This window comes from Etheostoma cragini, chromosome 6 (assembly GCF_013103735.1).
Source record: "Etheostoma cragini isolate CJK2018 chromosome 6, CSU_Ecrag_1.0, whole genome shotgun sequence".
Taxonomy (NCBI): Eukaryota; Metazoa; Chordata; class Actinopteri; order Perciformes; family Percidae; genus Etheostoma; species Etheostoma cragini.
The window spans coordinates 7,269,627-7,341,715 of NC_048412.1; the positions used below are offsets into that span (position 1 = coordinate 7,269,627).

At 41.5% G+C, this 72,089-nt stretch overlaps 2 protein-coding genes across 2 annotated transcripts in view; one reads left to right on the forward strand and one right to left on the reverse strand.

Moving 5' to 3' along the window:
- Window positions 1–11,319: 11,319 nt before the first annotated feature.
- Window positions 11,320–37,850, reverse strand: emc2 (ER membrane protein complex subunit 2). Its single transcript, XM_034874456.1, has 11 exons — window positions 37,745–37,850; window positions 36,813–36,926; window positions 32,464–32,528; window positions 31,400–31,485; window positions 29,522–29,579; window positions 24,854–24,939; window positions 24,516–24,575; window positions 20,287–20,368; window positions 19,915–20,025; window positions 18,080–18,184; window positions 11,320–11,972 (listed from the first exon to the last, which is right to left on the reverse strand). The coding sequence occupies exons 1-11, from the start codon at window positions 37,782–37,784 to the stop codon at window positions 11,886–11,888; spliced, it is 894 nt and encodes a 297-aa protein (XP_034730347.1). The 5' UTR covers window positions 37,785–37,850; the 3' UTR covers window positions 11,320–11,885.
- A 14,279-nt stretch (window positions 37,851–52,129) lies between these two features.
- LOC117946459 (eukaryotic translation initiation factor 3 subunit E-A-like) overlaps window positions 52,130–72,089 on the forward strand; it is a 29,465-nt gene continuing 9,505 nt past the window's right edge. The window contains exons 1-9 of the mRNA XM_034874622.1: window positions 52,130–52,270; window positions 53,473–53,590; window positions 53,834–53,951; window positions 56,746–56,788; window positions 58,276–58,380; window positions 62,730–62,855; window positions 63,164–63,288; window positions 67,353–67,479; window positions 68,645–68,746. Of these exons, the coding sequence (XP_034730513.1) occupies window positions 52,181–52,270; window positions 53,473–53,590; window positions 53,834–53,951; window positions 56,746–56,788; window positions 58,276–58,380; window positions 62,730–62,855; window positions 63,164–63,288; window positions 67,353–67,479; window positions 68,645–68,746 (954 nt within the window). The 5' untranslated portion in view covers window positions 52,130–52,180. The remainder of the gene's footprint in view (window positions 52,271–53,472; window positions 53,591–53,833; window positions 53,952–56,745; window positions 56,789–58,275; window positions 58,381–62,729; window positions 62,856–63,163; window positions 63,289–67,352; window positions 67,480–68,644; window positions 68,747–72,089) is intronic.

Sequence of the window (72,089 nt, forward strand, 5' to 3'; positions counted from 1 at the left end):
TCATCAGACTCCAGAGACTAGCACTAGCCCAGAGGGACCAGCATAGGTCCCTTTACCCCTTAGAACAGGGGGTCTTCAACATTTTCTAGGCTAAGGGCCTCCAAGCTGAGAGAGAGACGGAGCACGGACCCCCTACTACACATATTGAAACAATTTAGTTGAATATTAAACTGGCCCTAAAATAACATTCAGGGCGGCCTAAAGCTTTTACACATTCCCTTTTATGGGGCATACAATAAGCTTTTAACATTTTTTTTTTTTGGCTTATTCATATATATTTATATATCATGTTAAATGTTGCACAATACATCTTTAAGCTTAAATGTATCTGTGGAAGGCCACCTACTGTCAACCTTAACTGTAGGCCAGTAAGCCCTTCATCTATGTTGTGTGCAATTTTAGTTTTAAATCTTTACTAATACTGTAATATGTTGGATTCATGTTAATGTGCCCCCCCCCCCCCCCCCCTTCCATGCTAAAGTCCAAGTCTATGCTACCATCTGTTTTAATTGCAATTCAAAGGAGGGAAAGGCATTTCCTGGTTTGAATAGGCCCAATAAACATTCAGGTAGACTTGCAGACTCTACTCCTTTAAGGGCTTGCTAATACTCCAACACTGTATCAAAAGAAAAAAAGAACCATAAGAGTGTTGACGCACAAGGGCAAAACAGTAATGCTCTCAGTGAAGAAACTTAATAGTTTTGGTTTTTTTAATCCCACTCGCTGAGACCTCTAGAAGGAAAAATAGCCCAATTTGGTCTGCAGGGAAACCGGACCGGTCTCGATCTTGGCCTGAATCATAGCCTCCACAACAAAACAACTTTGCATCAATGATCATTTCCAAGGAGGGAGAAAAATCCTGCAGAAACTTTCCAGAGGTATAAACAGCGCAATTATTGACAAACAGTCACCACTAAGGTAACATTAGCCTTCTGACAAGTATGCATCGTTCAGCATGTGATATACATTACTTATGCAGATCTTTACAAGTGTTGCATTGCTGGATGATACAGTGGCCTTAATGTGAGCAGGCAGTGGCAATTGAGATTATTGAGCTGGACTAAAATGTCTCGCTCGCCAAAGAGAAGATAAACTTTATTGGACCTTGCAGAATTTGATAGCTTAAAGAAGAACCTGATCTCCTCTTTCTGTTTGCTGCGGTGTTGTTGACGGTCCTTTGAATGTGCTGATACATAGCTACAATATCCAGACTGGTGTCATTTAACTAATTCTACGTGATAATATTACGTGAAAAGAAGGCCTTGAATCTGCTTTACTATTATTCAGTTGTGGAAGAAATACTGAGATACATTACTTAAAGTGACTACATGTAAGTTTTTAGTGTTTCTGAAGCTCTATTATTTTTCATCTGATGATCATAAATGACCTGTAACAGTGAAAAGAACGCTAGTTTTTTGTAATTTTTATTAGTTCCGTTACTCGGGTCAGATATTTCCCGCACAAAATGATTCACGTCAGGTAGACAACGCTACATTCTGATGGGTCACAGATTTCGGCTTAACACCAGAAAAGCCTGTGTTAGTGTATGCAGCCAGGAAGGTAGCAGGAGATTTATTTATAAAGGCTGGAACCTAATGGTATTTTTATGTATTTTAAGAAGTCATCTGCTGTACACTAGCTATGGATGATGCTTGGACAGGGCCATCACAGGAAAGATGGAAATTAAACAAAGGCCAACTCAAAGCATGGGCGTCAGTTTGGTTAGAAATGTGCTGGGGACAGAGACACACTCGGAAGGGCATTTTCAGAAGTGTTGGGTACAATGACGCATTCATTTTTATTTTTCTCTTTCGCAAAGGTCATGTTTTGAAAGATGCTGTCCTGTAGCTTACTATTATAAATCAATACAAAATGTGATCTTTGACATGTTTTATGAAGAAGAAAGCCTCAAGTTTTCAAAAAACATTAAATATATGACCCAATATGTTCTGCTTTATGTATCCATGTGCCATGTTGACAATGTGACATGATGTGACATCAGACTCAGAGATGAAAGGAAAGAAGTGTGTAGCCAGCGCAGCAGCAGTCCTGTAGGGATAGAGATTTTTGTGGATTTGTTGGCATCTGTCACTCAAGGATTACATTGGGGCTCGAAGGTTTGGGCACCCCGGTACAAATTTTAAATGTAAATGTGCTGTATTTATATAGCGCTTTTTTAGTCTTAACAACTACTCAAAGCGCTTTTACATCATACAGGATACATTCACCATTCACACACATTCATACACTGTGGCCGAGGCTGACATGCAAGGTGCCACCTGCTCATCAGATAAACACTCACACACATTCACACTCCAATGCGCGGCAACGGGGGCAACTCGGGGTTCAGTGTCTTGCCCAAGGACACTTCGACATGGGACTGCAGGGCAAGGGATCAAACCACAAACCTTCCGATTGGCAGGTAACCGCTCTACCACTGAGCCACAGACGCCCCTATTTTAGTTTTCTGTTATTCTGAAAGTGTAAATGATCGAAATAAAATCTAACTTTCTGTGACATATTATATGAATGTATCAAACAGAAGATCAAACAGAAGGGTCACAATATCCATCTAAGGGGTGGTGAGATGAATAGGGGATGGAAAACCATTCTGTAACACAAAACACTACATTCAATTTTAAACTGACAGCATCGTGGCTGCTAACATTGCGCTGTGAAGAAGAGGGGGATTTTCTCACAAGATCCCGCCCCCATTTAACCCTACACCACAAATTAATACAATAGATACAATGATGTAAATGAAATGACTTTTAATGAGCCATAGCAACCCAAATTGTACAAACGTGTAAAATGTACTGTTTGTGTCACCTCTTTATCACCCTCGGACACACCTTTCACCTGGAACGAGTCGACGTTAGCTCTTCCCCTCTGTGCCTCCACAGCCTGCTTATTTTTGCAATTAGCATGTTTTGCTAATTTTCCCCACCGTGTTCTACGCTAAAGTCGGCCCAACATACTCTGCAATGCATTTGCATCTTCAGTTCAGTTGACTGATTTTGAAAGGATAGATAGATAGATAGATAGATAGATAGATAGATAGATAGATAGATAGATAGATAGATAGATAGATAGATGGATAGATAGATGGATACAGTAATTCATTCATCCCGAAGGACATTTTAGGCATTCAGTAGCAAGACGATCATAACACAACAAACACACGCATCACACATACCTAAGAATAAAAATAAAATAAAAAATTGAAAATCACTCTAAGAAATGCAATGACCATGATAAGGTGAGATAATTTGGTAGACTGTGATGCAAAAGTGCAAAAGTGAAAAAGTGAACAAGCAAAAAAGTGAACAGTGCAGGGATTGAACAGTGCAGGCGTCAGGCGGCGTGGTTTGGGTGGGGTACCCCATATGTTACATATACATATACAAAATATGCATGCTCTATGGTTTTCCTCATCATACGGTAATCAAAATTAGAGCTATCGTCTGTACGAACATGTGTATTATGCTCTGTATAAAAAATGTTGCTGTCTTTATTTTTCCATAATGAAATGAGTATGTATTCGGTAGTAGTACACGATATATCCTACCGTCTAGACATATTACAGAAACTGTGAAACACCCATTTTAGTCACGTCACCATGACAGCGGGACTAGTTACCACTTGGGAGCAACGCAGTAGAGAGGGTTAAAGGGAGGGGGATTCCATGTAAATCGGGAGTGTTGGCAGGTGTGCAGGACGCTTTAGATGGTCAAACAGCTTCCAAACCCCCCCCCCCCCCCCCCCGAAACTGGGGACGGGTCATTTTCTGTAATTTCTCCGAAGCTGACAATCCCACACACACACCTCAATCAAGCACGGACCGGTCAGGTGAGCACAGGTGAGAAACTAACCAGAATCCTTTTTTTCATTTCTTTCACTGAAAAATGTTCTCTGTAGATTCATTACTTTGAGTGACCTCTTCCACATCCTCCATTGTTTTGTGATACATTGTTACTATAAAGATATTGATTATTTCCTGAATATTGTATGTACGTATACTGTATCCCAGTATTACATTTATTTTTATATTCTGTGCTGTGTGACTGATTTTGCTGCTGTAACACTCTAATTACCCGTTTTATTGGGATCAATAAATATCTCTCTATCTATCTATCTATCTATCTATTATAGTCCTTCAAATGGGACCAAGTGACCTGTGGAAGCATTCTTGATCGTGACCAGCCATGTGAAGTGTGTTTGTTGTCTGCCTCCATGGCATTATTGTCTCTCTGTGCTGCTTCTGATGCATAACCAATGAATAATTAAGAATGGACAAAGTGAATCACTGCCAATATTGATTGTAATGCATTATGTTTTCTTCGTAATACAATCTGCAATGTCGAATGGGCCACAATTAGCAGCAACAAGACTGACTGTGGAGATCCTCCATGCAGCACCTACATAATGTGTTTTTATGTGAAAAATCCCAGTTTGGCCTAAGAGGAATATGTGGTAAAATGAGACTCTATGGTTTGGCTCTCTGGGAGACCAAAAGAAAAACCTGCAAACTTTAGCCAACACTAATACCGGAGGAAGGTCACCGGGGGCGACCGCAAATAAATTGATCAACTGTGTCATTTAATACAGGAAATGTAATGATTTATAAGTGAGAATTTACACCTACCATATGTAATATTAAAGTAACACCATGTTGGCTCTATGGATATCTGGACGTTTTAGTGTTTCTGAAATAGAGAAATGCATAATTAAGATGAACAAATGTCCATTAAAACGCTGCCACAGGTAATGGCTATGTAGCGTATGGTTTTCATACTCTGGCATGGATTCTAACTATTCATTTGGTTGAGGACCCAACTCATAAACTGAGTTTTTTTTATTTTGTTTTTCTGTTTTTCTGTTAGTCTGTTGTCTGTAAGTCACAGTTTAAGCTTTCTCTCTGTGAATTTCTGTTCCTTTGTTTATGTGTCTCCACGAGCAAAGAATCATCCACAAGCACAACTCCCCCCCAATTAGCATTTATAAAAAAGAAAATACCTGGAATTATTGGCGGAAACTGGCGCCAACATTTGGATGGGTAAGAACTGTTTGAATAAGAAATTCTGTTTGGTTTACACAAAACTACGTAGATGTCTGAGAAATGTTAGAGTAGCTGCCAGCGAACTGGAGAAGCACTTTGTCGCTGTGCCGTGGCCCATGTTGTACAAAGTCCAAGCGCTGTGGAATGAGGAGTCTACTGCTGTCTGGGAGATAGAGACTGAGTGGAACCCATCACTATTACCTTGGCTGTTTGTGGTCGTCCGCCTGCCATATCCCTCTCCCCACAAGCAGATGGTAGCAACGCTAGCCTGCCAAGTTTACACTGACGAGAATGAGTATCCATTGGTGCATATGTGTGTACGTGACCGCACATAAAATCATACGTGGCAATAACACGGTAGAGTTCATTCCCATCCATGGCGAAAGGCTACTTGAAAATACCCCCTTATCTTCGACATCTTTATCCACTGTATGCTTCGTGTCTATTACAGGTCATGTCGCAGGGAAAGAGAGGGATGGGTCTTGACAGGACATATGGGAGAAAGGATGTAATATTGCAACCTTAGTATGCTGCAAAATGGCATGGCAAGTGAACAGTGGGGAAATGAATACAGTCAACGCGAGCAAGCAGACCATATTGCATGTCAGTATGTCCTGCAGATGTAGGCTTAAATCTCTCAGTGATGCCATCATTTACACCAAACAACACCAGGCTGAGTAAGGCGGTTCACTAGGGATCCTTGTGTGTTTTAAACCAATCCATGTTCGCCAGTTATCACAGTTGGGGAAATGAACAGTGACCAACCACCTTTAGAGACAGTTGGGGAGACAAACGGCTACCATGAGAACAAAGAAGCCAGCCAACGGATAAATTAACCCATGCATGGCTGCAGATCTTATGAGCACATATGGATGTAATTAATAATATTTCTGAAGATTACTAAAAGGGAAACATACTGCTGGAGTTAAGCTGAAGACCTCGGCGTAGTGCTTCAGACTGTTACAGGTAGGAGTTTTGTTTTCAATCTGTTTAATGGAAGATCAAAGAAAAAGAAAAGGTCATTTCCCTGACTTTAAGATAAGAAAATTATGAGAGCTGTACAGTTAGCATAGAGCTCTGCTGACTGCCAAGCAGCCCGACATTATAACAACAACATAAAATAAATCACGGAGACGGATAACCTGGATTTAGTGGAAAGACCTCCTGAGCAGAGTGAAGAAAGACCTGTCGTCAAAAAACAAACCATCCAACCAGCGGGGGTCTTACTGTCATCCTAAAACGTTAGTTTATAGTCACATAATTGTGGATATATTTGGAGAGGAGTCCCCGGCTTTTACTGGTTTGCTCGGTAGGCCTTCGCAAAGTGACGGTAACGACCTGAAAGAGAGAGCTGTCTCTCCAGCTCGTCCATACAGGCAGCAAGAGTGTGAATTGGGAAGGTGTGAAAAAACATGCTTAGATTTCGACTTTACGCCTGCTACTGACTATGCGTAAGAATTATGCCCGGTCTTAGTGAGAAGAGGGCTAAAGCCAAAATGGTGCAACTGGCGCACCTATTAGGTCCGATTTAGAACTCTGAGTTGAGACCTACTTAGCTTAGGAAGTTCAAGTTAGGTTGAGGTAACAAATGGGTTGAGAATTGTATATGGCGTGTGGATTGTGTGAATAGGATGCGTTTCATTCAAGATCTGGCAACTGGTTCAACATTAGACAAACATATTGGTCCGATTATTTATAAAGAAGTTTGGGCCATGCAAATTAGAGTAGTAACAAACCGGGAGCGGTCCTGGAAATATGGCTAAAAAGCAAGAAAAACCCGGGGAAAACAGGAGTGATGGCAAGTATGGTCTAACCTGCAAAAATGAATTTCATAGCAATGTTTCGGTTCTAGATCTTCTGGCACCGTTTACAGCTATAACATTTATTTTAGACAGTAGCCTATGTAGGACTTTCTTTTCAAGCAGGGGTTTGTTTTAAAAACTATTTCAGCATTTAGGGAAATACACATATAGCTGAGAAGATGGATACCACTCTGCGCTAAACGTAAAGCTACAGCTAGCAGCCGGTTAGCTTAGCGTAGCGCAAAGACTGAAAGCAGGGAAACAGCAAGCCTGGTTCTGTCCAAAGATAATAAATCCACCTACCAAGATGTCAATTAACAAATAACAGGAGGCATCTTGGTTGTCCAATCTGTATCTAAACCAAGGTGTAAAAATAACATGTTGCAGTTTTACTGGAAATACCCAGGCTAGCTGATTCTCCTTGTTTTCAGTATTTAGGCTAAGCTAACCTAGCTAACAAGTTATGTTCAGTTCAGTCCTTTTATTATCCCAGATGCGAAACTTGATTTTCAGTCAGAAGCGCAAGATAAAATATAAAAAAGACTGTAGAAATAAATGAAGAGACAACAATACAACAAGTTTCCTAACAAAAGACAGAACCAGCTGCTAGCTACAGCTGAAAAGTAAGTAGCTACTACAGCTTTCACATAAATCTAGTAGAGTAATAAATATGTGCTTCTGAAATGTAGTGAGGTTAATGTTTAATTAGCATAAAATTTGAATACTCATGTGCAGTACACACACCTCAAAACTGTACTCAAGTACAGTGCTTGAGTGAATGTACTGGGTTATATTTAACCACTGACAGTATGGAGGATATGTGGGTAATTAAATTGGAGAAAAGGAAGTTTTCACATGGCATCAAAGCTACAATGTGGGGGAATATGTGTCCCATTGTTCCCAGTTGGAATGTGGTTTGGCACCATGCCTTGGAACATCCTTGACTCCAGCACTGTAGTAAAGGGTTTACCATTCCTGGATGGTGTCATGTCAGTGTACACAGATGAGTGTGTCAAACAATGCCTATGGAATAAAATAACAGGTTACAGCTTGTATGCATTCATAAACCCATGTAAAGCTGTCTGCATAACCCAACCCTCGTCCACATACTTCCAGGCTCTGTTGCATCCATCTCAGGGTATACAATATCCCTCTGTGGTTGCCATTAACGTTCACCCAGGAAGCTCAATCAGTGGCCAATTCTGGTTTTCCCTCCTTTTTGCATTTAGGCCCTAGGCCTTGTGTGGGGTAAGCCTGTGCATTCTGGCTGAGAAGACGCCCTGAGTGGGGATTTGTGGTTTGGGAAGCTTGACTGAAAAGAACAACTGTCTATTGGAGCCAGCAACTTGCCCCTCTCTGATTTGACACATGCCCTACGCTGTGACAGAGTTTGCAGACAGGATGCAGCCGAGGATATGCTGCCAGAGAGCCTGGACAACGCCACGTTGGGGCCAGAGAATATCCTCGCAGCAGTCTGGAGCCTCCTGGTCAAGAGGTTTAGGAGTACAAGCATCGCCTGAAGCGAATACTTTTAATTCCACAGGCAAAAGCTCTTTATATTAAAGAGAAGAAATTACCACATAGTCTCACACACACACGCTCACTCACATGCACACACCAACTCAAGCTGACACAAAGGCATGCCTGCACATTGTCCATACGGTCATAATCACACTTTCATAACCACACACTCTCCCCCAAACACACACTTTTTTTCAGGGATGTGCTCCTGCCTTGAAAGGAAATTATTTCCCAGCATCAATGTCCTTGGAGAGAAAATTAAGTTTGCACTCATGCTGGTGCAATTGTGTGTGTGTGTGTGTGTGTGGGGGGGGGTATAATACAGAATCAACAAGGAGATATTGTGCAATGAGCAAAACAAAATATCACTTTTTAAGATGACCTTACTGCTACATGTGCAATAATTTCATTTTGTTAGGCAATACCAATCTCCCTCTTTTCACATAAACACCCCCCCCCCCCCTCCTTATCAGGAGCCTATGGAGTGAAGAAGTTTAGATTAATCTCTCTGTGCCGTCAGAAGGATGAATGCTTTTCTGTGTCTGACAGCCACATTCTGCCTTATGATAAATCATTCCCAAATTTGTATATTGTACGATTTCATGTGACAAAAAATTAATAAAACTGATTGATTGATGAAATGTGGTCAACTCTCCGCACTGTCGGCCAAAAAACACATCCCAACTTTGATGAATGCATGCTTGTCAGACATTATTATCCACAAAAAGAATTTCACTGTTGAAAGGAAAAAAATTTTGACATGACAAGTCAAGCAAATCTATATAAATCAATACACCATACGTAACGATTGTGCATTTCTGATGATGTATGTGTGTTAATGTTCAAAGCTAACTAAAATGGATCAAAAGCTTGGAAGCGTATCAAGAGATGCAGATTCAAGTGAGTTGTGTGGCAACAGGAGTAGTTATCTCCTCTGCATGTCAGGTGTGATTTGGCCGATGCGTCCTCGCTGGTCCAACTCTACATCTTCATTTGCAGAAAAACAGGGAGTGGGTTAGTCTGTCCCTGCCCGCAGCCAACACACTATTTCATTACCCGGCTCGGTTGTGTGACTGACTGAACAGGGCAGGATTTAGCGCCGTATGCCTCATCCATCGCTAGTGCTCCCAGCCAGCATCTCCCCCTAAAACAGACAGAGATGGATGAGCTAGCTGGAGCCCTGCTCTCCCTTTCCACTCCCTCCCTCCCTTGCTCCGGTCCAGAGTTTCCCTGACCCCCCCCCCTTACAGAAATGGTCTCTTCTTCCTCTGACCTCTCCACAAGATAGCACCTTCCTCTGCTTGAAATAAGACTGCAGTAATGCCTCTGTGAAGCTGTACTTTAATTTCCCTCTCAGTGCAAGCCTTGGACAGTTGTAAATCACAGTAATCATCCTTGCTTTTGATGAATAGGCTGATCAGGCACGGCTCCATCCCGGTGTAAGCCCATCATCCCACAGCTCATCCTGTTCAGCTAACCTGGCCACTGTAGAGCCGCCAAGGACAAGCAAACCCTCTCCAGGGACTAATCTCTCAGGGGATCCAGGATTACAAGCAGCACTAATAGCGAATCCCCTTGCACACACTAAACTGAGCCAGAAGCTTAGCTTGGGGTTAGAGGGTTGTTTCCTCCTCTTCTTCGGTCTTTTGCTCGGGCTCTACTGTCCAGGTATGGGCCGATGAGATGTTCATAAGCTCTGAACTACTGGGACCAGACTCTACAAGACTCAGCCCGGGCTAACATGCTATTTTTCTTGACTCTACAAGGAAATGATTTAACAGAATTCCTGACTGATAAACAATATATAACCCACTTTTTTTTTCTTCTCTTGCACAGCAAATCAGAGCTGCAGACAGGCTAGAAATAACATAACATACAGGTTAAGTTGATGTTTAATGTATGACAGTAATAGGTGACTGCCAGGTGCATGCCATCACTCTGCTGCATCCAGTCATGAGTTCTTCATCCAGACTACAGATGGCACTATTGCCTCAGTATGGTTGGCACTGCATACCAACATCTCATTATGAGGACCCATCAACCTGATTATCAACCTTTATTCCCCTTTGACAAGTTCGTAAATGACCTTAGCAAGTACAGCAATATTTATATAGGTGCTACAACAAAAATGGAATCATTCTGGTTTAAATCAGCTTTCACCTTGGAACTCTTCAAAAAGAGCTTCATTACGCCTCAACCCTATTGCTGTAAAAAATAAACTCATGTCCGTTTATGCTCAAACGTCCCCTGGCTTTCATTGGTTCCGCCAGATTGGTGAGGCAAATCAAATGCAGCCACATTCATCCACTGACCAAGCCCAGAGAGTATTAAAAAGTCGAGAAAACGGCTTTCCACACTCCGGGCTTTGAGCTGGTGACCTCTCTCAATTTAAAAGCCGTCCAAAAAAGACCATAAACTCAACACTCAAAAGTTTTCCATCAGCCGAGGAGTGAAGTTATGAGACAAGTGCCATGACTTAATAAACAAAAGAAATGGAAGTAACAGCTGACCCTGCATGGTTGAGGGACAACTTTAGATTAACTTTAGAGTAATTTGGATCAATTCAGATTCAACAATTACACCACTGAACGGGCGGTACTGCTTTAACAGCAGAGGAAACCAGCACTGCCTCTCGCAGCACTAAAATGTCTTTGTTCCCCCCGGTCATTAAAGTTCCCAGATTGATGAATACAAATTTTTTTTCTTTCCAACTTGTGGCGTGTTAATTACTGGCAGCATTCTCTGAGGCTCTCTAAACTGACATGACAGAGGTGTTCTTCAGTGTACTGAAGGATTTCGCAGCTGGACACAGATGTCCGTTGTTACTACTTCTGCGTTCATAACGCCAATGTCTCTCATTCTTCTGACTATTTTGATATATGGAAATCCAAAAAAAGAGAACTCGACTAACTGCTAGAAACGGCCATTGAGAAAATGTATCGGCAATCAGTTCTACCTTTATTAAGACATTTTCATAGATTAGACAAAAGAACATTTTTTATTAGATAAAGACGTTTCATTTACAGATAGTACGGAAACAGTAAAGGACCTCAGTGCCGACAGGTTGGATCTCCATATTGTCTTTATAAATAACTTTTACTCTATAGCTTACTATCATTCCTGGTCACAGAGTGGAAGCCTTGATGTGGATGTGCTAATTAGTGATATCAGTTAGAGATTAAACTAAAAGTAAGCATGGTATGGGGATTGCTAAAATGACTCAGTCATTTGGGAAATCACAGCTGGGTTAACACCAAGTAGAATGTGTTTAAATGAGTTGGAGTACTTGGAATTTGCTGCGGTTCCAGATGGGTGGGGAAATCTTTGCACATGAGGGAAACAAATGTCTTCTATCGTCCATGTCGAGTTCAATCAATTACATAACTAAACTTGAAGGGATGAAAAAATTCAGTTAAAAGATCCGGTTCTGGTCACATTGCCAGGCTATTCGAGCTGCCATGTCGCTCCAAGTGATGAACAGGAGGAAGGAGAAGAGGGGGGTACTAGGACATGGTGATCTGCATGGACTCCAGCATCTCCTCCACCGTCTTCATGGAGCATTTGTTCTCCTTGGTCCCACGACCAGCCATCTGAAGAGAGAGAGAGAGAGAGAGAGAGAGAGAGAGAGAGAGAGAGAGAGAGAGAGAGAGAGAGAGAGTTTACGTCACATAGTGTTTGCAAAAATAATCAGAGAGAGGCGGCGCTGGCCATTAGATAGCACCGTTAAACACGTCCTGTAAAGAAATATAATACCTCTAATCGGCTGGGCTTTTTTCAACTTTTGCATAAGTGCCAATTTAGTGTGTGTGTGTGTGTGTGTGTGTGTGTGTGTGTGTGTGTGTGTGTGTGTGTGTGTGTGTGTGTGAGAGAGAGACAGGATGTCCACATGATTAGTCAAATTCCATGGCCTCTAGTCCAGGAGTACATAACACTCCATTCTAATTTCTGCATTGGGTCCACGGGGTTCCACAGGAAGTGCCCCAAATTATAATCCACAAGCACATCCAGGATTACTCATGCATGCAAATACGGGCGCACACTTCTACCCAATTAAACTTGGCGACAGACAAGGCATCCCCTCAAAAAATATCAAAGAGAAAGACTTCCCTAACCTTGGGCAGGGGAGCAGGGATATAATAAAGGGTTCGTCTAATTAACCTCCCTTCACCCACATTTATATTTAGATATAGACATCTTTATGAGATCTTTCTGAAAGTTAACATTTAACAATATATATTTTAAAATACAATCTGCAGTTTTAGTCAGATTTATTCCCGCCTTCCACTGTAGTTACTCTACGTTAAAAGACTTTCTGAGCTACAATGAGACGTGTAACAAAGATACACCATTATTTAATGTTAATGATGAAAGTCTACAGGCGCGCTACCGCCTGTGTGAGGCTGTCCTCAGGCACAGCGGTGCTTTGAGCTAAATGCTAACATCAGCATGTTCAGCAAGTATGTTTACCATGTTCAGCGCCTTGGTTTCTCGTATAACATGCCAACATTGGCTGCTTAGCACTTAACACACAGTAGAGCCAAGGCTGACGGGAGGATTTATTAGTTTTGCCGGTATTGAACTGATGATGGCGCTAGATGAAAAGTCAGGGGCTTCACCAAAGTCTTTACGATTCACCCTGATGGGGATATAAAAGGTCTACACCATATTGGAAACATTAGAAATGTAATACATTTGTGGCCAAAAAATAAAAAAAACAATCAATCATCAGAAAAATCCGAAGACAAAATTGAAGAAAAACCTGCTGCTGTGTGTAAGCAGTTCAGATTTTACAGCAACACAGCTGAACCAGACTGGTCTCATGAAATGGCGTATGTATGACACGCCAATTCGTATGCCATTTTTGGCGTGTTATCAAGACGCTTACTCGCTTCTTAGGGTTAGGGTTAGGGTTAGGGTTCACGATTTTGGCCAAAATGATAATTACGATTACTTTGATCAAAATTTTGATCACGATTATTTGTTGATTTTAAACCAAAACAAATGTTTACGTCACATAGGCTATTTATAACTGCGAGAGGGAGTGTGATGAACGCTACTCACAGAGACGGCTGATCATTATGAACGGGTCCAGCACGGGTTGAATGGCGGATACACACGTCATGTGTATGAAATGTCTGTATCTTCACTGCGCTGTATTTTTATGAACTATGATATTCTGGCCATGGGTCACATCTCTGGCCCAGGTCCAGGTCCAGGACCAGCAGCTCCGTCTCACACGCTGTTACTCTACCAACTGAAGTTAGTTGCATTCAATAACTTCTTCTGTGTTCTTTGCCATGGCCGCCGCGATAGCAGCGTTAGCGCGGAAACACTGGTACAAACACGGGTTTGCCCCTCATATTTAACAATATACAGCTGTGTTAATAAAAAATTAAAACTGTTGACAAATGTCAGAAGTGTGGACCGGCGGCGCTGTGTGGCTGGGTGTGGAGAGTAAGTCGAGAGAGAATAGAGGAGAGATCCAACACAGGCACGGCTTTACAGAAGATATGGGTCATGTAACGCAAAATTAAACCATATCCATATAAACAGCATTGCAGCGGATGCGAGGACATTAGCACCGGTGCATCCTAGAGGAGCTAACTAATAATAGACGTTACTAGCACTCGTCACTGCTGTTGTCTGAAAAACAACGGGACAAAGTGTTGCGTTTACTGGTAAACTGGTAAATCTTGAGACCGACGTATAACCGACTGCTATCTGTTGAGTTTTCCTTCCGTTACTCAGTCCTCTGTGACTGTCTACATCTTGAAACTAACGGGTGCAGGGAACTACTCTGACTGGCTCATGAGCAGACAGGGGTTTACGGAGCGGTAGATTGGCTTTGCAAAAAAACTCAGCGTTCTATGAAATCGCTTTAAAAAAAAAAAAATCACGCAAATTGGATCGTGGGAAGTCAAAATCGTGATTGTGATTAAAATTTGATTAATTGTGCAGCCCTAGTACAGATAGCACGCCACTTGGCTTAAGAAAGTTGACGTGCATGTTAACGCAAAGTCATGATGTCATGTTGGCTGAACAGGACAAACAGAAGGCAACAGCACTGCGGGGTCCTTTCACTTAAATTATTATGAAAACACCATTACCCCGAGTCAAACACAGGCAGGGGATATTGTTTCAGTGCTGCCTCTGGACCAGAGAGCCCATCCTGCACGTCCAAGGCGAGAGAAGAGCCCCTTGAGAGTGTGTGCACACTTGGTCAGACACACTCATTGTAAACATAATCATTTCAATTCTTGAGACACACACAGTTAGCTGAAGAAATTGAAGGCTTGCCCCCTCACCAAGGCCGTCTTGGCTCCCTTCCAAAACCGCACACAGTTCCTCCTTCACATTTTATCTGTTTGTGGAATAACGCGGCGAAACGGACAAAACTCGACCCCATGTTCAACATAAAGCAATACTGTGAGGCATTTATTCATTCAACCTTTTGGCCATGCTACAGGCTTCTACAAACAGGAACTAAATGTAGCCTAAACCTAGCCTATACTGGATTTCCATGGCTAACGTTTTTTTTCCTTCCTCTTTTGCCAAACTCCTTCTAAGACAGGGCAGTTGGCTAAGGTGTGCAATTAGCTACGTCATTTCCAAGTGTGACTCATTCTTCTAGGTTTAGGGTGTGTGTTTGTGTGTGTGGTGGGGTCGCTATAATAATCAGTGCATTTCATTGCCTTTGCTGCCTAATGCGCCATTACTCCGAGCCTGATAGTCAATTATCTCTGCAGCCTGAGGTGAGACCACCATATTAACTCCTGCCCTGTTCTACAACAGTAGGAGCGAGGCAGACAGCCCCACATCTATTTACAGCATCTGATAATAGAGTCATGACGCAGTGGGAGCCTGTGGTCCGTGACAGAGGAGCTAATCAGAGAATGTGTTTAGAGAGTTAGGGCAAGAGGGCAGGCCACGCAGCGCAGCTTTGAAGCCCCCTGCACCTACGACACACACATCACATGCCCAGGCCATTTTAAATGTCAGCCGACCCTACCGAGGTAATTACAATTCTTTTTAGATTTAAAATGGGCCCCAGTCAGTGGTGACCTCTCGCTGACGTCTGCTCCCACTTGCACTCACCTGCCCACCTTTTTCTCACACTGAGGTATGACAATCACCAGGTACCGGGGCGTAATAAAAGTGGACGACTGACACGAGCAACGCTTTAAAGGGGCCATCAATCAGCAAGCACAAGCCCACAGCAGCCTGCAGCTGTGGGATGGAGGCCCACACCACCGCTCCCTTTTAAAGATCTCAGAAGTGATTTAACTGGAGGGGGGGGGAGAAGCAACCTTACACCTTGTCATTTTACTTGTCTCACACAGTAATCCAAAAAAAAAAAAAAAAACATGTGCGCGGTGGCAGGCTTGCATACACATACTGTATATACACACTTGAAGCTGAGTTGAAATCCCAGTACAACCTCACTATTACCAGGCAACTAAAATAAACCCAAGAGGTTGTAGACCAGAACAGAAGCAGTGGGGCGGGACGAAGCTCACATCATGTTCCCTGGAGGACGAAGGTGTGAGTGACTCGCGTGTCTCATTAGTGATGATGGTGCAGTGGACAGGAGACAAGCCTTTGGTGTGGGAGATCTGGGTTCGATTCCCACTGCGATACATCAATCAACGTGTCCCTGAGCGAGACACTTCACCTCTAGTTGCTCCACAGGCGTGCAACCTCTGACTTATATAGCAATTTTAAGTCGCTTTGGATAAAAGCTTCAGCTAAATGACATGTCATGTAATTATCGTCATAAACTCAAAACTTTTTAACGCTTAAGTTTGTTTACGGGCTTCTAAGTATAGCTGAAGTATTTCAGTCTGTCTGCATAACAACTCAACCTCAGGGCCACTACAGTATCACAGTAGGGGCCGTATCAGCTTCTTTATTAAAATATAACTGCTCCATTTAAAAAGGTGTTAGACATGAATATGTTCAACAGCATGCAGGAATTTCTTTTGGGTTTAAATCTCAAATATTTAAGCAAGGAAAACAAGTGTTACAATACTGGTTATGCTACTGTCTATTCCCTGTAAACGGGTTCAGATGAAGTCCAAAACTTATGTTATAATATTTGTCCAAGCGTATTTGATATATACAGACAGTGGATATACGATAATGGATTCTTAAATATAAAGTTTAGTGCAATAGGTCAACAGAAAAGAAGGTTCATTTGCAGACAGTATCAGGATTTCTGGCTATTATGTCTGATGCCGTGGACCCTTCTTATGTTACACTCGTGTTTTTTTTCCAGATATTTGGATGCTGCCGACTTCCCTAAAAAGAATAATACTGTCAAACACTTTGTCCCTCTGCCTCGTTTGGGCCTCTGTTTCATTATTAAAAGTTAGAAGATAATATACATATTCATTTTTTTCAGACTTTCTAAGACAGTGAGGTGAGGTCAGTGAGCATAATAATCAAAGTGACAAGTAGAGCGTGGACTTGACATATTTTCTTTGACCAAACCAACTCAACATTTTTGCCATTTATCAAGGAGATCTACTGTCTACCCGCGTACATATGAAGTGTTAAACCAAAAACCTAACAACACCTAAAAGCCTAGCGCCATGACTTCTGCAGACGCTCCAAAAGAGAGCAGCCATTTACCGTGACGTTACTCACACTTTTTCCAATGTGTGGAATGTGTCTATAAGGCAAGGACAGCCGAGTGCGGTGAGAAAAGGTCTTTAGAGGCTCAGCGGGAAGCCTATCTCTCTCTCAACAGGAATTACATGTTCAACTGTTGAAATAAGCAACACGTATGGGCCACATGGCAAAAGTCTTTCAAATATGCTTTTTTTCTTGGGTTGCTATGACAGCGACATAAACCATTTTAGCGATACCATCTGAGCAGCTCCTCACTTTTTCCCCTCCTTGCTTTGCACGTTCTTACTCGCTGTATCGTAAGAGGTTAGAGGTACAACATTTACATCAAGGGCCCTCAAGTTTTTCTTGTCACCAACCCTCAAATAAGTCCATTGGCCCCTCGTAATCAGATTTCATTTCAAAATCAGTGCAACTAAAAAAAATAATAATAACATTCAAATCTATAATTAGGCTCTTGGATTGGGGATTGGCTGGGGACCTACGAGATTCAGTTAAGGGTCCTTGGGGGTCAATGAACTTCACTTTGAGAACCACTGAGCTAGACAACTCTGCTACAGTTTAGTGGGATTGTGGTCCTCGGGAGGATCCGCGTGTGGCTCGGCGAGAAGCTCATCTGCGAGACCGGGGAGTGGAATAAAGCCTTAGCAGACGCTGTGGCCTTGAATCAACACATTAACAGTAAATGTACCCAGACACACTGAAAGACACTGGGGTTGTTATTACAACACTGCAAGCCAAAGGCATGCAGCAGGACAGCTGTGTGTTCAGGGGTCATCTGGTGGTTGTGAATGCTTTCACATACTATGCAAATGAGGGGAATTCTGGATGTCTGGATATTGTGTGCAAATACCCAATGGAAGCTAAAACCGAGTCATAAGAAAATACGATTGGTGGTTTTCTGTGTCTGGTGGAGTGAAGGGGGATGTGGCAAAAAAAGAGAGAGAGACTCTAGAGAAACGCACAAGATTTGGAGGCTAGATGAGAATAATGAAAAAGATAGTGGCAAACATTAAGTATAAAGTGAAGGTAGATTATGAAGCCTAATGACAATCGTTCTGTGACTCACCTTATAGGCTCTATTTATTTGAGTTGCAGCCCAGGCAGCGTACTTCATATTGTCCTTCTTCACCTTGGCACTAACTTTTGGACTGGCAGCAATGTGACTTGCAGACTAGAGGAAAAAAAGAAAACGGGAAGATGAAGCAAAGGAGAGAACAGGGGGAAGGGGTGTTCTTGTATCAAAACTTGGTGAAGCAGCAATAAAAGACGTAATTGAGATGAATGTGCAACCACTCTTACCATCTATCACTCCACTAGTCATTGTGGCAGAATGAAGAGGAAAAAAAAAAAAACAGACCTTGGCCCGATGACACGAGAGAAATCATTTCCGGGGAGGAAAAAGTGAGTGTTTTATTGCTTTATACGTAAATTGTCACTTAACGGGGCTCTAATTTCTCCAACACCATCGATTCACTGCGATGAAAGGTTCTTGTATGTTTTATAAAAAAAGTGTTTTTAAAAACTGAGCCCAGTGAGAGAAGCGCTGTGTGAATCACGGTCTCTGCCTGCCTCGACAGCTCCCCTCTGAACCACAAATCCCATGTCTTTCCCATGTTCCTGCCATCATCTCCACACAGCAAACCCCAGAGGGCTTACCCTGCATGCACTTCAAAGCCCTCCCTACTAGTGTGCTGAAGCTTTAACTACACACCAACTGTTGCCACTGTTTTTTTTTCAATAAAATGGTTTGGTTTCAGATTTTTTTTTAAAGCATCTTTTTTTTTTTGTCAAGAGCAACCTTAATTTAGATTATGTCAGCCTAGTTAGGCTACCCCCGAATAACACTGTTATGGAGGGAAATCCCCACGCAAGTGCTGTGAGTAACTAACCCACAACCCAACTGTGGTCAGTGCTACCCGGTCTCCTGTCGAACTGACTCAGATGGTGTGAGATGGTGAAAGTTTCCTGTCCTTTCACTGAACTTCTTGCACCTGTCAAGATCTGGACCACCGAGACTTGCTGACAATCTGCAAAGCACACTCTGAAAACAGATCTGTGGCTGATAAAAGAATAAACTCCCACCTGAAGTATCCATTAAAGACTTGAGTGTCAGCGGATGACTTGTCAGGAAACCGTGCAGGGCCTGCTCTGTCTCCAGCCGACGTTGAGAGTTCCCAGAAGCCAACCGCTTGGTTTTGACCCTGCCCTGCGCATTCTGTACTCTGCCTACACCTCAAAATGGTTTCAGAGGGTAAAGGGCTGCTGCGAGGTGTTTGAACTACCTGAAGAATCCCAGGGCAGGGCTGAGGAAAACACTGGGGTTCTCTGTAGTAGACCTGCTTCCCTTCTCCACTTTTTATAGCCTGTACCGGTATGTTTGTGTTTTTATGTCAAGTCTCAATTACATATGATGCATTGGCACTAGCAGACAACATCCTGTTTAAACAAATATGTAGATGAAAGAGCTAGAGACTACAATCAAACTGGCACCTGGTTGGATAACTTGCCAGTAACAAAATGCTTGCAGCAGTTGTACTGCTCTCACTACATTCTCTTTTTTAATTTTTTACTCTGGCACTACTTTATTTATTTAAGTCATAAACATAAAAAAACGTCTCACCAAAGGGGTATTATTACTAAAATAAAGAGCTCCAGAGGGGCAGACTTTTCCGATGCTGGACTTCACCGTCTGAGTCAGCATTGAGCTGACCTGTCTGAGAGCCCCTTCTTTGCTCCCCCCAAAAACACACACAGTAGAGTTGTGCTTGACACACTCAGTGGCCAGACTTAACCTTGACAAACCACAGGGTTACAAAAAAAGCTCTACTGTTTTTGTTTTTCCCCCCTTTCTCTCCCTCTCTCTTTTTCTCCCACTTTCTCTTCATGCAAAGCAGTACTCACCATGTACAGACCAAACAATGCCCTCATGTTTCGGTTGTTCAGCCTCAGCGCCTGGGCAAAATACTTTCTGGACAGCTCCAGGTTTTCCAGCCCCCCCTGAGTGTACTTCACCTGTGTGAGGAGGCATTAAACACGGCATTGAGGCATTAAGCTCTGCTAAAGGGCAGCTCAAGCAATGACAGCATGACATCTGAATAAGCAACACATGACAACCCTGTGTAAACATCTCCCTTCATGAGCCTATATTCCCAGTGACGTTAAGTGCGTGTCGGTGTCTCTCGGTTTTACAGAGAGGCACCATTCACAGAGAGCTAACATTTATTCCACAGTTTGCCCCCATGCTTGATGACGGACATCCAGGCCGGTACCTACCTCAGCGTACTGCTCACAGTACAAGTGATTGTGAGGATTGGTCATCATCAGCTCCTCCAGACAAAACGCGGCTTTTCCATAGCTGTGGAAATGACAAGGAAAACAGTAAGCCGATTGATACAGCTGGGGATGTGTCATCCTTTTGCTTGCTCAACTGTGAAGCACAACATCTATGCCCAATAAATTTACAGGTATAAATTTGAGTTGAAAACTATGTGGGGTACGGGTCAGTTTATACGTGATGGAGTTAAAGTCTGTGTTGTGGAGATCTGTTAAGCTCCACCACATGACATGGCGTTTATTTACAAGCTTACAGTTTAGGGTGCTGAGTCCAGACAGCTGGCAAAGGTAAAAGCCTATCTAGTGTGGTGACTCTCCCTTTTGGGGGGGAACACTGAGGATCAATCTTGTCACTCTGTGTGTTTTTTCAGCCTTTAACATGTAGTTAACTACCTTCCTGAGGTCAGGACTACAGTATGAGCTGGCACACTGTGCCTATACTCAGATGAGATCACTTCTCAGCGGCAGACTGCTGAGCTGTTGACCTCACACTAATCTGCTGCCACTCCACTTCTAATACACAGTTTCCCATTCACAGGCCCAGGCCAAGTTGAGCTAAGACACAGTATATCACTGAACACAAAGCCATAAAACATCTGTACACCTAACAAAACAGAAGCCAACGCACAATGATCAAGGCAGAAGCAGACTGAGCAACAGAAAATGGGAATACACTGTCCGTATATCAGCACATCCAAGCAATCGTGATAATGTTGTCACCCATTTTTAATTTAGTCTTAGTCTTGTGCCAAATGTCCTTGTTAGTTTTAGTCATATAAACTAAATAAATTATTTCTGAGCTTATTTCTGATAACCATTTCAGTCAAATAGTGTTTCTCACATCTCAAATATTGGTTAAATGTCCTAATTACCTGATAAAATACACTTGTTGAATGATTTTTATTGAATGCATGTTTGTTAAACGCATCTGGTTTTATATCGGGCCGCTTCCACGAAGCAAATACAATCTACGGCATGTTGTTTTGTTGCATACATTTCCCCAGCTGCTATGCCAGCTGCTTAATAGCAGTTTTGCCAGAACTCTATTCCTTACCTGGGCACATCGCTACGCGCTGTAACGGCTTCAGCAGCAGGCTAAACCGGGTTTCCTCCCTCCCCGTCCGGGCCACATTGCTACCTGGATATTTGACTGCTAGACGGAAAAAAGGGGACACGCCGAATCTCTAGATGAGCCGCAGCCGAGCCACTGCACTCTTTCTATCTCATGATGAAAAACTAGAGACAACTGTAGACGGTAGTGAAGACAGATTTTTATTCTACAATAATGCATGTTAATTTAGTCTTAGTCAGCGTTTTTGGACATTGGTACCGTCTCGTCTTCGTTATGGAAAAAACGGGCGTTGACGAACATATTTAGTCTTGTCTGACGAAATTAACACGATCAAGCAATGTCATTTTTTGTCGTCTTGCTTTGTAAGCTTTAACTTGTTCTTAAACAACCCTTATTAGTTAACAGAAACACTAAAATATCACTGCTTGCATCTGCACTTCTACACTGGGATGGATGGGGAGTGACTTTTCCATTCTCGTGAGAAACGAGAAGATGCTGAGAAGTTGCCTGCCACAACATGAATAACCTATCATTCTATTTAAAGTCCGCCATGGTAACTAGCTGAAAGATTAACAGCATAGGAGGGTATGGAAGGTGGGGACAGAGGAAGAAAGAAAGAAATAAACAGGGGGAAGGGGTTTAGCAGAGGGGAGATCAGAGGGCTTGGAAGGTTGGGGGGCTGTTTACAATTACCACTTCCTCTCCATAAAGACTTTCAGATGTGCTCATGCAGTGGCCGTGGCCTGCAACAGAGCCCGCTCCATCAGCCATCAACCAGAAACTTGTAGCAGAGCCAGACCCTTACCTCTTCTACTCTTCTTCTAAGCCATCTAACCCCACCATCACCGAGCTACTCTCTACGGCAGTTCCTAAGCTCACTCTTTACCACAGTGTTAGAGAAAGGTTGTAGCCCCCATCATGTGCGAGACTGTAAGAATCGTATCGGTTTCTGTTGGAGGTTAGTAAAACCATCAGCAGTGGCCTTCCCCCATTACAATACAACATTCTGACTGCATATAAGACAAAAATGGATCCAGACTGTGCAAAGTATGTTTGAAAAATGTATTACTATGTTTCCTGTAATTCTGGATGACCAGTCCAATGTTGTCAAGTCTCACAGGCTGGCTCAGAATGAGAGCCAGCAGCCTATTTACACAGTGGCTATGTGCAATACTCAAATTAAATCAACAAAATAATCTCCTGTCTAAACATTGCTGGCATAAGGATTGTTTTAACAGTGTCAACTCAGCGGCTATTAATTACGTTTTCAATGTGTTAACACTGATGCCTGCTGCAACCCTAACAATCGCAATGCAGAGACACACGGCTTTGTTTATTTTAAGCTCCCGGGGTGTTGCGCAGTGAGGGGAGAAGAGTTTATTTCTTTTTCTCGCTCCTCCATCACTCTCTGTTTTCCCTGGGGGGGGGCACTACCTTCTCCTGGGAAAAACAAGTGCTCTTGCTCTCTGGCAAAGAGTGGCGATAATGCCGGACTATCCGGAAGAGGAGGAGGAGGGGAAACAGGGAGTATGTAAACCCAAAAAAAGAAAACAAAGAAAAGAAATTGACACGCCTGTAGATAAGGGTCTGTAGGAGTGAATGGTGTGATATTAGAAGTGTTGGGATAAGCTGCGAGATAATCCGCTCACCCCTGGATTTCCTCTGGCTACTACAGAAATAAAGCCTCCCAGACAAAAGCATGAAATATCCAATAAGTAGCCTTCTCACTGCGCTAAACATTCCTGCTGCCACTGCCCTCGTACCAGAGCAACCAAGCAGCCATAACGCACACACAGACACACACACACACACACACACACACACACAACAGACACTGCTTCACTAACTTCTGAGCCCCAGACAATTAAGGAGGGATAAAAGGTGACACAAACAAAATCTTTTTTTTTTTTGTTTCTTACAATGCTCTTGTCTGTCTGGCGATTCTCCTTGGCAACTGAGATATCAGCGGGAGGCCAGGGAGTCTTTCTGCTCTCATATGTAGGAGAGGAGGCTTAAGACTGAAATCCTATTAAACTACTCTTATGTGACAAACATGGACAGGGCTCCATTCAGACCCCTGGCTGAGTTAGGCATCTCACCGCCTTCCATTGTGGCCATCCAACGGCCCTCTGGCGATCAAGCCATCAGTCTGCTGTGAAGCCCTGTTAAACTGACGGATAGGTCTCAAACATATGACTGCCTTACTGCAAACAACCACGTTTTATATGATAAACATGAATCACTAAAAGGAAGAGTTCCCATTCAAATAACATCTTAACACAGCAGATACACGTCAAACAGTCTCTTCAGAATGTGTACATTTTGCTATAAAAGGATGTTTGGACCGATTCTCAATTCTTATGGTTTTGTTACTATGATGAACAAATTCAAATTTGTATCTGTTGTTTTGGTAAAATCCAACATGGTGATGCCATGCCAACTCCTTTTACCTGATATGAGGAAACACTTATATTTGTGTTTTTGGGTTCGCTTTTTTTGGAGTTATAAACATAGTATTTCTTAGGTAAAGTGTGTGAGTTTGAACAGATAATTTGCAGACAACTGGCTGAATATATTGCTCATTTCCTGTTTGGCGTCCCCTTTTCTGGTACTTTCACCCCATTGAGAAATCTACCATTCTCCACGTGTGGTTGCTCATCAAAGCTGCTCTTTTGAAATCAATGCTCAATAATACTTATAATAACGGTGTAAAATCAAGCCTAAGTTTACCCACTACACCTGGAATAAATTTCTTGCATAATGGAGGAAATTTGACCTGCCTGTCTGTCTAGCAGTACTCCTGAATGGACACACTGATACAAAAAGGTGGCTCAACCTTTTTGACAATGTACCTTTATAAAATGAACAACATTTTAATGCAACATTGTGAAATCACACTTGCCGATTTTGTTTATGGTGTTAAATAACTTTTAGGGCTAAATTTAAAATTGTCACGGTTGTGTCATATGCCTTTGGAAAGTGCAAAGTAAATCATCCTTTGGGCTCAGCCTAACTGACTTTAAAATATGTTACGGCGCATCAAAAATGAGCAAATACTTAAATCATACGGTTATTACAATTATCATAATGTATTTACTCGTGTTCGTTGATGTAGAGCTCTGACAATTCATGCCACGCCTCTTGGTCCCCAACAAACCTGGAAACAAAAAATGACAACACAATATCTTCCTTAAACATAGTGTGTCAAGTCATACCAGTCCTTACAGGGAAAAAGGGAATTCATTTCTTACATAGTAAAGTAACAATGTAAGTATAATACTACCAATACAATAATGACAGTGATCCAACTGTCAAGGTAGGAGAAACCCTTTGCTGGCATTTCATGCACAAGCCGTGCCAGGCAAACTCAGTGTTTAATTAAAATAGAAGCCGGGGGGGTGCCTGACCCTCTCCCCCTCTTGTAGAAACACTCACTGCTCCAGATACTCATTGAGCTCCCGGATGGCTTCAGCGCCCTTCCCCTGGGCCTTCAGTATGGAGATCTTGCGCTTCCTTGCTGCCTGTAGAACACAGAGTAAACAGGATTAGGAGCTCAGCTCCTCGAGTGTTTTGGTGAGGGGGGGGGGGGGTGAGAAGATGAGCGAGTAAAAGAGTTGTGAGTTTAAGTGTGTACATTAGCTAAACATTTTCAGTGTACCACAATCCCGTTCCATGTTTTGCTGTGTGACTGAATCATCTCTAGAAGATGATTCAGCACTTTGGTGCAATGCACATCAGCCATCAAAATAAAAAAAGACAGTCCCTTTTCACACTAAAGTTAAGTTTGTCAAGTGTGTTTATTATACTATTGCTGGGGAATTTAAACAAATATAAGCCTACTAAGGGCATAATTGGAAATGGTTAGTGGCCATGTCCAACAGGAGATGGACACACACATTATGAGTCAATGTTTTGAGAGTTGGAACGAGCTCAGTAGCTGAGATAAAGTGGTGAGTCATCCTCTAACCAAGTGGGGAAAATGGCACACTCCCCCAAACCCCAACGCCTGTCTTCCTGCCGACACGGCACGCATCTAGCGCTGCACCAGCCCAACTTCCATCAGCTGAAAATTGTTTTCCGCTTCATTTTGATGTTGAAGTGACCTTAAGGTGGATTAGATTCTCATCAATCTGAATTAGAAAGTATTACTCTTGCTGCTGCAACTTTTCCAAATGTCTTACTCCCCCCAACCCCCTCCTCTGTCTTTTGGTAGTAAGTGAAACTTTAACAGGAGGTTGTCGCTCCATTAGAAGCGCACTGCCCTGCCACAGCCTATTTTATTTATGGACACTTGATTGAGTAGGGCTTCCTCTCCTGCACTCCTAGCCAAAGCCATTGAGGGCTGTGTATGAGTCATGTCTAGGGGGCTGTAAATTTGGGCCTCTTTTGAAACTGCCATCACAAGAAATCCACTTATCCATCAAGCTGGGACAGGGACCCACAGAGACATTGTAGCTTCAACTGACAAGCAATATTTCAGCCTCTCAGAGGAAAAAAGCACACAGGCAACAGAGCATTTAGATTAAGCTACCTACACCCCAATGTATTATTCCTGTATCTTTTCCCAAACACGCAGTTTTAACTATCAGGGTGGTCTAAAGGGAAACTGTGAGAGAATTATTCAAATATGTTATGAAGTTATCAAGCAACAAGGAACAGTGAAAGGTCAACCCATTATTTCTCCTTATGAAACAATGATCACACCATTTCACATCCAGTGCATTTCACCAGATGCTATCTAAGATTCAGGAATTTTTACTCACTTCAGACTAAATTAAAAGCATGTGGGATCTTTCCTTATCCAGTACCGAAATAGGGAAGCAGAAATAAATTAAACACAACAGCAATGTTGAATGTGGATTTTTGCACTTGTACGCTCCCGCCATCACCACACCCACCTCTCTTCTCTCCCAGCTCTTTTTCCTTTTCTTTCCCAGATAAAGAACCACTTGGGGCTCAAAGGAACATATGGAAGTTGGTAGCCCAGAGTCACACAGCACTTTATTAAACGAGAAGCAATTCCAAACCCCTCCTCTCTCGCCTTCTTTCTCTAACTAATGATCCAGAAAAACCTGGCAGTGGGTGTGATCCCTCTGTTGCTGCGATTCTTTTTTAATTAGCGCTCTGAGGAGACTTTAGGATTGAGGACTGGATTATTTAAATCACCCTTGGCTCTTTGCTATGACCCACCGCAACCTTCCTTGATAATAAGAAACATGACAGCAAGGGTGGCACACCTACATGGAGCACTGTACATCTGTGGAACTGGACGGAGGAAGAAAGCAAATTGAAAGTCAAGTCCATGCAAATGTTAATGTCGCTCTAATGATGCTGTTAAATTTTTCTTTACCAAGTGATGGAGGCGTGTATTTATATACACAATTACAATCAGAAACATGACGCCGATATTTTTATTGCAAGTCAAAGTAGTCCATTATTTTTGTGAGTGGCTTCACATTCACGTGGTCAAGAAATTCTGAATCAGGGCATTTAATTCCAGATGACTTGACCCAAACAAATATAATCTTGTCCTACAATGAATGTGTAATTGCATGTGATTATAAGTTAACCTCAGGAGTCGTCTACGTGACCTCAATGGCTAATTTAAGAAATGCCAGCGTTTTATATATGTTTATATTATATAACATTTAGGGTGAAATGAGAGCATTGGAATGCTATATTGATGAAATCATTGAGTCAACTCATTGTTAGAAAAATGAGAAATTGGTGCATTCTTGTACGCAAATGTAGTTACTACTATATAATTTAAAATAATCAAAACAAAAGGTTGAATAGATGCATTTACGCATGCAGACAAGAATTTTGCCAGATCATTGCTTTAGGTATTGGAACATAGCAAGCAATGGAAGGGCTAAGACTTTGAAACATTTTGTGGACACCGCCATGGCAAAAAAAAAAAAAAAAAACTTGAGCAATTTTTGTTGATTCAACAATTTTGGTTAATGGGTACCACATCTATTCCACAGCCTGTAATTACAACAGCTCAGTTTCCAATCTCTGCTTCGCATGCTGGGATGCCTCGCAAGTCTTCCTTGTGGTCGCCAATTTTCCGCCATTTCTCAGGCCCATCCCCTGCCCGATTCTAAAGAGCGTGTTGGAGAACACGTAGGGAGGGGACAGCCCTCGCTCCAAGACAGGTGACCTAATCGATGCCATCATATCATCTCTCCACCCAAGTCATTCAGGACAAGGATTGTGGGAAAAGGGGTTAAGGTTAAAATCTCAGGGACAGAAAACCACTTTGTGTGTTTTGTTCTATTATCGGCCCTGGGTTTGACGGACAGCCTACGCTGGCTAGGGTGGCAGCATCCAGCATGCAGAGACCAGGAAACTGACCATTCCCTTTCCGAGGAGGTCCCTGGAATCCCTGGAAGATCTGTGCCGTGTTGGGGAGGTGCCCTGAGATTCACTGAAATTACAACTCCCATTGTCAAAACAGTGGTTAGATGTGAAGCAATCTGTTGTAGATTACGCCAATTACTAAAACATAAATTTGATAGAGCAATGCAAAAATGACCGTGTTACAAGTAAATTACGTGATTTGTGGCTTTTACTTTAATCTTCTGTTGGACAGCATGACTGGAAAAAAAAAACTTTTTAAAGTATTCCCTGCAACCATCCCAGTGTTATTACCTTGTTAGACATGGCATGGATCAATATGACTTCAGCATAAATTAGGAACCATCATACAGATGTTTTTGCTCATTATTTGAGTTGCCTGAGATGAGTAATCCATAAACCCCGAGAAATCATTATTAAATGGCAATCCTTCAGTTGCTTGTTCTGTGACATTTGTTTTAGGCAGCATCATCCTTTTTGATAGCGCCTTTACTTACAGGATTTTATTAAACAGAATACAAAACAAAGAACTAATTCTAATTTCACTTAAGCCCTCTGAGACAAAATCTAGTTGAGCACAAAAGTGTTTCAACACTGACATTGTGCCCAACCCTTGCCTTAAAAAGATTCATAAAATTGAAATATAACTAAGCGGAGCAGGCCATGAAAAACAGTCCAGTCCCTTGTTTTAAAAGCTGAGTTGCCAATCTCACTTGCAAACTCCCAAAAGCAACTAAAGCAGAAAGTAAAGAGAGATGGTCTTGACAAAGTGAAGGTGGGAGGCAGCAGCTGTGGCTAGATAAAGATGAGGAGGCTATTCCTCCATGCCACAGCGAGAGCAAGCAGGGTGGGGTGCATCAGAGCGAGGTAGGGATTATTAGTTTTTCAGTAAGCCTGCTATTTGTTTAAAGCAGATAACTGGCGATGTGAAGAGTCTCCGCATGGCATCCAAAGCACAAATGTCTATGCTGTGTCTGTAGCACTCCAGCTGAGAGAAAATGTTCATTACACCTAAAGCGATCCATATGCCAGCATGGTACAGGAAACTTGACGAACATCTTTGGGTGAAAGGTGAGGGGTATAGCCAAAATAAATAAGGTCATGGTTGTTGTTTTTTTAAACCCTTTAAAAGATGTATTTTCTTGCATGGCCATATGGAAACAATTTAAAGCAGGTACATTATATTTGGGGTTGTTGTGGGATTGGCAGAACACTGGATAGACATACTTCTGCCCATCATTTCACAGGGATGAATAGTATATTAAGAAAAGAAGAAAGAAGTACACATTTGGGCTTGTCTGCATTAACAGCAAAGGACACAGGAGACTCTGCAACTGAAGCGAGTAGACGGCAAGAGAGAAGGTGGGACAGGAACTCGGCCTTGTTCACTCATGGTGGAGGTCTGATAGGTCCAGTAAATCACCAACTTCAAAGGCCAGACCTTTATTTACAATTTACTTCCATCAAACATGTCTTCCACTGACTGGGACCATGAATCACCCACCACCCAGTCCAGCCCCCTCCGTCAAACATTTTTCATTTGTGGGGGTGAAAGGCTCATGAGCACTGTGGTTGAGGTCAGAAAGGCCAAGGGGAGTGTGACTTAGCAAACTCACACTGCTAACACCAAAGGGCCTCGGCTGATTTAAAGCCCTCCAAAAAGCTGCGACCACAAAGTGAACCAAGGTAGAAGGGTAAACTGAGGGATTTACCCCCCTTTCTTTACCTACTTATTAGACTTACTGTATTGGTGGGGTCATCTTGGAGGATGGCATCATAGTGCTTGTTAGCCTCGTCGTACCTTCAGAGGGAGGGGGGGGGGAGAGAGGAATACAAATGAGTTTTTTTAACCAATCCCAGTCACCAGTTGGGTAAAACTAGGTGATGGGGAAATCAAGCACAGTTCAAGGTAATCAGGTTTCTGTATACAGCATGGCAAGTTCCAATGATTACAGTGAGGCTGTGCAGAAATCAGTGGTGATTTAAAGGGAGAAATAAACACTCATTTAAGTGTAGGTTGCTGGTCACACTGCCGCCATTGTTGGAGGCTTATATCACTTCACAATGAGTCATGAAATCAATACAAACAAAGCTCTGTTATGAAGATTGTATTTTTCATTTGATTGAATCCAGTTTGATTCACCTTTAAACAAAATTAAATTGCCGCTTTTACATCTGTCAAGATCTGCAGCTAAGTTGTTGATTCAGTTTTCCGTCTCTAGGTCCACACATAATACCGAAACACACATGTGAACCTGATAAGCAACAATATCCAAGACAGCCCGCCTAAAAACGGTTGGACTGAGCCCACATGATTCTGTTTAAATGGGAAATTTATGAGCTGTAAATATCAAATCATACGGTAAAGAATTCTGGGAATAGGAGGTATGTGCACTTCACTTGTCATGTCAAATCAGGCGCTGAAGGATGATTTCAGAACTTTTTTTTCTATTTAGGGGTAATCTACAACGCTGTTGTTTAAGCAGCCAAAGGCAGGGTTCAATGATCAGAAACTGTCCCGCCCACAGCCTGCAATAGACAGAAGCAACTCTGGTTCCCATTAGCACTGAGAAGCCCCACTTCCAGCGCCGCTACTTCCCTCACATTCACTTTATTACTCAGCCACACTTTGGGAGATTTCAGATGGCATTAGGCGACCACTCACGAGTGTGTGTGTGTGTGTGTGTGTGTGTGTGTGTGTGTGTGTGTGTGTGTGTGTGTGTGTGTGTGTGTGTGTGTGTGTGTGTGTGTAGGGGTATGGCTATGCTGTTTGAAGCTGTGTCATTCAAGTGTAGCTCTGCCTGCTGCCAATTAGATCGCAGTGTGCCGTTTATTTAATCTGACAGTGCCGAAGCAATCACTCTCAATTATCACATAAACTCTGACACAACCGATAAACCAGCACTGGTGATCTGGGTGGGGAACATGAGCGAGGTAGCAAATAAATTAAATTTCCCTTATTTTAGCTCAGTACAGACTAAACTACTCTGTTTATCTTTCTTATACTTACTTTTGTTGTAAACCTGCAGATTTCCAAATTAAAAAAACACACACCATTGGAAGCAGGCAGGGCAAAAAAAGCTGAGATTGTGGTGACATGTCATTATTTTTGGGGCGAAGATATACTCGCAACAAGTTCAAAACAGGACAGGAAAGACAGCATTAAAATAGAGAGGGCAAAGAGAGCGAAAAACACAGAGAGCAATGAGGAATAGCAAAACAAGGAGGACTAGAAACCAGAGAAGATTGAGGGACCCCCAGAATAACAGTGGTATTGGCCACTTCCTTCCCGGGAATCCCTAACTCAGGCTAAAAGGGCCATAGGACTACCCAGTGCTGAACCTATCCTCTCTCCGTTCCCTCTTCTCCAAAGGAATGCTTGGTAATCCAACATAAACACCCCCCCCCCCCCCCCCCCCCCCCCCCCCCCCCCCCCCACACACACACACACACACACACACACAAACACACAGTGTTACTTATACACACCCAGACCATTGTACCACTTAGGATCTGCTTACAGTTTCTCGCCCACAGGCCTCCCAAAGTACCATAGATAACAGTGAGGCTGTTCTTTTTTTGCCTCCTCTGCCAATGGAGCTTTTGGTACCCCATGCTTACCTTTCCAATGCTTCCAGCCTCATGCCCGATAATCTCTTCACTCTGTGGCTATCTGGAAACTGCTTCCTCAGTTCCTGGAGACAGGTCTGCAAGGATGTGGGCAGAGGGGGTAGAGAGACCAATTAAAGTTGGCTGTAACTAAAGTTTATGTTACACTCTTGCTCTCACACATATACCTCTAGATATACAAACCACCTGCCTTGAAAATGTTAGATTTTGCCCATGTTTCAGCTAAGAATACACTAAATTAAAAACAGGCCAATTTCGCAGTGTTACACGTGATGATCAGCTGTTAACTATTTAGGCAGCCATGGTTGATACTATAAAAAGGGAGTGAGGATGCTCCCCACCACTTCCTCCTCTATACCGAGCTTGGCTTTGTTTGATCATATAGTAGTAAAAGAGCTAATGGAGTAAGAGAGTGAGGGTTATCATTGCATTCAGCATTATCCTGACTGAGATTAAAAAGTCTGCGGCATGACCTGAATTGTTTGCACTTTCCGTCAGCTGAAGGCTAGTCCTTAAGCTTTTTCTGGCAGCGGGGCAGTAAGGAGAGCCAACAGACAACTCATTCCAATGACTGAGTTCTGTCCTTTCTGTACGTAATGAGTCATTGTTTTTGCCAGGGGAGTTGTTACATCCATACTGATTGGAGATTAACCATTCAATAACCATGATGCAGTCTTTTCTTTGTATCCCATGTAGGTTTGAACATTTTTAGAGCTATGAACATTTCAAAACTTGGGAGTCAGAAACAGAACATTAAGCTTTAGGGATGGCAAATAAATCCTGGGGGGGAAAAGCAGTTGAACTCCATAAATGATGGCCAAGCTCAGCTAACACTTGAAGCATGCTTCTCCACTCATTTGCTGCACCCTCTAATTCCAACTTTCAGCAAATTGTTTTTCCAAAGTACAGACAGAGTAATACCATTTGGCCAAATAAAAATCAGATTTTCGCATTTGGCAGAGGGGTTGCAGCAAAGTAGGAATGGCTGCCTGGGAGAGAGTGAACGATGCCTTTTGAAGCTCTAGGGCGTGTGAGGAAGAGTGGTAAAAACTTACCAGAGCCAAGTCATCCCGACTGCAGTCCAGCGCTGCAATCATCACCTGCTCATAAATAATCCATACTGGGCAGAAGAGACAGAGACAAAGAAGACTGTGTTAACGCCCTTCCCATTCCGCTGTCTGTTGTAACATGAAAAAGTGATATATTGAATTGTACACTTGACGTCGTGACTTACAAGTCCGTCCCCAACAGCTGCACATCGTGTTTTTACACACGCAAACAAGCTTTGCGTAAATGATGTGAATAAACAGCTTATGAGTTCATTCAAAGAACTTACTCCTTAATATGTAATGCTACATTTATCATTTTCTGTACAGAATACACTAACATGTACAATCACCATACATTCATTTCAAACAGTCTCAATCATAAAATGCAGGACTATTTCAAGTAAACGCCCTGTTCAAGGTTTTACAGTCATGCCATTCATTTCCCCACAGTGTGTTGGTAATAAATAACTAATTTAATTTCAGTAATAAAGTCACATTTAAGGAAATGATGCATAACGTTATCAAAGAAAATAAGTCGGGCGCCCAGATAGCTCAGTTGGTAGAGCAGGCGCCCACATATAGAGGGTTACTCCTTGACGCAGCCGGCCTGGGTTGGACTCCGACCTGCAGCCCTTTGTTGCATGTCCTTCCCTCCTCTCTCTACTCTTTCATGTCTTCAGCTGTCCTGTCAATAAAGGCCTAAAAATGTCCAAAAATATATCATGAAAAAAACATATTTATAAAAAAAAAAAGAGAGAGACATGGAACGGTGACCTTTCAAGGTATCAGAGGGAAAAAAGTACAGACTGGCAAGTTGGGCAGTAAAATGAGAACAAAGCTTCTTTTTAGTAAAAGTAAATAACAGATAAACAGCGTTGTTCACATGCCAGAACAAGTTTCAACAGATAAATGTGGTTGGGACCACGACACCTTGTCTGTTTTCACTAAAAATATAAAAGGTTTTAGGTATTAGTGCTGCAGCATATGAGGAAACTATCTAATTGCGATTCTTTTGACTGATATTGCTATAGTGATATGATTCAAAATATTGGAGGGAATGATCGCTTTTATATCATTATTTTCAATGTCATTGAAAATGATTTACATTGAAAGATATAAAAATAACTATAGTGTGATTTCTTGCGAGGATCTGAATCAGTCTGTATGATAGGATCTGTGGGCCGGGACATCTCCGCAGCACCACAACACTTCATTCAGAACGGCTCGACGCATATTTAGCCATTAACAATCATTGTGCCCCTATGTGATTTGGATATTGCACTAGTCTAAATCGCAATGAATTATGATATTATCAAATTATGAATCAATTTATAGATCAGATTTTTGGAAAGCAAATCCCTTTTTAACCCTTGAAAATCTTCCAGAATCAGAATCAGCTTTATTCGCCAGGTATGAGGACACATACGAGGAATTCTTCTTTGGAGAAGGCACTAGTAGTCAGTTCTTAAACTATATAGACTTTTGCACATCTGTGCAGCTTGTCTTTTTGGTACAAATGGAATAAATGAAGAGAATGTCTTACTAATATAAGATAATACTATGACACAGATCTGTACAGTATATTGTAGAGTGATTGTAATTGGATATATCAACTATAACTAGACCTTACAGTTGAATGTTGTCAAACATGGGATTTAATAGCTACATAAAACCAATCTCAACGCATGTCTGGACATTTCACCATTGTGAAGTTTATTATACTGTCAGGACATGGCGTGTGGACCACCATCATCATGACCATTAACAGGCACAGCCATTCCTTTTTCATGTTTCACTTGTTGGTTAACTATTACAAAAAATGAAGCGTTTCTTGAAATGTTTTTCATTCAGTCAACTGTTATATCCTAGCATACTGACTAATAGCCTGGCCATAGAAGCCAATTAATTGAATTAATACAACATGTTAGACAGACAGCGCTGACACGCAAACTGGACATGCTCAGCAAAATAAACAGCCCGTTAATAGAAAAGAATAATAAAATCCAACTCCACCCAAAAACTGTCCGGTTCTGCCAAAACAAACAAATGCCTCTAGTTTTTCTTGACTTTAATGATTCCAACTCTTGTTCCGATAATTGCCATCTCGTTTCACAGCCAATTTAGGAGCTGGTTTCAATAAAACCATGGCATGTTAAGTGTTTATCCGCCTCTCCTGAAGACCGTATGAATCATATTGACTCGGGAAAAGGAAGACTTTTATGGGGTACTGTTGTGAGGGAGACCATGACCTTTGATATGTTTAGGCAAGTAAAACTCACTCCTGCTTTAAAAATAAAATCTCAAGAAAGCAACAGCATACTGTACCCAGTGCACTGCTAGCCTACACACTTTGCTTTCTATTGCACCTTTCAGACTATTACAAATGACTGTCTTATAAGGACTGCTTCCTGCAAAGTTCAACGCAAGTGCCTCTGCTAGATTAAGAGCGACGCAGTTTTCAATTTCAGACGGAGGGTGTCCTGAACAAGTCCGCTATTTTTAAACAGTTTAGTCTGCTGTGTTTTTTTTTACTACCTCCAGCTTCTTTTGAAACTAATTTGTCTTCTGGCTGTGGCAACTGCCACATGTCGAGAATCAAAAACAACACCACTTCAATGTTCTGTGTGTGTGTGTGTGTGTGTGTGTCACGTTAAGTCACGGCAGTGAATGAACGAAAAATAAAACAAGTCCTGGATGTTATTGTGTTTTTATCCTTGATTGTATTTGATGTCTCTTCTTGTGTAAGGATTCTTGATACAATTAAATAAATAAAATGACGAACAAAAAACTGGTTTAAAGACAATAGCGCAGCCTTTCATTGTTATTTTGATGCCTGCTTTACCTCATGGAGTTTTGGGGGCATAGTGCTCGTGCAATATAGGATCTGCACGCACGCTTTCACTTCACGCACGAGCAGATCAGTATCTTCTCCTGAAAATCGCTCCTTCTTGCTTGGCAGATCCACCGTCATAAAGCAGTGTGCCAAGGTACAAACGCGCCTGGCTTTTAAAGGGAATGGGAGATGACCCTCAACTGATTGGTTTATTGCATGTTACGCTCATAACACACCTATGATTAATTAAGACACTAAGTACAACACTTTTGAATCTGGCGCCCAAACCCTTTTTTTGACCGTCAAACTAGCAAAAGTGCATCTATACGCGCCTTAAACGCACCTTAGAATTTTAAAAGATGTCTGGAATATAGTCCATTTTTTAAGTTATTTTTGCCTTGAACTGATAAGCCCCTTAGTTTGTTTTTGTGCAGTTGCCCACTCATCATCGTCGTCAAAGTCACCAATACAAGTTAAAAGAAAAAATGTTAACCGGTTTCCATGTTGAGTATTTTAACTTCCCCCCGACAAATCTCCTAAATATGTGTTTAATGGAAGCGGTCATGTATTTATGGACTTGGCTGTTTAGCAATGGCTGTGTCTATCTGTGTTTTCCACATCACAGGAAAGTTAAGATCCTGTTTAGAACGGCTTCCAAAAGAAAAAAATACATATGACAAAAGAGGAGAGAAAAACAATCCAGCTAGCAAAAAAGAACCCTCTTAGATCAATCATATCTCACACAGTTGAACCCACAGTCAACAACATCAGCCTGACTGTTTTAACAGGAGGACATTCAGTGGATTTTGACACCACAATGCAGAATATGCTCTTTTTTTCTTTTCTTTTTTTAAAAAGGGCAAGGAAAGGATAGCAAGCTGTCTGTTGTGTTATTATCAAAACACTAGTGTGTTTCCCCTGGTGAAGAGAGTGTGTCCTAAAGGCCACTTCAGTAATTAACAGTGAATTGGTTAATGTTATAAAATGAACTCAGCAGGCTGCCTAAATTCATCCCTAATGCTCCTTCTGAAAATAAAATGTGTGTGTTTGCTTGCAAAAAATCTGGAATCTAAAATGATGTTATATCATATACAGATGTATTTAGTAAAGATGGTCCGATACCGTTTTTTAAATTTTTTTATTTCTGACACCGGTTCTGATACCTGATCCAATACCAGTGTCTCATATATTTTATTATGTTTTAACAGGTGTATGCTACTATTCCTGTATGGATGTGACATCATTTCTATCTTTGTTGCTGGTCTGGCTCAGATTAAACTCTCAAAAACTAAACGCCAAAGAACTTTCTTTTAAAACTAGTTCGACAGTCAGTTGTAACAGAAAAAGAACATAAATAAACTACTTTAATTTAGATTTTCTTCAGGGCTTTATTATGTGGTATGGCATCGGTGCATAAACTCCAGTATTTCCTGAGACCGATACCAGCGTTTTAGGCTGTATCAGAGGTGATACAGATACTGGTATTGGAACATCTCAATTATTTAGTCGTGGATACACTTACTGTCATCTCCCAGTTTTGATGCATGTTCACTGATCAGCTCCTCACCAACATCCACGATTTGTTCACTATTTCTGCAGTTATCTTCTCTCCATTTACGCAGCTTGTCTCTCATCTCTGTGGGCAAATTGTTAAACCACAGGACAGTTCTTATCTGAAACATGGGGTTTTTAACCTGGACCTCTGGGACTGTGCAATACACTATTTGGGACGAGAGCATAAAAGGCAAGACATATCAGGCTTCGACGTTTTTTTTATTAGTTATACGTCATCTGAAATTAAGTCACTGTGACTGAAGTTACTTGGACTAGTCAGACATCTCAGCAGCGACAAGCACTGCATTTAGATAAAATTATCGTATTGACAAAAAAGGAGTACAACATCTAACGTTAACCACTTCGGATTCATGTTCGTGCTACTAACGTAAGTGCGCTGGCAAGTGGACATGATGGCACTAACATTACAACTGCATTGTTATTACATTGCTATAACGTTACGTGTTTTGCAATGTAACAGTAGCTAAAACGTTAGCCGAAACCATTACTGTCTAGCAATGACTAGTTAGCATGCTACAGACGTTAGCTTAAGTGGTCATCTGAAAGCAGACAGGCACCGCTCAACGTAGCTGCTTTCCATCGAACTCTACCTTAGCATCGCCAACACTTAAATTAGCTACAAATGACAATGATTTGGCTTGCACGGATCTAACGTAACTACGGTCTAACGTTACAGGATTAGCTAAGCATGCTAACTAGCATTAGCTAACTATTTTCATGCTGAGTTGCAGCTATGCTCGAATTTTAGTCTGGGACAGTGACAACTCTTTCCCCTGCTCTAGCACAAGACACATTTCAAGAAAACACCGACTGCCGTCAAAACTAAAAAACATGTCTCAATGACACTTGGGGGGGAATCTATTTTATCTTTTGTCTTACCTTCCCAACCAACATCGTACATTTCTGATACCGACGCCATCTTTTCTCTTTTGACAACAGAAGCCGTTGCTACGTCATGGGCTTGCCAACTGTGGGCGTGCTTGACGTAAAAAATACAATAAAACCGATATGTTTTAATAGTATTTATTAATAACAGTTATAATAGAGTATTAATTATGATAACACTGTAATATAGTGATTAATGAGCAACAGAGTGTCTTGTGTTTTTTGTATTGTGATAAGATAAGATCCACCTTCATTGATCCCCAGTAGAGACACTTTGTTGTTAAAAAGAGGTAAATAAACTTAAATAAGAAAAAAAAGAAATAAACTACACATTATATTATAAATTTAAAATGCTCACACATTTATATCAACGTAATTATGTGATGTTTTATCCATGGCTTGCATTCAGGTTTTAAGATTTAGACTTTTAAGCCCAAATTCTACACACTCTGGCTCAGGCACAGAACAAATGGGAGTCCAATTTACTGTAAACCGTGTATACCCATTCCACTGTTAAGCCGTCAGCAACATACTGCATGATGGATAGCAGGACATGGCAGACATTTGCAATCCAGATGATGTTGTTCTTATGCTCCATTTTCATTTTTACATGATTCCCCTGTACTAATGGCGGTTTTCCACTGCGTGGTATCTACTCGACTCGCCTCGACTCTACTCGCCTTTTTTGGTTTTCCATTACAAAAAAAAGTCCCTGGGACCTGCTACCAGGGACTTTTTTAGTACTACCTCAGTCGAGGTTCCAAGCGAGCTGAGGCGAGCCCAAAAGGTGACGTGGAAACCCGCAGACTGCTGGTTGGTCGGATCACTGCGTTGTTAGCAGACAAGAGTGCGGAGTGTTTGTCCGAAACAAATTTTTAAAAAATAAATCTAGCCAGACACCGACAGATTATCTACTCTCTGCACTATTCTCACTTTTCAACTGTTCACTATTAAGGGCTGTTAGGGGCTTTATATCATTTCCAATATTGCACACTGTTACTTTAAAAAAACAAGACAAGTTATCAAAGAAAAGTTTTTATTTAGCTTTTCAAGTAGCGCATCAAACCCTCCCGGACATCCCGGTCTTCTTCCTCGGCACCCTGTGACAGTGTCCACCCGGCTCTGCCGTCCCAGATGCATCCCAGTCGTTGTCATAAGCCATGACTCTCATTTTGCAAAGCGTGAATGCTCGGAAACACAAACAGCACACATGTTGGTGTGTAATCATGGTTGCTAAAGTTCATGTACTTTATATAACGCTAGCGTATAGCGTTAGTAAATACTGACCGGGGCCCCTAACACATGCAAATGTTAGCTAACGTTACCAGGAAACTTAACTTACCCTTTTGTGTCGGCGAACAACAGTCATGTCGACGTCTGAACTCCGTCGGTATTCCCAAACTTCTGTTTTTTTAACGGTGATTTTTGTTGCTTCCTTCAGCTTCTTTTAAAACAAAACTTTTCTTCTGGCTGTGGCGAGTAGCCGACGTGCTGTTGTGAGTCGCGTTGAAAATGACATCATCACGCGTAGCTATGGTGACCAGCCACGCTAAGACGTTACTCATTTTGCAATGGAAAACGAACGTAGAATGGGTCGAGTCGAGTAGAAGCGAGTCAAGGCGTGTCAAGTCGAGCTATTACCAGCAGTGGAAAAACGCCATAAGTTTATGATAGGGCAGTCAGCTCGGCCTAGAATCTATCATTTTCACCCGAAAAAAAAATAGAATCTGCTTTCCAAACACATCTACCATTTTATCCGGATTTCCCTCAGGAGCCTCTGTGAATCTCATCCCCTCGCTGTGAATCCTTGCTTACACACTTCTCCCTTACCACACTTGTTGATAGGGTCTCATCACAAACTTGCTCACAGAAACATTTCACAGATCATATCCAGTACTGCTCACTGCACACACTGTGGCCTACTGTTTATGCTAACTTTGTTGATGTTCTATAATGTGAAAGGGCAACAAGGAGAGGTTGGAGGAAAACCTCTGGACATTGACATTGGGAAAACAGCTTAGCATCATCAGTAATGGGCAAGTGCACAAGAGGACGATGAAATGTCATCATCTCTGTCAGGGATACAAATAATAACACAGTGTGTACAGTTTAAGTTACGCTCAGCATTGGCGATCTGTGCACGTGTAATTTTCAAGTCTGCACATGGCAGTCGGTTGATATGTGGTTGGGTTGTTGCTGGAACATGAAATACCAAAGAAACCACATTAAAACAATCGTACCCTTTCCTTTGGGGTAGAGGGCCTTTCCCCTGTCTGCCAAGGTGCCACTGAAGACCAGGGCCCTAACGGTGACCTTCCATAAACACCATGCAGCGGGTGTAACTCTTGGAATTTCAGGACGTGATGGTAAAAGCGCTCTGTGAACAAGCTGTCTATAACTTTGAGATGCAGCTGGATGTGGTGGTGATGAAAAAAGCCTCTTGACATAAGGCGCCTGTTAAACTTGGAGCAGCTCTCTTGTACAGAAATGTCACAATATGGGAGATCAATTGCAGCCATCTGACAACCCAAATAGTACTACTTGACTGGTGCTTACGTAGGTTTCCATGCTCTGGAAGCCCCCACATATGGCACACTGGACAAGCATATAGATATATTTTCCATTTCAGTCTCCATGTTTGAAAAAAGGAAAAGAAATATTCCAGTAGAAACACTTCCCAGGCATTTTATTTTGATTTCTGACACAAGCAATCAGAGTTGGCAATCTCTAAAATGAACAGTTAGCAACTAAAACTTGAGGTAAGTTTGAGGTGCTCTCTGTGGTTGTGAAATAGTTCTTGTTCCATCTAGATTTCTTTTTCGTTGGTGTTGTACAGTAAGTTGCGGAAAATGAAGACAGATGCAATTAGCAACAATGTTTGGACTTGGCCTTCTGGAGCCGGCGGCACCGTGTTTGCTTTGAAATCTGATTTGGTACCCCTGTCTGACTAAGTTGCTTTCACCTCACCGCAAACAACTCTGTACAGATGACTTTAGCACGCTTTGCCTCTGATGGACTCCTTCTATTGCACCTTTGACCTCACCCATATCCTGAGTAAGAGGCCTGAGCGGGAAATTATGGCACATCCCAATTAGGCTTCCTCACTCTCCTGCTCTTCTCTGTCTTGCCTTTGGTGCCAAGTACAATATCCAGCCCCGTGTCAGAGCAGCACCGCGCTGCTAATTGACGTTCCTCACACAGCACAAAGCTTGGGAGTTAGGATGGATTGCTCCCCTGACATTACGTGTAGTTGCATTATTGCTTATGGTGGATTGGAGTATTACCACATGTAGTATATTATATGTTGCTAGATTGGTTTTAATAGCCAATTGTCCTTTCTTCTTTAATTTGAACAATGATTTAACATCCCCATGCATGAGATTACCTTCAAAAGACTTCGGCACAGGCGGTAGATGATGGCCACATTCATTACCATGGTGACTGAGAACCAGAAGAACCCATCCTTCCAAGCTTTGGAGACCAAAACTTTCCACATGAACACATTCCTGTGCTCCTACTGGAATTTATTATAGTAAAAAAAACATTTGATCGTAATCTTACATAACCCTCATGCAGTCTCATTAAAGAGAAAATGTGATCTCTAAGAGCGTATTTGGCAGTGACGTGACCATTCTGACACCTCTGAGCCAAATGTTCAAATTTTTCTCTCTCTCAAATCCAAGAATCACATCATGTCCGTCCTATATTGCGGCAACTTGTGAATTTTGTTCATTTCTGACCTATTTTTTGTATAGTTCCAACTTGAAATATGAAGCACTTCCTAGGGGGTCTAAGTTGAGGTTTCACATTCACAGAAGTCATGGCTATTGTTCATTGGTCTTACTCTCTTTCCATTATGTCAAGCGTGGTTTTATCAGAGGCCTCCACTTAGCTGCATAAATGTGCACAATAGGAATTATTACAGATATATAAATCTGCAGGAAGAGGAATATTTAAATCCCATCCCCTGTGAAGTGGAAGCCTGCAACTTAACTGCATAATCTAGAGTTGTCTGATTTCACTTTCCTTTTCTGGTAAGAATAATCATGACGGCAAATTTGGAGATAGTGCCCTGTCCTCTAGAATGTCATGTTTTCAAAGAAAATTGCAGAGGAAGGGTGAAGTTATAACCAGAGGAGAAAGCATGGGAGCGGAGCTTGTTGAGGGGTCAAATATTGATCGACTCCCTGTACGTTTTCTCTGATTATCATTAAAATCGTTTGCATAATAATACCATGTTATGATCACTCCAAACAAGGTAACCACGGAGCCATCGATGTTTCTGGGGCCAGAGATGGCAGAGGAGATTCCCAGACCCAATGAGATAAACTGACAACATCGACTTATTGTGCATGGTTTATATTAACATCCACTTTGTATAAATAAGCAGCTGTTGAGAGCTTCCAGTTAGACATTTTCTGTACTATTCTGTGGTGTGAAAACTGTCTCCTTGTGATCACAAGTAAAAATAACTTTGATATAACTTCAGTGGTCTCTGTCTATTCTTGATAGTGAAATTATTTGAACACTCCCCTTTGTGACTTCTGTGATATCGCGGATGTGTCTGAGTACAGGTCACTCCTCGTTTGTGCAGCAGAGAAGACATGTGTTGCGCAGATGTTCTGCCACCCTTGGTGCCTTTGGGTGCTCGCTGCAAGTTTGTGTTGTTTTCAGGCCCATAGGCCTGGTCGATAACCTTCATCCCATTGCCATCGAGTGTGACAATGCTGAAGTCAGCACCGGGCTCCGAATCAGGAGTGTGGGCCGTTGATTTATAACCTGACACGCACTCGGGGCGAGGTGATGCATATCTAAAAAGTTTACAAACGAATCATTGAAATTCATGTGAGATGCTGGAATTTCAAATCCGAGCAGGGATGCTTGGCTTTGCAACATCCAGCGGCGAGTCATTTGTCTTCAGGTCTCATTGATTTACATTTTGACAGATATTAGACTGAGGCCAGTGGTGGGTGTCTTTGGCAGTGTCATCTCCTCTCCCGCACTTGGATTCATTTGTTGACCAAGAAAGCTTTCAGGGAACTGGAGAGCTGAGGTTTTTCATGGAATATTTGGCCCATCACTCCAGCGCCCTTAACATTTATCCCATTTAGGCGGAGTAGTCTTTTTCTGCAAGACAAACATGTAGGGTGATGGATAACTGTTTTGCATGCTGAAATGTGTTCCTGACAGCATCTTTGTATTGAACCTGGGTATCAAGTGGTCAAAGCCATCACTGCCTACAATTCTACACCCTTCTAAAGCATACACATGCTTTGATTTACAGAGACAGAAATGGTGGATGTTCATATTTACTCCACTTGAATGTGCTTTGTTTACATTTTTTATGAGCATTCAGCCCAAAAAACTGAATGCTTATTTAATTCAATAGCCTCACTGGTTTCTATGGGAATTGCTGGGAACAAATCATTACTTACATTCACCCTGTTGGTAGGGTTGACTGAGAAGCACCTTGGCAGGAGGAGATTACAAAGTAGCAGAAACATCGCCAAGTCATATTTATGTTAGAGAGCAGACCACCGTGAACTGCATCCACACAGAGGTTGAATCCGACAAACAACAATCAATTTGCAGTGACTGCACAATTGTACAGTCTTGGCCTTAATGAAATAGTATGATGTTTTGGGAAGAACACTCTTTTGCTTTCTTGTTGTTAAATGAAAAGATGAATGCAACTCTCATATCTAGGGGCCATGCTATATTCCTCTGTATCGTTCCCAGTTTAATACATGTGAAGTGACATGAAGATTTTAAGAGACCACTAGACAGAAGCCTGAGTACTGATGAACTCCGTTGTGTGGGGCCGTGCATGTCTGCATGGTCAGAGTCAGTGGTGGAAGTATTCCGATTTTTTATTTAATTTAAAGTAACAATAATACATTGTGAGAATACTCTGTTGCAAAAGTATCCGCATCAAAATATCCTTAAAAGGCCTGTCCTCAAAATATAGAAAAACCCAGCAGAATGAGATCGCCTCCACGTGGCTCACAGACCATTTCCCAATATGGGAAATAGCTGCATGTTTTTCACATCCACATGCACTAACAAGGTTAACCTAACTAAGTATAACATATTAAATAAGTGGTGATAGTGCAGTGGATATGACACATGCCTTTGGTGTGGGAGATCAGGGTTTGATTCCCACTGTGATACATTAACCATTGTGTCTCTGAGTAAGACACTTGACCCCAGGCGACATATATGTATCAACTGTTAGTCACATTGGATAAAAGCGTCTGCTAAGTTTTCAATTTTATTTATAGTATCAATTCATAACAACAGTTATCTCAAGACACTTTACAGATAGAGGAGGTCTAGACCACACTCTATAATTTACAAGGACCCAACAGTTCTAGTAGTCTCCTCCAGAGCAAGCCACTGTGCGACAGTGGCGAGGAAAAACTTCCTTTTAGGAAGAAACCTTGGACAGACCCAGGCTCTTGGTAGGCGGTGTCTGACGACCGGTTGGGGTTAGAATGAAGAGTGGAAATAACAAAAATAGAAAAAATAGTAGTTTGTAGCAGTTCTTTTTAGTAGTACAAGGCCCAGCAGGACGTAGCTGGGCACCGCAGAGTGTAGCAGATGAACATGGCATCGCAGAACATTTAGCAGGACCATGGGAACAGCTGCTACCATGATTTTGGAGGCTCTCTGACCCGAGGGAACATGCTTGGGAAAAAAGAACAGAACGACTCGGGGGAATGACTCCCCAGAGCTAGGTTAGTAAGCATTTCTGGAACATGGATGCACATAAATGGAAAGATAGAAAGATAGAGGAGAGAGGAGCTCAGTGTGTCAAAGGAAGTCCCCAGCTGTCTAACTAACTAAGAGAGACAAGGTAAAGAGAGGAGCCTGGGCAGGCTAGAACTCTCCCCAACCGGATCGGGCTGTATGCCAAGTCTCCCTTTAGTTTTATTATATTTTTGATTATATGATCGATAGATCTGACAGCTATGACGAGAAGCAGGTGGGCCGGCTTAGGCGGACGCTGCGACTCCTCACTCCTTAACAATATTCAATTCTATGCCCTAACTATAAGCTTAATCAAAAAGGAAAGTCTTAAGCCTACTCTTAAATGTGGAGACGATGTCTGCCTCCTGAACCCAAACTGGAACTTGGTTCCACAGGAGAGGAGCCTGATAACTGAACGCTCTGGCTCCCGTTCTACTTTTAGAGACTCTAGGAACCACCAGTAACCCTGCATTCTGGGAGCAAAGTGCTCTTTTAGGGTTGTAAGGTACTATGAGCTCTTTAAGATAAGATGGAGCCTGACCATGAAGAGCTTTGTAGGTGAGAAGAAGAATTTTAAATTCTATTCTGGATTTTACAGGAAGCCAATGCAGAGAAGCTAAAACAGGAGAGATGTGATCTCTTTTCCTGGTTCCTGTCAGAACACGTGCTGCCGCATTCTGGATCAGCTGAAGAGTCTTTATGGACTTTATCAAGCAGCCTGATAACAAAGAATTGCAGGGATCCAGCCAAGAAGTAACAAATGCATGGACTAGTTTTTCTGCATCATTTTTAGACAGGATATTCCTGATTTTTGCAATATTACGTAGGTAAAAAAAGGCGATCCTTGAAATGTCCTTTATGTGGGAATTAAAGGACATGTCCTGATCAAAGATAAGAGAGATGTAAGTGACATGTAATGCATTTGATTGACCATTATTTAGGTATTGTTACAGGCTTTGATTGATTTTTAGTTTTACATTTGATAATTTGTCATGCTTAAATGAATTCTGTAACTCTGAGGTAAAGCACTTAGTTAATAAAAGTAACACCAAAAATCGCAGAACTGAATATTATTCGAATTGAGCTATAATAAATAATAATCATCATCAATCTATAGTACCCCTAGTTACTCCAGAGGCGTACAACCTACAACCTCTGATATGCAGAATAAATAGCAATTGGTAGTCACTTTGGATGAAAGGTGTCAGCTAAATGACATGTAATAATTTCATAGAAATAACATAATTAGTGTTGCATTAATGTGTTAATCAAGTTAATATTGGAGCTGGTAAAGGTTCATGTCTGTTTCATATATTCTGTATGTATGTATACTGTATCCTAGTGTTTCATTTATATTTATATTCTGTGCTGTGTGACTGATTTTGCTGCTGTAGCACCATCATTTCCCATTTGTTTGGGATCAATATCTATCTATCTATCTATCTATCTATCTATCTATCTATCTATCTATCTATCTATCTATCTATCTATCTATCTATCTATCTATCTATCTATCTATCCCTTGTATTAATAATTTAATCTGCAAAGTATCTAGAGCTGCCAAATAGCGTGGAGTAAAGAGCATGATATTTGCCTGTGTAGTGGAGTGGAAGTATAAAGTAGCATCAACAGTACTCTAGTAAAGTACCTCAACATGGTATACACTAGCCTACTTGAGTAAATATACTTACTGTAGTTTTTTTGCATTCTGCCAATGGTCAGAGTGTGTAGACCCACAGACCAGAAGGAGCAGGCAGTAATGGTCAGAAACCCAACAGGAGCAGGCGAGATGGGATAAAGACATCTGTCCTGTGCAGGGCTCCACTGTGTAATGTATTGAGAGGGGACTTCTATTAACTGTTACACAAACGGCATGTATGTACACATATATATGTATGTATATACACCTCGCTCTCCATCGCTCACTGCAGTACATTCAAGGACAGATTTTTTTAAATGTTTTTATTTAACCTTTATTTAACCAGGAAGTCCTTTGAGATTGAAATATGTATTCCGAGGGAGACCTGGCCAAGACGGCACGCCAGTTACAATTTAAACAGAAATACAGCATGGTCAATATCACACATGGAGGAAAGGAACAGGTCACATGTGGCAGTTGGCTTTTTGAATTACATGGCATTTTAACATGGCCCTAAAATCATTTACTGGAACTAGAGGATTTAGATGGAGCACGTTTTGCAAGTTATTCCAAGACCATGGAGCAAAGTAAGGGAAGGCTTTTAAAAAAAATTAAAAAAAATGAGAGACCAGAGACATTACATTCTAGCAAACTCACACACATCAAGCATCAGGGATGTAACTTTCAGAACGAATGCTTTTGTTCCTTGTAATAGCTTAGCCTAATAGCTGTTAGCAAATGCCGCGTGGACTCTAACATTGCTAGCGGACCCATCTATGTCATGGCAGGTGTATTGCTCCGGACCCAAGGAAGCACAGTGCTGAGTGGGAATATCTTTGCAGAGAGGTTTAAGATAAAGATGCAAGCATGACCAAACAACAGGCCTGTTCTGGACAGGCACGTTTTTAACGGGGTACTTCACTAGTTTGATGAAGTCAAAGAAAAGGAGCCTACGTTTGTTTGGTCAGCGTGAGAGAGTGGCTGTAAGCATCATATGATTAACATAGCTCATACTCAAGATAATACCGAGTGTCCAGCAGGAAATTGCCTGGATCCATCCGCATGAAGTGCTTTATTGTTTGTATCAGTCACCACGAGACAGTTTTCCCAAATCCCTGCAGTTCATGGGCTTGGTTTTGCTTTTTTCTAAGGGGGTGGATTAGCAAGCTGGCACTGGACCTTTTTAAAAAACATGGGTTGCACATAGTTCAGGCCTTAATAGTGCTCAATGGCTAGGATTGTTGGGTTTGCAAATTTCAGTTTGAACATCTCAACACTCCTGCATATCTGAGAGCTGTATTAGCAAATGTAAAAACTGATCATGTGTTGCTCACAAATTAACAAAAAAACCACTACATTTTTCTTTGAAGAGGAAAGTTTTTGCACAGTCTAAGAGTGAAGTCTGGATTTTTGTGGATTCGGCATGTTATTAGCAAAAACAGTAGCGTGGTGTCAGGATAGAAAACTATACTATTACTAACTAATAACTATAAAATATGAAAAAAGGAAAGGGAATTTCCGTGCACATGTTTTCCAAAATACTACTTCACAGGCACCTTTTTTAAATGAAGATTGGCTGGTTGAAACAAGAGAAACCAAAGCAATTTGGCCTTCATATCACTGTTTAAAATATATGGTTTCTTGTCATTTTGGATTTAGCTTGTGGTACTTAACCTATCTAAAATGCTTATTGGCTTTCCCTGGACCAGTGAAGATTCCTCCCGCTGCTTCCTAATTCAATATTGTATAATAACAAGTATTATTGCCTGCACATAAAATCCAGCTCAAATTACATTGAAAATGGACAACATAGTAAATGTCTTTATGTTAGACGGAGGAACAATTATTGGGTTATAATCATTTTGCACTAAAGTAAGTTTGGAAGGCCACAGAGGTTTTCCTGCATGGTAACTCAATTTAATGCAATTGTATTTATAGTGTCAAATCACAACAGAAGTTATCTCAGGACAATTTACAGATAGAGTAGGTCTGGACCACACTGTAATTTACAGAGACCCAACCATTCAACCCAAACATTTGGTGCAACATTTGCGTTCGTAAAATTCCTTTTAACAGGCAGAAACCTCAGGCAGACCCAGGCTCTTGGTGGGCGGCCATCTGCCTCGACCGCTTTGGGGGGGAGGCAGATTTACAGAAATAAAACTAATAACAATTAGTCGTTGGTACAATGGAATGGCGTGATGAACCAATGGCAATCATAATAACGTTCCAAATAGTAGAAATATGACTAGTAAAAATAGTGGTAGCAGTGCAGGGCGTAGCAGTGCGTAGAGCAGGACCACAGCAGCAGCTGCAAACACGATCCAGGTGCCACCACAATCCAAGGAAATCTGCGAGGCGAGAAAGCACAAGGACTTCTGGGAAGAAGCCACGTTAGTAACATGCATTTACTTCATGGGACACGAAGAGACTGTATAACATTTGTTAGTGTAATGAGGGGGGGTTGAATCTAAAAACTATGGCCCTCCCCAGGGATTATTGACGTTTTTTTTAATTTATCCCAAGCCCCCCCCCCCATTGGGATAAATAAAAAAAACATCATCATTATTGATCCCCGCTTGAGGCTCAACATATGATTTGTACATTTACATATAATATGTATATGTATTCAATTTACGGCATTGGTACAATTTGTTTTGTCACAGCAGTGGTTCTGAAGGCTCACACACACACACACACACACACACACATACACAAAGAGGGGAAAACAACAACGGCCGCAGCAGTCACAGCTGCTAACACTGTGGCTGAAATCTTCTCAATAAAGGGAAACTTTGCAGATTTTCCTGGCTCTGTGCCAATGCAGCATAGCAGAAACTCTGTTTATCTACATGTAGCATGTAGCGTGTCTACATGCTACATGTAGATAAAAAGAGTTTCCGCTGGATGACGCCAGCCAGGTGAGCAGGAGCGCTAGCGGGTTCACCTGCATGGACTGCATGGACTGCCAGCCCTGCGGAGACAGAGCCGTTAGAAAGTCAGCAAAGTTTCCAATTCATCAGTCGCCCAGCTCCTGATCTAACAGCAACAGAAGCGAAGGTGAGGGACGTTTGTGCAGATGCTTTTGCCAACAGTCCCCAGTGCTGAGCTAAACTCTAAGCTTGCCCACTTTTTTTTGGGGTCCAATCAAATAGTCAATGGTCAAAAATTCCATTTCACTGGGAAACAAGTCACAGTACAGAAGCTATAGACGCTCCAACTGCTGTTTCACTCTTTCTGTGTGAGACTTTCATCCAACCCTTAAATCAAGCCTGAACTTTTGTTCTCTGAATGTGGCAATATACGCCTTTATGAACCATTGTGCATGTGAAAGTTGTGTATTTGATGTAACTATTGATATAACTATTACCTATATATTGCAAAGAGCAGCTGAAATAAAATACTGATTTAGGTCGAAAAATAAAATACAAGACCCTTCCCTGCCCTCCCAAAAAAGTTAGACAACCCTCGATTCTGTCACGTTTGGGAGTGTCTGTGTAGTGTTTCCTGTTTTTATTTTGTAGTAGTCTGTTGTTTTAGTTGTTTTACTTCCTGTCTTGTGTTTTCCTGCCTTTGTGATTGTCTGCCCAGCAATGATGTGTTACACCTGTTCCTTTCCTTTGTTTCACCTGTCCCTCGTTACGCTGTGTATTTCGTCTCTGTGATTCCTTTGTGTCTTGTGGGATTATTGCGTTCTGTTACGTGATGTTCTCTTCTTGTGTCGTGTCGTGCATGGTCGTGCCTGCTTGTTCCTGCTTGTTCCTTGTTACCTGTGTGTACATCTTTGCTCTTCCATCTTCTGGACACTTTTTGTTTGTTTTCGCTAAATAAATTTCTTCAAACTGCATTTGGGCCCAAACCTCGCCTACGTTCTCCGAAGCCCTGACACCTACAGCCGAAAGAAACAACATCCCATCTCCCCTTTGTAACCCCTCTCCCACCCTTATGATTTGTGTACAGTCTCTAACTATAAATCTTAAAAAAAGAAGAAACAGAATGGTTCGTGGTGGGAAAAAAGGAGGATTAAACATACAATATAACGACTATTCAACACACCAAAGTTAAAAATAGAAACGATTGTTGGCATGATGAATCCTTCCAATATGTCAAGAAAACACTGAGCAAAACTGCAGAAAAGTTAAATAATATTACAATGCACACATAAAGAGGACATAAACATGAATAAATACATATATTGTATGCATAATGATCACATAAGTGAAAATTGTAGTAAAAAACTGGAACCGAGAAGGTATTTCATTGTGACCTTATAAAGCCAACTTAGCAGCAGCCAAACTGTCTGGAGCATTTCATTATTTTAATTAAATCTATAAATGATCTAATCGAGACAAATTCCCAAATGACACTTGCCAAACAGACCGAATGATTGTACGGGTGAGTTTTTTTTTACTGCAAAACCTTTCCTGAAAGGAAGCAGACGACACAAAGGAGACTTCAGCACAGTGGGCGCTGTGTTTTCTCTATTTTATTTTATTTTAAGCGAGCTGCCACTGAGCCGGAGCTGACTGTGTCAGAAGCACCCAGTAAAACAGCAACTGGCCATGGTGAGTGGTGTCTGTTTATGACTCATTTCTACCTGCCATCAGGCGGCAGGGAGAAGTGGGAGTGAAGGAGAGAGAGAGAGCCCAGTGTTAACAAGGGAAGAATTGTGTGAGGACACAAGACAGTGGCGTGCGGTTGTCAAGAAAACAAGCTACTGGTGAAACCTATTAGAAATGGGCCATTTAGTATAGCTGATATTGGCTGTATGGTCGACACATGGGCACCTTCATGAGGCAGCTACCGAAATAAAGGAGGAAAAAGGAGGGTGGTTAGGATGCACAGTGAAGACATTCTAACCTTGTGGAAAAGTCACATGATTGGAAATGATCTGGTTGTTTTCATGGGTTCGTGAGTTCATTATGACTGTATTTACCCTCAGTGGTTAAACTGTCATTCAGTCACACACAGGCTTTTGACAAAACATACTTTGCTTTTCAAATTCAACAACACATTCACTTGGATTCCTCTTTATGAATGGAAGGTGTACACTGTATCAACCCCACAAGGAAATTATGGGAATTTTGATTTGTTTTGAAGGTTTACAAGTCCCAGTCATGCGTCCTTCCTAGAAACCAATGAAGCAATACATAAAAAAAACTATATAAGCTAAAATAAAGACAACAAATATACATATGTAATAATATAACTAATAATAATAATCTCTAATATATAGCATACAGGGACCTCATAAGACCATCTCACATCTGAAGTGCTAAAACTTTCAAAATCTAAAAATATACTTGTTATTTAGAAAATAACAAGTAGCTGTAGCTACTGTAACAGCAGTAGCTCAGTCGGTAGGAAGTTGGGTTGGGACCAAAAAGTATGGAGTGTGTATTGGTAGCTGGAGAGATGCCACTTCACCTCCTGAGCACTGCCAGGTGCTCTTGAGCAAGGCAATGTACCCACCCCCCAACCTCTAAGGGCGCTGGTTCAGCTGGCAGCCCACTCCCTCTGACATCTCTCCATTGGTGCATGTATAGGTCCTGAGCATGTGTGTGTACTTCAGGCCTGTGTGTGATTACTAACAAAAAGTGTGTGCACAGAGTGTAAATTGTAATTTCCCCATAGGGGATTTATAAACAAATTTAAATTAAATTGAATTAAATTAAAATGCTGAAAACTGCAGCATACCTGGAACCAGAAATGATTTCAATTCGCCAATAGGAGAACTGAGTAAACAAAAATGACAGTATAAGTACAGTACAGTAAAGTATAAGCTGCATATTGTAAATAATAAATTTAAAAGGGAGATGTGCACAGTGATACAAGTCTATCTATCTATCTATCTATCTATCTATCTATCTATCTAGCTATCTATCTAGCTATCTATCTATCATACGTCATAACAGCCCTGTAAAATCAGCATCAGTCTTTTTTATGTATTTCACAGAGCCGTTGTTGAGAAGGTCGCTGATTGGTCAGTCTCTGGTTACACAGCTGCAACACACATCCGTTTCCCTTTCCCCGGAGCAAAAATGGCGGAATACGACCTCACCACCAAAATTGCCCACTTTTTAGACCGTCATCTCGTTTTTCCTCTGTTGGAGTTCCTGTCTGTCAAAGAGGTACTGAATATATTAACACATAAACATTTCGTTTACATTTTTTTGTCATTTGAAGAAACTAAATAGGGCAGTTGAGTCGTTTTAAAAGATGTGTGCGCCACGGAGTTGGTCACATTTTTTTGTAGCTGTGTAAAGTAGCCACATGTAACCGGTGTGTAGCCGGAAGTATAGCCTGTTTGCCTTCAGAATAAATGCGAAAAAAACACCTTTGCCGAAACGGAGCGAACGAAATTACAGAACAACTCTAAGCGAAACACCTTTGCCGAAACGGAGCGAACGAAATTACAGAACAACTCTCAAGCGATTAGAAATGTACTTTGTGATACATAACACTTACATATTACGAAAACATCACGATATGAATTAATATGCATTATAGCAAGCCGGCTTAAGATTTCGATTTATTTTTACTTTGAAAGTACAGAATCGGAAGTATCGCGTTGATTGTCGTTACCTTACACCGGTTTTTGTTGCCACGCGCTGTTTGAGCTTCAACGCCTTTCCTAAACTCAGATAACCTAGCGTTAGCTAGTAGCAAAGCGCTTTGTTGTAAGCAGGTTGTACACAGTTGTTTGTTGGTTCTCCCATACACGTAAGCACTCTTCAGGTCAGCGGTGTTGTCGCCCTGTAATTTATATATCCCTAACGTTAGTGAAAAATGAAACAGTAACAGCTGGCCTCTCTCGGGCCATGCTAACCACTGGGCTCTTGAAGAAGTGGTTCATTTTCAATACTATAAATACAATAGTATAGTCTATACCCAGGCAACTGTTGGGACACATCACTTGACAGTTGGCAAATATGTATTAATGCTCACAACTATTAGGGCCATCAGACATCTGCCTGGTTCGCTAAAAGTGACGCTAGCGTTGGCTAACTAACAGCTAGCTAGCTAACCTCTTGGTTGAATTAGAACACATCAGTTAGCTAGCTACTTTATCAGTTAGCTAGCTAGCTAATTTATCCGTTGACTCAAACAGATGTGTAGCTAGAGCTAGTTGGCTAGTAGTGAATATCGCTTTTGACACAAGTGAAGTTAAATGTTTTATAATAATTAGTAACACATGGACAACAGCCAGCATGCCATTCTGACTCGTTGGGGGTAGAGGGGGGAGGGTCTTTTGTAACTACCTGGTTAGATAATACTATTGTACAAAAACACTCCCTCACCTTTGTTTTAAATTATTGGCCCCTTTTCTCAGATTTACAATGAGCAGGAGCTGCTTCATGGAAAACTGGACCTCCTCAGTGACACAAACATGGTGGACTTCGCCATGGATGTTTACAGAAGCCTATTTTCTGAGAAGGAAATTCCCCATAGTAAGTGTTGTGTTTCTTGGTAGATACAGTCCCAATGCACATGTCTCATAACAATAACACCTAAAACCAAAGAAGATATTAATATTGCTGATAGAAATCATAAAGGGTTACTGCACTATACTACTCAGTCCATTCAGAATTTATTTAGCATTACACTTTGTTTCACAGTGTTTTCCGTGCTGAGGTGCTAACTAGTTATGAAGTTGCTGTAGCTAATGACTTTCTTTGTCCTCCCCATGTCAGCTTTAAGGGAGAAGAGGACCGAGGTTGTGGCCCAGCTGAAGCAGCTGCAGTCAGAGACAGAACCCATTGTGAAAATGTTTGAGGACCCAGAGACAACAAGGCAGATGCAGTCCACCAGGTAAAGCCTGTTCTATTCTAATCAAGTTGTATATTTCCTCTTTATTTAATCCTTATCCTAAAATAGATTATTTTATAAAAGGCATGATTAGTCTTTGTGGAATTTGTCTTACTTGCCACGTTTCTAGGTATTAGTCAAACCAGTGGACGGCACAGCAGCATTACAGAGGGATATTGTACAGTCTGTAGAGCTGCATTTTGAGTGAAACATTTATTGAGCCTTTTCAGGGCTTTTGTGAGCAAAGACAGACGTAAAAAAGAGACAGACGCTAGATGTTGTGGTTAACTTTATTAAGACGGTTTTGTCGTCTACAGTAATTAAAATAGTTTGGTCACATTCTGTCTTTATTCTTTCTTAGTTTCTTGGCTAGAGTGTGTACAGTTAATCAAAAGCATTTCCCACGTTCGTCTTTCTTACTGTTACATTGTTTTAGTTGGGCTGTATACATTTGTTTTTTTTAAGACACCGATTTGTAAGAACTGCTCTGAGATTTGAAGCCCGATAATAGCAACATTGATTTGGATGTCTGTTATTGTTAGTTGGCTGTCAGGACAAAGTCTGTTCAAAATCTTCCTTTTTGGATGAGGAGTCATGTGTCTGTCTTAAGTTATACATTATTTTTCTTCATACCATTGGATTTGTATAACAATAGGAAACTCATCTGGGGTTGATGAGGAATTCTCTCTGAAGCCAAATGACATGCAACAGTTTTATTCCACCATTATGTCCTACATTATGCTTGATGCAGTTGCGTGTCTTTAACATTATTTGTGCATTAAATGATCATCCAGGGCTGGAATTGAGAAATGGGTTGGTATTTTAACCCCAATGCCCTGTCCCTTGGCATTAATACACAGGGATCCACAAAGTACGTTTACAGGGTAATATAACCTAATGGTCTAAGTACTTTTATTGAACAGTTAGCTAATAATATGCCTTAGCAGGCTTTATTTGGACAACCACTGAAACCAGAAACAAAGCCTAGCTATTATAATAAATCAAGTTCGTACCATATGTATTCACAATCTGTCATTATAAGACACACACTGTGGATTAAGCTCACCATTATGGTGATGTATGATTTATGTTCTCATTTGTTTGGACTTGTTAAAGCAACGAATGCCACTTTTGGGTTTTAGAGTCAACATGCTGCCAATGCCTCCTTGACTTTTTCAGTGCAGAAGGTGGCAATGATCCTGTGCAGACATTTTTCATGAACAGATGCCACTTGTTGGACAGCCCAGCGGCTGACTTGCATCTTAATGTCATGACAAGTGCAAAGCAAAATATAAGATACTTTGTATCAATGTCACATTGTGCCCATTTGTGTCTGTGAAGAGCGATACATCATAGATTTAAAAATAAAAGATAAATAAATTGCCTTTTTGTACTGGGGTGGGTGCTGTGGCCTCAGGTAAATGGTCATGATATGTTCTAATATAATGCATAGCAGGCTCCACGCTGCAGGGATGTCACCCAGGAGCTTTTATAGACCATCTTTTGTTGGCCTAGAAGCACAGACAGCCTGTCCTGAAGCAATGACGAATCCTGCCCCAGCACAAATAAGATTCACTTAACACACACATGCCCGATGTGAGTCGAGTGCAGATTTGAGTCGTGCATGCTCAGATTTAAACGGTTTACGGTATAACATGTCATGTCATACTGAATTTGTGAAATTCATAAAATAAACTTTTCTCATTACACACAAGGACAGAAAATGGAAATCATTTCAGCTCAAAATGCCATTCAAGTGACATCTTTTGTTGTTTGATTGCTAGCTTGTAGCTAAGACTCAAATCTGCACTCAACTTACATCGGGGAGTGGCATCTACATCCACTAAATGCAGCCGATAGGACCGAGCTGTGACGGAGGTCTGTAGGGCTTAAACAACTAGCAATCGCTGCTCTGTAGCACAGAGCTCCTTTTCAACATTTTTTTCTTTTCTTTTACCGCTAGTTACTATGAAGGATATTTCCACAGGTATGCTACATTCATGAGACAATGGGATGTTAATGGACGTTAGCAACTGGTGAAAATAGGGGCAAGGTTATGCGACTAAAGTCAAAATGATTTGAACTTTTTGCGAGGAACAAGAAGTAAATTACCCAAATGTGTGAAAACAATGGTAGGGAAAACACTCAAACCAATTTATATTTCCACAAAATTGGCATGAATAATTATAAGTGTATGTGTGTACGTGTGTGAGAGAGAATCGATACAAAAGTTAAAACTTGTTTTGAACAATTTCTTTGTCGTGTGTGTGTGTGTGTGTGTGTGTGTGTGTGTGTGTGTGTGTGTGTGTGTGTGTGTGTGTGTGTGTGTGTGTGTGTGTGTGTGTGTGTGTGTGTGTGTGTGTGTGTGTGTGTGTGTGTGTGTGTGTGTGTGTGTGTGTGTGTGTGTGTGTGTGTGTGTGTGTGTGTGTGTGTGTGTGTGTGTGTGTGTGTGTGTGTGTGTGTGTGTGTGTGTGTGTGTGTGTGTGTGTGTGGAAATGTATTAGGCCATATTGCCTAGCCCAAAGGCTGTGCTGAGCAATCATTCCCTTTCCTCATCAGACGTCATTACTCCAACATGGCTAGCATAGATTTGTTATAGCCAAACCAAATGCAATAAACAGCCCATCACACTGTTTTAAAAGTGAAATGGTCTTTGTTTATGTACAGCTCTTGATTTAGACCAGAAGTGGAAAAATATACCTGAATAGGACTCCGAACACCAGGATGTCAGCCAAACGGCGGCTCAAGTTGAATGGCCTCTCACTGCAGGAACTGTCTTGCTTTCTTTTTTTTGCAGGGATGGACGAATGCTCTTTGAGTATTTGGCAGAAAAACATAACGTAAGTAGTCCTGATTTGCTGACATCTCACTTCTTCACTGCATTTCCCATGGCTCTTGTGTGAACCCATGGTTGTTCTAGAGGCAAAGTGGGAGGGGCAGGCCGAGCAGGGAAATCCAGAATTGCTTCCCAAAACCCTTAACTCATTTTCAGGGTTTGTATGGCTTGCACAAATTCTGCGTACATTTACATTCTGTGGTGAATTGTTAAGAATAAACGGAGTAGTTCAGGACTCGTGGATAGAGCCGCAAGAATGCCGGAGGTTCTAAATTTACCATGATGTTGGGCTTCTCACCCTCCCTTCCATCGGTCCCCTCCCGCTCCGGTATCCCGCTGACCTGCAGGCTGTCCTCAGTGCTCCTCCACACAGCCCAGGCTCATGGCTCCTCACTATGCTCTGGGAAAGGCTTGGGCTGCCCGGAGCACACGCTGTCTGTCGCAATTCTACTGAATCTTAGCGAATGTCCTGACGTCAGTGCACACTGCTGTGTGATACCGGACAGCAGTAAGGACAGTTAAATATAGGAAGACAAGTAGGCTTGAAATGATAGCCCTATAAATACAAATGCATTTCTTATTTAGTTCACATGACCACCACTTCTTGGCAGATTCGTCACAAAAGTTAAATATTATCTTGCCATTCATGGCAAAATACCACTGATATGCTCTAGCAGTGTTTACACTGTATCCATTTAACAGTGGTGTACCACCACAGCAGGAACAAATAGGTTACTGCTACAAATATATATGAAATTAAAGGTCCCATGGCATGAACATTTCATATTGAGTTTTTTTAAGATTAATATGCGTTCCCCCAGCCTACCTATGGTGCCCCATTGGCTAGAAATGGAAACAGGTGTAAACAGAGCCCTGGGTATCCGGCTCTGCCTTTTGAGAAACCAAAAGCTCAGATGGGTCGATTTGGAATCTTGCTCCTTATGACGTCATAAAGAGCAAGGCTACCTCCCCTTTCTATGCCTTGCCTGCCCAGAGAATTTGGCCCACCCAAGAGCGAGAGACATCATGGCTTTCAAATGTGCGAAGTGGCAGTTGGTCAAAGCCCCCCCCCCCCCCCCCCCCCCCCCCCCCCCCCCCCCCCCCCCCCCCCCCCCCCCCCCAGTCCCACAAGGCTGTAATTCTGCACCAAGGCTGAATTTTGGGAAAGAGACTTATAGAGACTTAGTTATGGTATTAGGGGTCCACTAAAGTCTATATAAAAGCATCCAGCGAGCACCATGTCTTGGGACTTTTAAAATGACATGTGCAATTAAGTTACAATGGTGAAAATGTATATGATGTAGCCCAGATTTTACAGAAGTAATATTTTTGTGAGGATTGGAACACCCTAAAGGCTGAAACACTGATAGATGACACAAAGCTGCATAAAATTACAGAGCAAAGACAACATTGATTTAAATATGTTTTTACCATGTTTATATTGTTTGACATGGTCTGACGATTCACATTTTTCTCGTTTTCCTCTTGAAGTTCCGCCAGGAGTACTTGGACACGCTGTACAGATATGCCAAGTTCCAATATGAGTGTGGAAACTACTCTGGTGCTGCAGAATACCTCTACTTCTTCCGTGTCTTGGTAAGTTTTCAGCGTTTTCCATTGACATTCAACAGCAGTTAACATTAATAGGGATGTTTACTGATAACTGTACGCCTTACCTAACATAACACACTGTCTGCAGTATTTTACTATCCCCATTTATATACTGGCTTTAGACATTTCTCTGACACATTAAAATTAAACCTCACATTATGTTTGCTAGATTGCTTTAATTCCTCAAAAGGCCAATGCTTGCCTAGGAGAGGAAGAGAACACTTAAAAGTAATTGAATGTGAAAAGCTTACGTCATTGCCTATTCAATTCCCTGCACGTCTTTTGTATTAGGGGGAGACTGCTGCTCTAAGTCTTGAGTAGGATCTTTTACTGGGCCAAGTGATCAGTGGTGGACTGCATAATCTGTCTGTAGTCTTCTCACGCAGGCAGCCTTAGTAGACAGCTTATTGATTTGAGTGCTGTGGCAAGAGAGTCCCTCATCACGACTTCTGAGCTTATGGTCTGCTTAAGTTATGCAAGGCATCGCTTAGTTAGCATCAAGAGGGTTACACTCATTTTGCAAGGTGTTTCAGTGAGGCTGCGCACTGATGATGTCTTCATTAAGCAGCTCTTTCTCAACTGAATTAGTAATAATGAGCTGGCTGGAAAGACACCAATTGTTCTACAATACAAAGAGTTAGGTTAAATGTTCAAGATAAATGTTTTAGAAAAATCATGATGTTTTAATTGTGTGAAAGTTGCACCTCATGAAGTCTTTTTTTGTTATATTGTTAAACAAGTGATTAAATTTACTGTTACGCTTATCTATACAGTAACTAAGAGGTCTGTATCCAGGGCGATTCCATCATTAGATATGCTAGCAACAGTGGCTGGGTGCCGTCAGTTGTTGCTAATCGTGCGTTGCATTTACCTCAGACGAAGGATCTGCGAGTCGACCGTGTTTAAATTAAAATGAGTTGGGGTTTGCTCCATCCAGGATAGCCATTGTTAGCAACACCAGTTGGTAACAACACGTTAAGCTGTTTTTTGTGTGCATATAAACAGCATAACATGTTGACCGACGTTGGACAGTACTTTGCGTAGGTTTAATGATCCACAAATAAGACAGAAGTGCTAATAAACTGTCGATTTGATTTCGAGGTCAGCTCGCTCGGTGTACTGTGAGGTTCTACTACTTTCCAACTTGGTACTTCAGAGGACGTTTTTCCAACTCGGGAATTCCGGCTTCCGAGTACAAATGAAACGCACATGACTCTAAAGCTGACTCCATCCCTTGTTGACCTAGATTAATGCTCCATTTAAATAAAAAAAAATAGGAAGTACTTTCAGCAGAAATTGTGCTCTATTTAGATTCATTTTGAAGGTATCTTGCGTCAAGTGTCAGTAAGTTCAACTTGACTGTATGTCTCGTAATTTCGAGTGGAACCAGCATGCGTTGTCCGTGGTTTCCAAGTGTCACTCACTTGTCCTCCTGCTTTTGTTTTTGTCTTTGGTTCAGCATTTAGCTTTGCGGTAAAGCAAGGAGTCATGCCAAAACCAGCCCTGAAAGACTGGGCAAGAATAAGATCAACATTTTGTCTATTCATTAGAGTACAAAACATTAGGACCAGCTTTTGTTCCTATTCTAATTGGCATTTGATACTGCACTGCCTGGCTTGTTGTCTTTTGGATGTCAGGGACTCTGGCTAGTCATCCTTACTCACTATGTTTGAGTGCCCCCTCCTAAAAAACCTGGCAGGGACTCTCTTAACCCAAAGCAGTTTGGTAGTTCATTTGATGGGGTTTTCACTGATCTGCTCCAATCTGTTGAAGGAAGAGTTGCATCCGAGACGAGATGACGTGTAATTCACCCAAGCTTTCCACTTACACTCCCAACCAAAAAAAGGCATTCAGAGAAGTCTTCAAAAGCTTGCATCGGATATGTCTGACTGTTCCAACAACAGTTGTTTATGGCTTTGCAACTCAGTCTAAATAAACCAAAATTGCCATAATTGAGGTATGCTGTTTGATTCCAGCACAGATTTTCTTTTCATTTCACCCCTCAAATTGTGATACCCCTCATTTTCAGTTCCAGGCAGATCAGGCTCTGTAACTAGATATCTGTTGCTTACTCCTTGACAATGCAAAAAGGCTTTTTAGAAGAGGAAAAGGTAGAAATGGATTTCATTAGTGAGAGCTTGTATACTGCTCTCCCCCTCCCCCTTTTTTTCTTGTTTTGTGGACCTCCCATCCTCACAGGCCCCTTGTCTGTTGCTCCCTCCCCCGTATGGGAGAGGTGAGGCTCCAGAAAGTCATTTAACGTGGGAAACCCAGTCAATTAAACGAAGGAAGCCAGCCTTGCAAAATCCATGCCTCAGGTCTTGTTACAGTGTGGCCTAGCCCGAAAAGAGCAACTTATTCATATCATCACTTAATGCAGGGATTGAATGTTAAGAATAAAGATTGAGTATCCCGACGGATCCCCAGCACAGTAAATTTATTGTTGCTGGTCAGCCAGCGAAAATGTGCCCATTTCTCAAACCAATGGAAACTTAAGGTAACTGCTGGAAAAACCCAGGTATTGAAACTTTTCTAGCGTGGCCACTAGTGAAAGCCAGACTGTGTGTGTAGAAAGCTGCCATAATGACCTGGAGGTCAGCCAAACGTAGCAGGCAGGGACTTCCAAGCGAGAAAAAAAAACAAAAAAACAAAACAAAACAAGACACTTTCAACTGATGAAACACTGACCTTTTACACTGGCAGTGGAGCAATTTTTTCTCTCGCTCTTACAATACGGATCTTTCTTTGGACTTCTCCACTTAAAAAAAAGAAAAAAAGAACATCATTCATAATGGACTTGAATTGTGCTCTGTGATCAAAGCTGCTCCTCTACTGAATGGATGGACACACCGTCTTACTGGGTTCTCCTTTGCGGGAATACTACAGGAGATTTTCCAAATATTTTCCCCTTACTACCACCGTCTCATATTCTAGCAGTTTGTTGACATGTTATCAGAGTGTGACTGTTCTCTTACAAGTCAAAAAAACCACAGCCTCTATAGCCGAATAATCTTACCAATTTGAGGGGTCCTAGCGGAAACATGTTCTTTTTTAGTGTTTCCTCTACTTGGACATCTGTCGTGTCTCACAGTCCACTTCAGCGGCTGTCCAACGGTGAACGGGGGTGTGTGGTTAGGATCTAAGTTTCTCCTGGTCGCTCAGCAGACACCCACCCTGACTTCCTGCTTGACTCATGTCATTGCGTCTGGTGTTTGGTGTTATCGTGGACTACTGTGGCACAGAGTTTCCCATAAGCCCTCGGGTGTAGTCCAATGTCCACTACAGAGTGATTGCCTTGCTGAGCTTCAGAGGCATTCTCAACCTGTGTTTCATTACCCGATTCTTTTTTGTTTGTCTAAGTCCGTTCTGGAAATCAGAAACAGTAGTCTTCGTTTTTGAGAGTGATTATCCTAACAAAGATGTTTTGTTAGCGTCAGTTCATATTTCAGCCTAATTACCTTGTGAAAACGAAAGAGTTGTCCAGAGTTACCGAAGGTAATGGATGGGGACTGTTGCAGTAATCGTTGACTGAAGTGGAGTTTACAAAACAAATCTCACTGGAAACATGTGCTCACATTTAATTTACATCAGGCACTATTGTTTGGCAGGTTAGTTAGTCATCTTTATAGTAATTATAGTGATACATATTATTTGGCCAATAAGAAACAAAATATTAAATGACTAATGCCCATCACAAGGTACCCAATCCAATGTGGTTTCTACAAATTATCTTTTTTTTTTAATGTTTTTTTGTGGGGCTTCTCCCTTTTATTCGATAAACAGGCAAAGGGGGGGAGGGAGCCATTAATTAGGTTTCACCCTAGTGCTGTTATACAGTCAATGATAGGATCCTATCATGCAGGCATTGACTCTGTCTGTCATGCTGATACGCCGTTTGATTTTCCGGACCTTCAGCATTACCCTGTTACCTAAACTCTAGAGCAACCAGACAGCATAGTGACATGCATGCTATAAATATGCCTTTACCCTGTGTAGTAATCTAGCGTCAAACTGCAATGCAGTGGTTCTAGTATCTAAAATGCAGCAAATTTAGTTTTATTAAAATCTAATCAGCCTTTCACGGGTCATTTCTCATTTACTGTCTAGTTCAATTTGAAGATGAAGTAATTAAATCCATTAATCCACCGTAAATAAGAAAAGTGACTGCACCGTGCAGCAGTGACGTTGAAGCCAAGCAAGTAGTGGCAAGCTCAAGCCCAGTCTCACTGGGCATGTTCGCCAACCCATAAGTAAAATGTGCACACCAAAGAATATATGTATGTTACAGTAATCGGAGCTTCAGGTTTTAACAGTGCACCATGTCTGTTCCCAAGGTCCCATCTACAGACAGGAATGCCCTGAACTCGCTGTGGGGCAAGCTGGCCTCTGAGATCCTGATGCAGAACTGGGAGGCTGCCATGGAGGACCTCACCCGCCTGAGAGAGACTATCGATAACAACGTAAATGCCCCACTTCTCAGAATTTGATACCACATTTAGATTCACTTACATGGACTCTCATATTGACATTTCACATTCACCAGAGCTCTGCTGTAGCATCTTCCTCCTTACCCACACACACGCTCATCCGACTTCTCAAGATCCTGCATTTGAGTACGAAGTGGTTGCATGTTTGATTGATGGTCATTGAAGATGCCAGAACACTTAAATAAATTTTTATTTTTTTAAATAGGAAAGCTTTTATATGACTTGCAATAACCTATTAATTATTAAAATGGGATTTTTGGTCTGTCTCTTTGTCTGTCCAGTCTGTCACCTCCCCTCTGCAGTCTCTCCAGCAGAGGACATGGCTCATTCACTGGTCTCTTTTTGTCTTCTTCAACCACCCCAAGGGCAGAGACAATATCATTGAGCTCTTTCTGTATCAGCCACAGTAAGTAACATTTATAGTTTATTATTTTATTTAGTTTCTTTTTAACCCCCGCTTTTACATCCAGGAAATTTGCAAAACATTGGCAAGACTACCAGGAAGTTGTGAAGACAGGATCCGATTACACAAAATAAAGACAACAGGAAAGGCAAAGGCAAAGAGAAACTATCCAGTGAGTTCTCTGGGTGAAAATGCCTAATTGATTGCCAGAGGAAAATTGAAGCAGATGGGCTACAGCGGCAGAAGACCACATTTGGTGCCACTCGTGTCAGCTAATACCAGGAAACTGAGACTGCAACTGGCACGGGCTTTTGAGAATTTGACAGAAATTTGGAAAAATGTTGCCTGGTTTGATGAGTCTTGATTTCTGTTGCGGCAAGTTGATGGTAGGGTCAGAATTTGGCGTAAACATGAAAGCATGACTCCATACTGCCTTGTGAAGTTGGTGGTGGTTGTGTTTTAATGTGGAGGATATTTTCTTGGCATATTTGGTCCTTTTATAGCAATTGAGCATTGTTTAAATGGAGTATGGTAAGTTACCATATCCATCCCTTTATGACCACAGCCACACCCATCTTCTAATGGCTACTTCCAGCAGGATAACGCGCCGTGTCACAGAGCTCAAATCTTCTCAACCTGGTTTCTTGAACATGACAATGACCTCCACAGTCACCAGATCTCAATCCAATGGATTGTGTGGTGGAACGGGAGATTTGCATCATGGATTGTGCAGCCAACAAATCTGCTGCATCTGCGTGATATCATGTCAATATGGACCAAAATCTCATAGGAATGTTCTCTGCACTTTGTTGTCTCTATGCCGCAAAGAATTAAGGCCGTTCTGAAGAGACAGAACGGCCTTAATTCTAGTACTAGCAAGCTTGCATAACTAAGTGGCTGGCCAGTGAATGTGAGTACAGTTTTTAGTGTGTAGTTCATCTTTAACTACTTTAACTTTCTTCTAGAGCTGCACCTATTGATTATTTTAATAGAGTATTCTATCTATTACTCCATTGATTATTGGGTAAGACATACTTCTGTTTTATTGAAGAGCAATAAAATACAATAGTTTGATTACATTTTTGTATATAAACATTGCCGTAAGTTATGCGCCTTAACTTTGAGAACTACAAGTTTCAACCTGAGACTGATCTGTATATGGGCCTAGACGTGTATATAAATTACACTTAACCTAGTTATTTGGATAATTGATTACAACGTCACACAGCTCTGTAACACTTACGCTTGTTATGTTGATCAGCTGTTTCTCAGTGGAGAGACTGAGAGAGAGTGGTGCGCTCAACAATCAGCTGTTTTTTCTGAATGGAACAGTCTGTTGATCAGATTGTGGTCATCTCTACGTTTTTCTTTTCTTTGGTTTTGGTAGTTGTTGTGTTTGGTGAAGTTTCATCGTCCATACGACTGTGATTTACTTTAGTCGGGTCCGCTTCTTAGAATGGATGATTAAGGAAGACTCCTTGTTTCTGTTGAGATGCTGAAGCATTGACGTAATGCTATTTTTGTGGGAAGCTAGTTTGATTTTGCAGTAGACACACTGTACAGAGTTTTTGTTTTAATTTCGTTTGAATTGACCCAAACTGTGGACACTTTCTATCATTTCCTCTGTCTTTTCTGTTAGCCCATCACTATTTACGCTTTTTCTTCACTGTGTAATCTGTCTTCATGGCATGTGTCGCCAGCAGCGTCAGCCCGGTGTGCGACAGTCGTAATCAAACGTGCGCAATCACCCTGAGCAATGCGGTAGTAACATTGATTAAACAACACTTTGAGGCAAATCATTTTGCATCGAGAATTTTTAGTAATCATATTATTCAAGTTACTCAAAGAACGGTTTTAGCCTTACGTTCTTCGGCCCAGCAGCAGCGGTGACCATGAAAGCTGTGCGCCACAAAGTTCGGTCCTGCTCTCACATTCTAAACTCATCCCACAGGAGTCTGCAGACATGGAAAAGACCATAGAGTAATTTGGCAGAGTTTTTTTGGTAACTTCAATAAAAAGCTGCCAAGTTATACTTCCGAGAGACTGTACAGCAACTTGGAGCCTCTGTGTATTTTGATGGTGGTTGTTCAGTTGCGCTGCAGTGTGTGTGTGTGTGTGTGTGTGTGTGTGTGTGTGTGGTTTTATTTTATCTTTGTTTTATTCCGTGGGTTCATATTAAAGTATATTGTATTGAAAATTGTGTTGTAGCTCAACTGTAATTCTTGATCCTAAGAGGATTTGGAGAAAAGCTCAGTCATTTTACAACAAACTTGATTTAGAGAAAACCATTTGCTTGAATAACACATTTTTGGGTGGTGGGCTTCTTCATGAACCCCGCTGGTATTTTTAAAGTGGTTTCAGAAGTGTGTTTTTTGTGTGGTCTGTTTACTCTCCAAGTCGAGAACGAAGCCATGTGTATCGCAGATAGGAAACTTTATACACTGTTAAAATTTGCACACCACCTATTTTGATGTCTTTGCTCCCTCCCCCTGTTCTGATTGCAGGCTTGTATAATTGTACACATGATTGGGCTTCACAGACAGTATGACAGGCGACCACAACACAGCACACTGAAATGTCTGGTTCCCTGAATTTTACTCAGTTTTTAATTTTATTGTGGATGATTAAGGAGGCCTGCCCAATAATTACTCATGAAAAGCTCACCCAACCATCTGTGTGGACAAACTGAGGTAGTTGTGTGTGCTTTGCATTTTCACAGTCGAGAAACCTCATGTTTTCCCCGCTGAGGCTTGGCTCTGGTTTCCCCATCTTTCGACCAGTACTTCCTTTGGCTGAAGTTGGTGACCAGTGGCTGGCCTTCAGCTCCACACATGACCTCCCTTACCCCTGCAGTCAGCAGATGTTGGTCCAAAGCCTTGTTTGTGTACTACTGACTTCAGGAGAAACCATGCCCAGTAACTAAGTATTATACAGGTGCAAACTGGGCAACTACTACAGTAATACTGCAGTCCCAAGTCACCTTGTTACCTGGTCCATCTTCTGTGTTTTCCCACAGCCCCCTCCTTTTAAACTGAAGAAATTCGAACTCGTACTTGATTCCTTGGCTCCATGCCTCAGTAGCATCTTCAGCAAACCAGTGCAGTGACGCTTGTTACCTCAAAAGTCAAAGGAAAAAAAAACAGATGAACTCCCCTAAGTAAGTAGGATGAATTCTCCCCCCGATATGGTACAGTGACTCATGCAAGATTGCTTGCTATTGGAGCCCCCCCTAGAGAGTGAGTAGGTGTAAGTTAATCAGGAACACAGTGTGGAGGGTTGCGGTCTTCCACGGGAGTCAAGCAACTACAAAGGGAGGGAGGGAGAGAGCCCTCCTTAAACCAGAATGACGGTGGCTTTGCCAAGCAGCCCACTGCTGTTTTTAGACTCCCCATCACTCCTGCCACAGGTCCCCTGTCCCTTTAATTGTGTTAGCGAATTAAACTGTTGTCGGCACTCTTTCTCTGAACACCATGTGTTCCTCTGGCTTAGCTATAGGAGACCTGAAGCGGCCCACTCCACTTCCTCTTTTCAGATTTAATTTAGTCAATTTAGGGTTGAGTGGAGGGTGAAGTTCAAAGATGGATATTTAGACACCGATAAGAAGTTTTGGTGATACAGTTAAGTTTATGTGCGTGTGACATGTTGTTTTTACAGAACACTGTCTCTAGAGTTGGTGTGGGATTAGAATCGGCCTGTAACAGCGTTCTTTTTTTGTGTTCAGCCCTTAGCCAGTTGACCTGTGGTTGAAACATCAGTCCCTGATGGATTGGGTTTCAGCTACTGGGCAGGTCCCTGCTCACTGATCTATATCTTCTTGCCAGGGTTTCCTTTCCTCCTCCCTCTCACAGGACACTAATGAAAGAGACGGCTTAAAGCTGGGACCCATGTCCAGAAGTGAGGGTCCTGTTAGGACAAATATCTGTTTTAGCAGCCAAGGCTTTGTCTCTGTTCTAAATGCCAGGAGTCCAATAGGCAGCCAAAATGTTATAGTATGTGTCCTTTTTAAAGATCATGTCTTTGCTTATATCAGTCTGATAAGTGATTACCTTTATCCTCCCTCATTCCAGATACCTCAATGCTATCCAGACTATGTGCCCACACATCTTGCGTTACCTAACCACAGCCATCATTACAAACAAGGATGTCCGCAAGCGTCGGCAAGTCCTGAAGGATTTGGTGAAAGTCATTCAGCAGGTACCACACTCTTTATTTTCTACCTTTTGGTATTTACCAAGCACACAGAGTTAGCAGGTCATTGTTTGCAGGCCACACAGGCTTCGGATGATGAATAACTGACCATGTAAACACAATAGCATTGCTAGCACTTGCATATGAGTCTGGGACCAAGCTGGAAAAGCCTTGAGCCCATTACTTCGGTGAATGTAACGGAGTTGACCGACTGTAGTGTACCGGTGCCTTCTCCACCACTGACAGTAACTACTTCACTGATCTAAGCACTGTCTTGGTGGGTTGTTGGTAATCGCTAAAACGGTCCCAGTGCTCTCTACTGTGTGGCCTCAAGTCAGGTTGGGTCTCTTTCTCTCTCTTAAGCATGATTTGGAACTGCTCGGTTCAGAATGGGTTTTCACTCGAGCCCTTGTAGTTAAATGAATTACACAAATAAATTAATTTAATAATAATACATGTAATTTAACTATTGTGCCCAGCAGGTGGTTATTTTTGACTACATAGTCATTATTGTCACAGTCTTAAACCGAACTAGGATTTATGTTTTTCTTTCTGAATGTATATACACTACCGGTCAAAAGTTTGGGGTCACTTAGAAATTTCCATTACACTCGGTTATGGACAGAATACCAGCTGAGATCACTTGCGTTGTTTTTTTGTTGTTTTTTTAAACCAGGGCAGACATTTTAAGATTACATTATCTGCTTACATAATTACAAAAGGGTTCTCAAATGTTTTGTTGGTGTTTTAGTTTTTTTTTATATAAATGATGTCAGATTGGTAAACAGAATGTTTCTTTTGAACATTGGATAAATGGTTGCTGATTATGCGCAATGTTGATATTGCATTAAAGATTAGCCACCCACCCAGATCAGCTGGTATTCTGTCTATAATGGAGTGGTCTGGAAATCTGTAAGTAATTCCCAAACTTCTGACTGGTAGTTTATACTATTAGTGATTTGATTGAAAAGTAAAAACATGACTCACATGAACATTTCATGATGTTTATGTCCAATTATGTTATAATTACATAAAATGATGTCTGCTTGGTTATATTTATTTTAACAGCAAACATTACTTCATAAAAAAATGTAAGCCATATCAGCTTTGATTTAAAGTCATAAAGATGTATTTGGACATAATTGATCTTATCATGGTCAATTTCTTTCAGGAATCTTACACCTACAAAGATCCAATTACAGAGTTTGTGGAGTGCCTGTACGTGAACTTTGACTTTGACAGTGCTCAGAAGAAACTCCGGGAGTGTGAGTCGGTGAGTAACCACTTCATTAACGTGACGTTCATTCCAACCTTATGTTCCCAAACTATGAGACACAGTTGGTCTTGGTTTATCTCGATGAGCAAACAGAAGTCTTCTGAGGACCTCAGATTTGCAAGTCAGACTCCTGAACTTTCACACAGAGCATCGTAGTAAACATGGTCAGTAATCATATGATCTCTGTCTGACCTTCAGGCTGATCACACAGCGGTTCTATTTGCTGCACGTCTGCGTGGGTCCAGATCAGACAGAATAGTGATAGTCTGTGCCTTGTACTGTCGGATCTAGAGGTCCTCTTGGACACTGTATGACTCAGGCTTCAGTCAGATTTTACTATGGCCTGTAATTGACCTATCAGGCTAGTAGTTAACAGTAAAAGCTTTATAAGCAGAAGTCTCCGTAGAGGCGTGCAGACACTCGTTTAAAGTGGGGGATCTGTCATAGCACCGCCATTTAGAGCATTTATGTCAATTTTGGTTTGTAATGGCTAAATGTAACTGTAGCCCTTGATATGAGATATGAGTCGTATACTAAAAAAATCCTCTTTGTTTGTTGACTACTAAGCTGAACACATCGATGTTATTTGATGATTTAAAGTGACCTCAAATTAGGTGATATTTACAGCTCAGTGGGAACAAAAAGTAGGACAAACCTGTTTTCTTTAACCTATTTGATAATTTTGCATATCTCTACTTAAAAATGTTTGTGTCCCCAAACTGTTCTGAAAAAAACGTGCTGATGTATAATTCACATTCTCCATAGAACTTCAGAGAGCATCCACAAGTTACTTTGTAATAATTTGCTTGACAAACTAACCGCCCTTACAGTACATGCATACTGACAAGTTTTGTAAAGTTTATTTTATTGATGTCCCAGTATAATGTAGAAATACAATTCAACATCACCACAAATTGCAACCTTAAAGTTCAATCTACACATTCACCAAAAGAAGAAGCTGAACGTCATATTCTTCAAAAGGTAGTATTTATGCCAGGACTTGTGTATTAGACTGCAGTAGTTCTAGGTCGGTGTACCTAATAACCTTGTGTACATTACTGTAAATGAAGGAGCAAAAATATTACGACACCTTAAAATACAATGCAGTTCACACACTGAAAATAACCAGCTGTTGAATTAATATATATATCGCTCTAATGCAGTTTTAAAGATGATTAAAAAGTAATGTTTTTTTCTGTCAATCAAAAAATGGGTGGAAACCAGGAACATGAAACCATTAGACAATGTGAAGATACATCTTTTGTTTAGAAGGTCAGCTTCGTTTCAATGTATGGGCCGGGATGCCAGTACAAGTTACAGTCTTGTTTCATCTTTAAGGAATTTCTTCTTGCTTTTTGGTGTATGTCTTAGCCTTTATGAAATGCTGCCACCATGGTTTGAGATATCACAATGGAAGTGTTAGATTTCCATTCATTTCGATATAGCGGGTGGACACTAACAGGAATGACTATACAACAGAATAATATAGGAAATGGGGGGGGGGGGGGAATCGTGTACATCCACTGGAATTTAAAACCTCAGCACGAGTAAAGATGGTGGAAGGCAGCCACAGCAGTGTTTGGTGAGCAAAAAAGGCAAAAACAACTCTGTTGTCTCGGAAAAGTTAATGTTAGCTAACCCTGCAGTCTTTTCTAGATTTTTAGTCTGATCCAAAGACTCTTTCTGTGTGATAAAGAACACTAAAAGATTTTACCCTGGACACTATCCATTGTATCCAAAGATTGAGTAATCGTGATTTCAATATTGACCAAAATAATCGTGATTGTTATTTTTTCCATAATTGAGCAGCCCTTGTACACTCTGTAATTTGGTTTTCCCAACGGACTTGATCATTTGGACCTGCAGAGGAATAAAAGTCAAAACTCTGGGCTATTTGGCTCCTTTTTCATCTTTTGCTTTTGACGATAAACTTTCAAAATGAAAAACATCTGGCCTGATCAAATTGCTCCTTCCCAAGAGTAAATGTTTTTAAATCATGTCAGCACTTTACTGCCGGTTCCGTTTCTTTTTAGTTTTTTAGCTTATACAAGGAATCTTTAGCGTCCCAAAATCACTATTTTGCAAATAATGAAGTTATAACCAAACTCAAGATTTGTTTTTACTTTGTTATACCCTGTTCATGGTCAGAATAAATCCAAAGCATGTATGTTTCAAGAGAACATTTGATATTTCCCATGCACAGGCCTCCAGGGGCATCTCCAAATTATGCCTTGTACCATCAACAATATTAGAGATGTATCATATTTCAGCTCAGACACAACACACGCTCAATCACCAACCTTGTTAGACACATGCTCACACTAATGGCCTAATGGGGTGCTGTTTACAGAGACTACTGTCGTTGACTTCCATGCTCAAAGTCCAACTACCTCTTAAGTCAGAGCCCAAGGTATTCCAGGTGCGTTTAACACTGGCCTACCTGTCAGTCTTTTTTTTCTGCAGAAATTCCCACGCAAACCTTTAAAAAGCTCCTTATTTCCGATGTTAAGCGATGTTTCACAGACTGTGGAGTGATTGGCGTAACTGGATACCCCATTGGGATGGGCTCTTGTCTTGATGAGCATTTGTATTGCATCAATTTTGAGCCATTGAGAAGAGTGGCACCATGTATTAACTGATTGCTGTAATAGCAAGATATGGGTATTGTTTTCATCTCTCCTGTCTTTGGTTCACTGTGCCCTGTATAATAGTTTGAGCCAAGTGCTTTTGAATGGCTTAGCTTGGTTTAAATTGTCCTGTTCAGGCTGTACAGGTTTTGTTTTTTTCCTTTCCCATTCCAGCCAAATCTAGAATCACTGTCAGATGTTAGATGCTTGCATGTCAAAGAATGAGTATATGCCTACCTATATTCAAGTCTTCAGATTGTGCATAATAGGGCTCTTCAAGCCCCTTTCACAATTTGTTTAAGCTTTGTTGTCCGAATCCCAGATGACAGCAATTAGGGCACTTAACTGTTCAAAGTTTATCAGCCTTAGATAAGCGTTGTCATAGCTGAAATGTGCGTTTCCTGATAGTGCCATGTAGTTGGGAATTATTCAAGTAAAACTCTGGTCAGATAGCAGCTTTCTAAGCCTGAGCAGACCCAGAGCTGGCAATTCTTTGAGAACTTTTGAAGATGGAGCTATGTGATGTGAAATAGCGCTCAATGGAGAGTTGGAATGCAGCAAGCACTGAGAAATGGGAGCATTTCACACAGTGGTACCTCTGGGGCCATAGCTGGGTCATGAACATTTACAGTAGATGAATTGGCCATATGCAGACTTGTCACAGAGTCCAAGCATAGCTGTATTTCTTACTATAACAAGCCACAGGTGATACA

What these genes read in the sequence shown, in the direction of transcription:
- emc2 (XM_034874456.1), bottom strand. Translation starts at nt 37,784, where the DNA reads ATGGCGTCGGTATCAGAAATGTACGATGTTGGTTGGGAAG. An exon ending in ATCAAAACTGGGAGATGACA is followed by an intron (nt 32,529 to 36,812) that starts GTAAGTGTATCC and finishes TCTTCTGCCCAG; the next exon opens with TATGGATTATTTATGAGCAG. An exon ending in CTCTACATCAACGAACACGA is followed by an intron (nt 20,369 to 24,515) that starts GTAAATACATTA and finishes TCATTTCCACAG; the next exon opens with CTATGGAAAAGCCGCGTTTT.